Source organism: Arachis hypogaea, chromosome 16 (genome assembly GCF_003086295.3).
Source record: "Arachis hypogaea cultivar Tifrunner chromosome 16, arahy.Tifrunner.gnm2.J5K5, whole genome shotgun sequence".
Lineage (NCBI taxonomy): Eukaryota > Viridiplantae > Streptophyta > Magnoliopsida > Fabales > Fabaceae > Arachis > Arachis hypogaea.
In genome coordinates, this window is record NC_092051.1 from 16,741,508 (window position 1) to 16,800,454 (window position 58,947).

Consider the following 58,947-nt stretch of genomic DNA (forward strand, 5'->3'; position numbering starts at 1 on the left):
AAAAAGTCATCACAATCTATCAGCAAAAGCATTCCAAAATCAAGTACGCCAAGAAGAAACCATCAAAGGTGCAAAATTTTTCAGAATCAGGCAAAGCAACCGTCAAATAAAGCAAGAAACAGATACGGGTTTTTTCTGGATAAACAGCATCAGAACGGAAACAACAAAGAACATGCAAAACCCTAAAAGCATTAAGCAAAGGCAAAAAAGGACCATGCAGAAAATAAAGAAACTCCCAGAACGCACAACAATAGGGCATAACAAAACAAAAGATCCAAACTTTCTCTAAAGAAATGGTCAAAATCAAAGCAAAACAAGGAGAATATATGAAACGGGACTAACCTGGAGACGATGAGAAACTTCGAGGAGAAAGACGGAAGCACATAAATAAAAGCTGCCCAAGAAAATCACCAAGCAACGCCGCAACGCAAGGAAGCAGAAGAATAAAATGAAAAATAGATAGCGAAGAGAGCAGAGAAAGAAGTTACGAAAAGGGTGAAGGAGAGAAACCGTTTTTGAGGTTTTCAAAATCAAAATGAAAGAGCCAAAGGGAAACGGGGAAATTAATGACAAAATTAATGAAAGCATTAAACCCTTGCACGTTCCCAAAGCGCCGATATAAAAGCGCGCGCTTTTAGAGGAAACGTTCTACATTCAAAAAGCTGTTTCAAAGGAATCGACAAAATGATTGAGTTCGGCCTCACTAGACCGAAGTCAAAGAACTCAACAGAAGACCGAGCTCAAGCAGGGGCACTGTTCATACCCTGGGTTGAGCTATCCGACCCGGGATGATCGGCGACACAGCGACCGACCTCTTCAGGTCAGACTACCCGACCTCTTCTAAAAGAGCTCGGCCAAATCGACAGGAAAGCCCAATAAAGGGCCCAAATAAAGGAACACGACCCAAATCCAAAGGCAATCCCAGCCTATAGAGATAAAGGCGGTTCCCTTGAAGATAAGCTGACTTCATCCAAAACAGGATAAGATAAGATAAGATAACTAACTTATCTTATCAGAAAGGTCAGCCCACACTACTATAAATACACTGGAGCACCCAGGTATAACTCATACTCTGATTCTATAATAAACCTGTTTAATACCCATGCTAACTTAAGCATCGGAGTCTCTTGCAGGTACTCCCCACCCTCCGGTGGCCAAGGATCAGCAGTGCAACAAGTCCAACAAGTCGGACACAACAGCTCCGGCCGCCACCAGCCAGCCGGACACGTCATCTCCGACCAGTACAGAAGATCTCATCCGAGATCGACCTCCAGTTTCAGGTAACCCTCAAAACAACCGCGAAGGTGCATTTTGCGGGATTTAGTCTCATCCCATGCGCCCTTATGGTGTTGAAAACTTGTGTGAGGTCCGTAAAAAGGTCGGCCTCTTCCCGGGTTTTTACCAGCATGTCGTCTATGTAGACCTCCATTAAGTTCCCGAGGTGGGAGCGAACACCTTGTTCATCAGCCTTTGGTACGTGGCCCCTGCGTTTTTTAATCCAAAAGACATGACCACGTAGCAATAATTTGCTCTAGGTGTGATGAACGATGTCTTTTCCTGGTCTGGCTTGTACATCGGGATCTGGTTGTATCTCGAGTAGGAATCCATAAACGACAAGTATTGATACCCTGAGCTGGAGTCCACTAAAGTATCAATGCTTGGGAGCGGATATGGGTCCTTGGGACATGCCTTATTCAGGTCGGTGTAGTCGATGCACATCCTCCACTTGCCGTTTTGTTTCTTGAATAGCACCACATTTGCTAGCCATGTTGGATACTTGACTTCTCTGATGAAGCCGGCCTCTAGGAGTGCTTGTACCTGCTCTTCCACCGCTTGAGCTCGTTCTGGGCCGAGCTTACGCCTTCTCTGCTGTACAGGTCGAGACCCTGGGTGTACAGAGAGCCTGTGGGACATGAGCTCGGGGTCTATCCCTGGCATGTCGGAAGCTTTCCAGGCGAAGAGGTCAGAATTTTCTTTTAGGAGCTTTGTCAACTTTTGTTTTAAGCTTTCTTCCAGGTTGGCTCTTGTTCTGTCCGAGATACCCAGGCCGACCTCCTAGCGATCCGAGCTTTTAGTAATTTCAGATTGGTAGTGCTGCTATTCGTCGGGGCGAGGTATAGGTCGGCTCTCTTTCAAAACAACGCGGGTGGAACACCTGCAAAAGAATCTCCGACGTTTAAGTCAGAAGAGGTATTCAAGTAAACCGCAAATAAAGTAAAAGAAAGAAGAAGTAGTGATATTGTGTTGTGCCTGTGTGTTCTTTACTCTGTTGCTTTGGTGTTGTTTATATAGATAGAGAGGCCGTTGTGCTCAGCATCTGATATCTTGTACTCTTCCGCAGATCTCTCCGTGGTTAGTTTTTAGAATCTTTTCTGTTATTGGATGATCTGTTTCCTGATTCCTGGCTATTGAGGTAGCCGTTGTGTTTGTTTGGGCCGAGGTTTATGGTCCACATCACAGCCCCTAAGCTTGACCTGTTAAAGAAAAAGAGGGGGAGGAAGGAAACGGGTCGAGCTTCGGAACTATCTCGGCCCTAAAACTTTGTTGGACTATATTGGGTGGTTCCTCAGCCCCCAAGCTGGGCCTGTTTCCTTTTAGTGTTTGTTTTTGTTTGATATGTTATTTTATTTATGTTTCATTTGTTTATTTATTTGTTTATTATTATTATCATGTTTCCTAGTTTTTCGCACCTGTAACACTTAATGGACATGACCGTGGCACTTTCCTCTATGTATCCCTGACCGCTTGATCTAGCTCCTTTGATTTTGAAGTTAAATGTTGAATGGTTATTATTTTTCAAGGCTATTTCTTGTCAATGAACCGTTTTTGTCATATTAAATTTTTGTGGTGGTTTAGTGGACTCCTTGCCAAAAACTGAAGTTCCTTTGTGTTAAGAAGAAAATGAGCAGAAAAGGTTAGTCTATTTGACTAATGTCTAGTTTCTTTTTGCTGTATCTATTCTTTGCATGCGTTACTATAAATGGAGAAAACTCAAGTCATTGTTAGCGAGAGCGATCCGTATAGTTGGGTGCATGAAAATGTTAGGTGTCACTCTTCTTACTTTAATGATGTGGAGTCAGTAGGGGTTCTTGGTTCTAACGTGTGGTTTAGGGAAGGGAGTGAAGTTAAAATTGAGGTGCTTCCGTGTGGGGTTGATGATCGTGTTTGTGAAAAAATTTGTGACTGGTCCTATTTCTATGTTTATGGTTGTGTTCTTACAGAGCTTGGAGTTAGGTTTCCTTTTACCGATTTTCAATGTGGTGTATTGCGTTGGTTGAACTGTGCTCCATCACAGTTACACCCTAATTCCTGGGGTTTTGTTAGAGCGTTCGAGGTGTTAATGGATTTTCTGGGGCAGGCTCCTTCTCTGAGGGTGTTTTTTTTCTCTATTTCAAGCTAAGGGTGTTCGTAGGGGTTTGTGGGTTAACCTAAGTAGCCATCCTGGTAGGTCCCTTTTCGCGTTGTACAAATCTTCTTTCAAAGATTTTAAGAAAATGTTCGTTAAGGTTAGGAGTATTCCTGAACAATTTCCCTTTTTTATTAATGAGACATTGGAGGAGAGGTTTCCTATTTCGTGGTGTTCGGAAACGGTACAGGTTTTAGATGTGGAAGATCGGTGTCCTAGTGATAATGACATTTTGGAGTTTTTAGTTAGTGAAATGGATTCTAAAGAATTGTTATCTGTTGCTGAACTTCTGAAATGGGATTCTGATGAGCAATCAGTATTGGATTACCTAGGTAAAGCTTTTTCAAAAAATGGAAAATGGCTTCTTGTTCTATTATGTTTTTAATAGCTTCTGTTTTTTTTTTTTTGTTTTGTTAGGTGAGAAGGTTCCTACTATTACTTCGGCTGGTTTGAAAACATTTTTTAATCAAAGAAAAAAGGCTGAAAAAGAAAGTTCGACTACTAATGTTGATAAAGAGGTCGGAGGTGGAGTTATTCAATCAGAACTTCAACCTAGAGTGAAAAGGAAAAGAGTAGGGCCAACCAAAGGGACTAACCTGGGTACCTTAAAGAGTGATGATAGGGTAAATTTTGAGTTGATAGAATCTTCGTATAAGTCTCAAGAAGAGCTTCATGGGTACTGTGTTGATGATCACGCCAAGTCTTTGTGGAGCAAACTGTTTCCGTTTGTCACTCTCTCTGAACAGTTTGGTCAATTTCCTGTTGATGTTGAGATGATCAACAGGATTGGTTCGGTTGGTGTTAGTCGCTTTTTACAGGTAAATTGAATTATTTTACCTTTTTGTTTATTTCTTTCTGTCATCTTGTCATATGTTTTTGTGCATGTTTCACTTGCAGGTAATCGGGGCTCGGCTTGTGTCTATTGGGCGGACACAGGAGGTTGCTTTAGAAACAGAAAAGAGGAATGTTGTCGTTGTTAATGAACTAACAAGAACTATAGAGGAAAAGGAAAAGTTGGTGGAGGAGCTTTCCTCTTCTTTGAAATTAAAAGGGTCTGAGGTTGAGAATCTTCAAAGCCGGAAAGAATCCCTTGAAGAGGAAATAAAGGATCTGAAGACTCGTAATGACCAGTTGGCTGCTCATGTGGGAGAATTGGAGACGGAGGTGTATGAGTCGTTTGCTCAAGGTTTTGAAAGATCGGTGGCCCAGGTTAAAGTATTGTTTCCTGAAGTTGATGTAGAGAAACTGGATGCTACCAAGATTGTTGTTGGTGGAAAGTTAGTTGATGATGAGACTCCAGTTGAAGAGTTAATAGAGGATTCTAGTATCGGAGAAAAAGATGATTGAATATGTTATTTTTTTGTTTTGTATTTTGTTTTTGTACTTGTGAATGTTTGATTCCGAGATTTACTATCATCGGTTATTTTGGTTTAATGACTGTGTACCGAGTAAGAAGCTCGGCTTTATTTGACTGCATATTGTAGAATGGTAGGATTTGAATTATGTTTTCCTTATGACTTTATTTCTTTATTGTAAAAGATGTACAAAGTCTGATGTTGGCGTCCGGCCTCGTTAAAACCTTCTCTTGAGCAAAAACCCAATGTGGGAAAAAAAATTCATGAGTAGGAAAAAGAGTACCATCATGCGCCTATGTGATTATGATATGTACAATTTTAAAGATGAAACGTTCCAGGTTCCAGGGATTGTGCTTCCCTTTAGTGTTTGTAGTGTATAAGCCCCCATGCCGAGTACTTTGTCGATTCGATATGGTCCGTCCCAAGTGCCGCGAGCTTCCCATGTCCTTGAGTTCGTCGTGCTTCTTCTGTTTTTCGCAAGACTAGATCTCTTGCTTGGAAAGCTCGGGGGATCACCTTTCTGTTATATTGTCTTTGAGTCAATTGTTGTAGAGCTCTTTGCTTCAGCGACGCACTGTTTCTTACTTCTTCTATTGTATCAAGTTCAGTTGCTCGAGCTTGATCGTTTGAGGTCTGTGTGTAGTGTTCGGCTCTGATTGTGGGAGTGACGATCTCTACTGGAATCATTGCTTCTGCCCCGTATACTAGTTTGAAAGGGGTTTCTCCCGTGGCCGAATGGATAGTGGTGTTGTAACTCCATAGCACCTCAGACACTAGATCTGCCCATTGGCCCTTTGCCTCTCCGAGCTTTTTCTTTAATGCCATCAAAATAATTCGGTTAGCTACTTCTGCTTGCCCGTTTGTTTGAGGGTGTTCTACGGAGCTAAAATGGTGTTTAACATGAAAATTCTGTAGAAAAGAAGCAAGTTTTGAATCAGTGAATTGCCTTCCATTGTCAGTAATGAGCTCACCTGGAATTCCATATCTACAAATGATGTTTTTCCAAAGGAAAGATTGTACCTTTTCTACAGTGATTCGTGCCAGTGGCTGTGCTTCAATCCATTTGGAAAAGTAATCTATACATACTAGGAGAAATTTTACCTGACCTGGTGCTGTTGGAAATGGTCCTAAGATGTCTATTCCCCATCTAAAAAATGGCCAACTTACCTCCGTGTTGTGCAACACCTCGGCAGGGCTGTGCATTATCGTTGCGTGTTTTACTTTGTCTATGCAATCTCTTCGTATGGTCGGCCAGTAGTAACCTGCTCTGAGTAGCTTTGCCGCTAGGATTTTCCCTCCTATGTGATTTCCGCAGACTCCTTCATGGACTTCATCCATGGCTTCTGCTGATTCCTTTTTGCTTAGGCATTTGAGGAGTGGTTGTGAAAATCCTCTCCTGTATAGCTCGGCGCCGACCAACACATAAAAGCTTGCTTGTCTTCGGAATAGTTTTGGGTTTGTCTCACTGGTAGGTATTGTTCCGTAGAGGATGTAATCTGTAATGGGTGCTCTCCAATCTGGTTCCTGTGACATGCTTAAAATATATGTTAGGTTCACGCTAGGTTTTTCTAGCTTTAATTGTGATAGTTTGGGCGAAGTGCCCGTTCTGCTTGTTGCCAACTTAGATAGTATGTCTGCTCTTTGGTTATTTCCTCTTGGGACATGAATAATTTTGAAATTATCGAAAGTCGAGATAAGATTTCTTACCATATTCCAATATCGCTCCAGTATGGGGTCTTTTACCTGGAAAGAGCCATTCACCTGTTGTACTATTAACAGCGAATCACAATGTACGACGATCCTTGGTATCTGTAGTTTGATGGCGAGGTTCAATCCGGCTAGTAGAGCTTCGTATTCCGCTTGATTGTTGCTAGCTTCAAAAGAGAATCTTACGGACTGTTCTATGATTGTGTTCTCATATTCAAGTATAATTCCTGCTCCGCTTCCGTTATTGTTTGATGCTCCGTCAACATACATCATCCCTGTGCTCGGCCTGGTGATGTTGTGTAGACAGGTGAACTCAGCAATGAAGTCGGCCAAGATTTGTGACTTCAAAGCTGGCCTGGGTTGATACTGGATATCGAATTCTGATAATTCAATAGACCACTTGATCAACCTTCCTGCTACTTCCGGTTTTGCTAATATTTGCCGAAGTGGTTGATCTGTCCGCACGATAATGGTGTGGCTTTGGAAATAATGTCTGAGCCTTCTAGCTGTGGTGATCAGTGCCAGGGCCAATTGCTCTACCATTGGGTATCTTTGCTCGGTGGGCTGCAAGACCTTGCTGACGAAATATACTGGTTTTTGTGTTTTTCCTGTTTCAAGCACAAGAGCCGAACTTATAGCGTGACTAGATACAGATAAATACAAATATAATGGTTTACCAACCTCCGGACTCTGTAGTATCTGGGGAGACGTCAGCATTGCTTTTAGCTACTTGAAAGATTCTTCACAAGCATTTGTCCAAGTGAACTGTTTATGCTTCGATATTGCTTGGAAAAAATGATAAGATCTGTCTGATATTGCTGGCAGGAACCGCGACAAGGCCGCTATTCTTCCCGTGAGCTTCTGTACCTCCTTCACAGTCTTCGGCGAGGTCATGTTAAGGATTGCGGCACATTTCTCAGGATTTGCTTCGATTCCCCTGGATGTCAACATGAATCCCAGAAATTTTCCACCTTGTATACCGAAAGTACATTTTTCCGGGTTTAACCTCATGTTATATGCTCGGATCTGACCAAAGACCTCGGTTAAGTCATCGCAATGTGAGTTCCCTTGTGACGTCTTGGCCACCATGTCGTCGACATAGACCTCCATGTTTCTCCCAATTTGTTTTCTAAACATTTTATCCATCAGTCGTTGGTATGTTGCGCCTGCATTCTTAAGGCCAAAAGGCATTACTGTGTAACAATAATTTCCAAATTCTGTTATAAATGCAGTCTTATGTTGGTCTTCAGGATGCATTAGAATCTGGTTGTATCCAGAATAGGCATCCATGAAGCTTAGACAATTAAAACCGGATGCGCTGTCTACCAGCTTGTCAATACAAGGTAGTGGATATGCATCTTTGGGGCATGCCTTGTTAAGGTTTGTGAAGTCGACGCACATGCGCCATTTAACTGTGTTCTTTCTTACCATTACGACGTTAGATAGCCATGTTGTGAACCTTACTTCTTTGATAAATCCTGCTGACAACAGTTTTTTGGTTTCCTCTAAAGATGCTTGTCGTCTTTCCTCTCCCAAGTTGCGCTTCTTTTGAGCCATGGGCTTGACTGTTGGGTCCACAGCTAGCTTATGGCATATAATGCTGGGGTTGATGCCTGGCATATCCGTTGGTGTCCACGCAAAGAGGTCAGCGTTGTCTCTGAGGAGATTTATTAGCCGAGTTTTTTCCTTACCTGAAAGTGCATTACCTATGTATGTAAACTTGTTAGCGTTTCCATAAAATGTTACCTTCTCAAGCTCGTCCAGTGCTTGGGGTCTTTCTCGGAATTCCTCCCTTGGGTCGAGCTCATTAAGGAGAGGGGGGTTGTCCGAGCTGTACACGACTTGTACCCGTGCTGGAATTGCTTTGTTCAACTCTTGTTGTTTTAAGCTAGTATGGTAGCATTGCCGTGCTTCTTTGTGGTCGGCGTGTACTGTAGCGATGAGCTCGTCCTGTACTGGAAACTTAACGCACAGATGTAAAGTAGATACAATTGCACCAAAAGTATTTAAAGCTGGTCTGCCTAAGATGATGTTGTATGGGCTTATGCAATCTACTATGATGTATCTAATATCAACCGTTTTTGTGAGGGGGGTTTCTCCCAAAACAGTTCTTAACCAAATAGTTCCCATTGCCTGTACCCTTTCTCCTGAGAATCCAACCAGATCTCCAGAGTAAGGTTGAATGGCCTTGTCGGATAAGTTCATTTTTTGAAAAGTGGAGTAAAAGAGAACATCGGCACTACTACCTGGGTCTAGTAAGACCTTTCTTACCAATAGGTCTCCCACTTGCACTGAGATGACAACAGGGTCGTCGAGGTTTGGGCTTGCTGATTTGCAATCCGAGGCTGTGAAAGTGATTTCTCCAGTGGGTGCATCCTTGGGTATAAAGGTCGTCCCCTCAACTGCCAACATTGCTCTGTAGCTTCGCTTTCGGGCCGAGCTTGTTGTACCTCCACTGGCGAAGCCACCTGAGATGCAATTTATGACTCCTCGTGTCTGGCTTTGGTTTGTCCACTGTTTTTTGTCATTCTCCTCCTTCCCTTGGTTAATCGTTTCTGGTGTCTTGATTCCTCCTCTATTCTTCCTCCCATCAACATATTTGTCTAAGAGTCCTTGCCTTGCCAACCGTTCCAGTAGGTCCTTTGCTGCTACACAGTCATCTGTTGTGTGGCCGAATTTTTTATGGAAGGCGCAATGCTTTATTCTGTCCACGAACCTCTGATCTTGATAATTACCTGCCCTGTTTGGAGGTTTGATCATCTTGGCGTGTAGAATTTCTTTTATAATGTCTTCCCTCTTTGTGTTGAACCGGGTATAGTTGTCAAACTTCGGGTTAAGTTTGAAAGGCTTCTTCAGCTCTTTGCTGCTTTGTGATCTAAAGGTCTTTTCTTCTTCCCTTCTAGGTTGTTGTTTGTCTGTCTTCCTAGCTTCCCGAAGCTCTTCAATCTCCATTTGGCCAGCGGCTTTTTCTCGGAATTCATCTAATGTTTTCGGCTTTGATACTGCGATCGTCTCTTGGAACTTGCCAGGTCTGAGGCCGCTTTTGAGGGCGTGTAGGTGGACCTCTGGGCTCAAATCCAAAATCTCCATGGTTGCCTCAGCAAATCGTATCATGTAATCTTTTAGGCTCTCGTGCTGCCCTTGCTTGATGGTGCTCAGATAGTCTGTCCCATGCACATATATTCTTGACGCAGCGAAATAATCGATGAAGGATCTCGCCAGTTCTTCAAAAGAAGAGATTGAACCTGTAGACAACTTAGAGAACCAGAGTAATGCAGAACCATCTAAATAGGTAGGAAAAGCTCGACAAAGTATGGGCTCAGAGGCACCATTAAAAAATATCATAGATTGAAATTTTCTGATATGAACGCGAGGATCACCGAACCCCTTGTATGGTTCAAGGGCAGTAGGCAGCACAAAATTTTTTGGCATTTGAAATTTCATGATGTCTTCTGAGAAGGAGTTGTCTATGGTCAGCTTCTCTTTTGGTGGGGTGAGCTTTTGAGATTCCGTGTCATTCTGGTTTGAGCTCTTGGGGTCTCCCTCACCATGTTTTACTGTCCGGTTGTTGGACGACAACTCGGCTATCCTTCAGACTTCCGCTTGGAGCTCAGAAATCTGGGCTAAGAGCTCAGCTTGCGTGGGTTGCTGCATTCCATTGTCAGCCATTCTCTGAGATTCGAGGAATCCTGAAAAAAGAGAAAAGAGAGAGAGGGGGAGAGAGAGAGAGCACAAAGCTAAAAAAAAAGAAACTTAGGTTTAGTGGGGTTGTTATTTCCTCGGCCCCACGGTGGGCGCCAAATGTTCCGTCCGAGATACCCAGGCCGACCTCCTAGCGATCCGAGCTTTTAGTAATTTCAGATTGGTAGTGCTGCTATTCGTCGGGGCGAGGTATAGGTCGGCTCTCTTTCAAAACAACGCGGGTGGAACACCTGCAAAAGAATCTCCGACGTTCAAGTCAGAAGAGGTATTCAAGTAAACCGCAAATAAAGTAAGAGAAAGAAGAAGTAGTGATATTGTGTTGTGCTTGTGTGTTCTTTACTCTGTTGCTTTGGTGTTGTTTATATAGATAGAGAGGCCGTTGTGCTCAGCATCTGATATCTTGTACTCTTCCGCAAATCTCTCCGTGGTTAGTTTTTAGAATCTTTTCTGTTATTGGATGATCTGTTTCCTGATTCCTGGCTATTGTGGTAGCCGTTGTGTTTGTTTGGGCCGAGGTTTATGGTCCACATCAGCTCCTATGTTGGTATTTTTTCCTTCATCTTCACCGACCTGTATTTCTTCAGTTTTTCTCCTGGTTGGGGGCGCAGCTCTTCTTTGATTCTTGTGCCACCGAGCTCTATGGTGTGGACTTCTTTGCCTTTCCCTCTCAGGTTCAGGCTTTCATTGTAGCATTTTCTTGCCAGCTTCTGATCTCCTCGCACCGTTGCTATCCCCGCAAATGTCGGAAATTTCATGCAAAGGTGAGGGGTAGACACCACCGCTTCGAGTCGATTTAGGGTAGCTCTGCCAATCAAGGCATTATATGCTGACCCCACGTCGAGGACTATGAAATCTATGCTCAAAGTTTTGGACTTTTCCCCCTTTCCAAAGGTCGTGTGAAGGGGTAAAAATCCCAGTGGTTTTATCGGCGTGTCGCCTAATCCACATAAGGTGTCGGGGTAGGCTCTTAACTCCTTTTCATCCAGCCCTAGCTTGTCGAACGCGGGCTTGAAAAGGATATCTGCCGAACTCCCTTGGTCTACTAGAGTTCTGTGGAGGTGGGCGTTGGCTAGGATCAGGGTTATCACCACTGGATCATCATGTCCAGGGATTATTCCTTGCCCATCCTCCTTTGTGAACGAGATTGTGGGGAGGTCGGGTGATTCACTCCCGACCTGGTAAACCCGCTTGAGGTGTCTCTTGCGATAATACTTGGTGAGTTCTCCACCCGCGAATCCTCCCGAGATCATATGTATATGTCTCTCGGGAGTTTGTGGTGGTGGGTCTCTCCTGTCCCCGTCCTCTCGCTTTCTCTTCCCGTGATTGTCCGACCTTTCCATGAGATATCTATCAAGCCGACCTTCTCTGGCCAGCTTTTCTATCACATTTTTAAGGTCGTAGCAATCATTTGTTGAATGACCATAGATCTTATGGTACTCACAGTAATCGCCGCAACTTCCTCCCTTTTTATTTTTAATGGGCCTGGGAGGTGGCAGCCTTTCAGTGTTGCAGATCTCTCTGTATACATCCACCATGGAAACCTTTAGAGGAGTATAAGAGTGATATTTCCTTGGCCTGTCGAGACCGAGTTCTTCATTCTTCTTGGGCTCTTGACGAATGGATTTTTGATGGTATAGAATTTCACAAATGAATTCTCGTTGCAAGTATAGTTCCTAAACCAAACAATAATCCTTTCATACAAAAGATTGTTTGTCACAAGTAACAAACCCCTAAAATTAATAACCGAAGTATTCAAACCTCGGGTCGTTCTCCCTAGGAATTGTAATGAAGTGTCTTGTTATTGATTGTGAATTATATTTGGGGTTTTTAAGCTTTTGGACAAGAAATATAAATGGCAAAGAAAATAAACTAACAACTAACAAAGCTCTTGGCAAGATATGAGAACTAGAAGTCCTATCCTAGTTATCCTTCTCAATTGTGATGAGAATTGTTCATTGCTACCACTTAGTTAACCCTTACTAAAGAAAGGAAAGTCAAGTGGATGAATTGACTTGAGCCACAAGTCCTAGCCAACTCCCAAGGAAAGACTAGCTTTAGTGCACTCCAAACCAATTAGCAATCTCTCCAATTATCAATCAACAAAGGAATTAGATAACTCAAGTGTCACTAATTACTCTACCTAGGCCAAGAGGAACAAAATCTAACTAATAGCTATAAGAGACATTTCATCAAAAACATAGAGTGCAATACAAGTAAACACATAAATTTGCAAGAATTAAAGAGAGATCTAACTACAAAGGCAAGAGGTCCACATTAGAAAACTAAATCACAAATGAAACAACAAAGAACTTACCAATTGCATTGAAGGAGAAATGTAGATCTACAAAAGAGAATTCACAAACTACAAACAAAGGAATTACATTAGAAGAAGAATCCTACAAGTGCAATAGAGGAGAGGAACGAAAATTAGAAGAGAGAATAAGAAGAAATAGATCTAGATCTAAGAACTAATCTAATCCTAATCCTAGAGAGAAGAGAGAGCTTCTCTCTCTAGAAACTAACTACAAAGCTAAACTAAAACTAATTGGTAACTAACACTAAAGTATGAAAAGTCTCCTGATTCCCCTTCAATCCTTGGCTTAAATAGTATCAGAAATGAGTTGGATTGGGCCCACAAGGCTTCTAAAATCGCTGGCCACGTTTGCATTAAGTGGGTCATGTGCCACCATCGGCGCGTCCGCGTACCGTGCGCGTGCGCGCCCCTATGCGCGATGCAACTATGGAAAATCTTATATCGTTTCGAAGCCCCGGATGTTAGCTTTCCAACGCAACTGGAACCGCATCATTTGGACCTCTGTAGCTCAAGTTATGGTCGTTTAAGTGCGAAGAGGTCGGCTTGACAGCTTTCCGGTTCTTCCATTTCTTCATGAGTTCTCCAACTTTTCATGCTTTCTTTCTTCATTCCCTTGATCCAATCTTTGTCTCCTAAACCTTAAATCACTTAACAAACATATCAAGGCATCTAATAGAATCAAGGTGAATTAAATTTAGCTATTTTGAGTCCTAAAAAGCATGTTTTCACATTCAAGCACGATTAAGGGAGAAGTTATAAAACCATGCTATTTCATTGAATAAATGTGGGTAAAAGGTGATAAAATCCCCAAAAATCAATACAAGATAAACCCTACAAATGGGGTTTGTCAACCTCCCCACACTTAAACCAAGCATGTCCTCATGCTTAAGCCAAGAATGAAGTAAGGGTATGGCATTTATTCAATGGAAACTAACTAAATGCAATCTACCTATATGCAACTATCTAAATGAATGCAAGTGCTTGGTCAAAATAAATCAATTCCCAAGAAACATATATGCACAAGGGCTAAGGACTAGCAAGTCTAATTCACAATTGAATTGAGTTATTAAATATTTTTACAAACTTGCATGAAAATTATGATCATAGGTGAAAACATGTAATTGAGCATCAAACCCTCACCGGTAGTGTTTGCACTCTATTCACTCAAGTGTTTAGGGTTGATTCACTCAATTCTCCTCTACTTCATGCTTTCCAAGATTTGTTTTTCTTCTAACAATCAACATTTATTTCATGCATGCATACAAGTATCATGAGGTCTTTTCATTGGTTGTAATGGGGCTAGGGTCAAGGTAGGATGCATATTTGGTCAAGTGAGCTTGAAATTTGAATCTTTGATAAGCTTAAACTTCCCACCTAACCTATGACATCCTATACAATTAAGTTCTAATCTAGCTACCCATTCTTCACTTTTTCACATACTCGTGCATTTTCTTTTTCATTTCACAACACTTATGCATTGATTTTATTGGACCTTGCCTTGAGGCATTTTGTCCCCTTTTTATTTCTTTCTTTTTCGTTTTCTTTCTTTTTCCATTTTTTTTTTCTATACTTTTCATTTTTTTTTTCTCATTTTTTTTTTCTTTCAAACTATATACAAGAGTACCAATGCATAAGGTCTATACATTTAATCAATACATGAGCATGTACCCAATTCCCAATATTTACAATAATAATACAAAATACCCTTTTATTCACCCAATGTCCCAAGGTTCCCACACTTGAATGATACTCACACACACTAGCCTAAGCTAATCAAAGATCCAAATAAGGACTTTTATTGTTTTCCGCTTTAAGGCTTGTAATGTGCTAAATTAAGAACAAAGTGGGTTAAGCGTAGGCTCAAATTTGGCTAACAAAGGAAGATAAAAGGTAGGCTATTTGGGTAAGTGAGCTAATGAAATGATGGCCTCAATCATATAAATGCATGAATATACAAAATAATGGACATAAAGAATCAAACAAATCAAAGATTACAATCATAGAAGGAGAATAATGCACACAAGAAGAAAAATAAGTGGTTATAAGATGTAACCACGCCATTAGGCTCAAATCTCACAAACTTGTGTTCTTAGCTCAAAACATGTTCCACAATATATATAATTCAAGCAAGTTCTATGAAAAGTTTTCACTCAAATCAATTGACATGCCCTATAGATAAAAATCTTGAAAAATTCTCATTATTTTGACTAAGCTTGTTGTGTATACATATGCAAAAATAAGAAAATGCAAGTAAAAATCCTAAAATCCTAAAATGAAATGCAAAAGTGTTGGGATTAGAAATTTGTCACCCAAAATCGCCGACCGGTCGGACGACCTCCCCACACTTAAAAGTTTGCACCGTCCTCGGTGCACTTCAAAGATGAGCAAGGGGGTACGGCGACTCTCCGGATTGCTATGTGTTATTTCTTCCGCTTCCATGGTTGCTTGTGGTGCATTTATCATGAAAAACAAAAATATAACACCATAAGATGAGAAGATATAAAAGCAAGGAAGCATACATTGTTGGAATGAGGTAAATCACTAGAATGAGATGAGTGAATTAGTGTGACATTAAGAAATATTAGGTGTGTGAATTCTAAATTGCACGGTTTAGAATACACATTAGCATAAAAGCTATGTCACAAAAGAAGCATGCACTTCACTTATCCTAGTGTGCTTGAGATGCTTTAAGTAAGCTTGTAAGGTAAGACAAGCATTAGAGAAGCATGAAAGCATTCAAGTCAAACATATGGATGGATATAATCATGAAATACAATGCATTAAGGTAAATGCTCAACATTATCCATCAAGAGGTTGCCGAATCGAGGGAAAAGGATCCAAATCACATGGTGGCTAGCTACAACATGCAATTCAAAAGAGTTATAAGCTCGAAGACAATTCTCATCACTTGGTATTTTTCAAAAGGTAAGCATGAAGAACTCAAAACCAAGTAACAAAATATAACCTCAATCATAGAATCCAACAAAGATTATCTAAAAACATTCATGCTAAAATAGCATTTAGGCAATAAGGGATATAGCAATGTATAGTAAACAAAGTCAATACTCCAACACTTATGATGAAAAGAGAGAAAATAAAATGAAAACTAAACTAAAACTAACGAATTAACTAACCGACTAACTAATTAACTAACTAAAATAAATGGTTATCCATGGTGTTTGGAGGTGTCGGATGAGGGGTAGGAGAAAGGAGAAGGAAAGAAATAGAAAGAGGAGAAGAAAAGAAATGTGGTGAAGGAAGGAAATCCGCGCGTACGCGCGCATGCCGCGCGCGCACGGATGGCTTATTTCGAGAGTGACGCGTACGCGTCATGTGCGCACGCGCGCAAATAGGTTTGTGCCAAAGGCACAATGTTGGCGCGGCGCAAGCACAACTCTCTGGAAAATGTATGGAGGTTGGAACTACTCAATCCACGCGTACGCACGCATGGCGCGCGCGCGTGGATGGTCGAAAATGCTGGAAGTGCGCGTATGCGCCATGTACGCGTACGCGTGGATGGTGCTCTGTTTTTCAAAAATTTTTTTCTATGTTTTTGCACCAATCCAAGCATTCCAAACCTACAAACAGCTACCAAAACACCACAAAACCTTATTTAACATACTTAAACTACCAAACATACTCAACTAACTAAACAAAACATGAAATTAAGCTAATTCTACCAATATATACAAAAGAGAAAATGAAAGGATTTTACCATGGTGGGTTGTCTCCCACCTAGCACTTTTGTTTATTGTCCTTAAGTTGGACTTATGGGGAGCTCCTCATCAAGGTGGCTTGTGCTTGTATTCATCTTGGAACTCCCACCAATGCTTGGTTCTCCATTGTGCCCCAAGATTCCTCATGGATTGAGCCAAGTCTTGATGAAGTTCTTCACAAGCTTGGGGCTCCCAAAGTTGATCCTCTTCTTGTAATCCGGGATCCCACACTTTGTTTTCACACCCGTCTTGAGGTTGATCATCATTATTAGTCCAACCGGGTGGTGAGTAAGGTGAATTCTCTATGAAGTGGCCAACAATCCTCCTAGACCCATCTATTTGAGCACTACTCCAACCTTTATATCTCATGTTTGATGCATCAACCATAATGAGCCTTGATTTGCAACGCCAACCACAAAACCTTTTTCGTTTACGCTTCATCCCACAAAGCTCCCTAAGTTGGCCATCCGTTTCAAGCAAACCATATTCAAGTGGGATAATAAAGCTAATAGAAATAAATTTCACCCACTCAAATGAAGGAGTAGATGACAACCTAGGCAAAGACAACTCCAAGAGTTTTGATAAAGCGTATTCAATTCCCATCCTCCTTTTTCTAAGGATTTCCACCTCTTCACAAGACTTCTCAATTATAATCCTTTGTTCAACAATTTTATATAAACATTTTCTCCTACTCAAGTCATAAATGGGAGGGTAAGAAAAATTTACCTCCACATTGCTTTCCATCTTGTTGGGAGAAGGTTCTTCATGCTCAAAGGATTCTTCACCACTAAGGTTTGATGCTTGATCTTCATCACCAAGGGAACTCACTTCTTGCTCTATCCCATCCAAATCTTCATATGGAATATGTCTTGGAAGGTGTGCACTTTCCTTCCTAGCATCAATTTCAATCATCTTGGAGGGGTTTTCTTCAATTCTAGATTCCCATGGAGGCTCCGCATCTCCTAAGTCTTCAACCAATTCTTCCCTTTCTTCAATAATCATAGCTTCCTCCAATTGTTCCAATACAAAGCAACTTCCCTCATTCTCCACCAATCTCTCTTTTATGTTATGCTCTTCATTTGATTCCTCACATGTAGCCATGGGAGTTCCTTGAGAGTTCAAGCATTGGGATGCTAACCGGTTTACCACCTCATCCAAGGCGGCCGTGAATTGTTGCACATCCCTTTTCATTTTCTCTTGTCCTTGAACAAGAACATCAAGGATGTCATCCATTGGAGGTTGGGGTGGATGGAAGGGTTCATCAATTTGGGGGAAGGGTTCATAGTAGGAAGGTGGTTCTTCATGGTAGAGTTGTGGTGGTTCAATAATTTCCACTCTTTCCACTTGTTGCACAACACGCTCCATGGTTGCTTGAAGTTGATCCAATGTTTCCTTGAGATGATCCCTTGACTCTTGTTCCTCTTGGATAATATGATTAGGATCATATGGCTCTTGGATTGATGGACATGAATATTCTTCCATGGGAGGTTGTGGTGGAAAGTAGTATTCATCTTGTGGTTGAAAATTTTCATATATTGGAGGTGGTTCATCTTGGTAATAATGTGGAGGAGGTGGCTCTTGAAAATATTGATGTTGGAATGGTGGTGGTTCCATGTATGGTTCATATGGCTCATAAGGTGGTTGGTATGGTGGATAAGAATTAGGGTCATATGGAGGTATTTGGTGAAAATAGGCTTGTGAGTGTGGTTGAGGTTCATGTTGAGGATATGACTCATAGGCATATGGTGGTGGTTCTTGAAAGTCACAAGGAGATTCACCATAGCCATTGGGTTGGTATGCATTATAGAATGGCTCTTCTTCATAGTACATTGGTGGAGGTTGTTGCCATGAAGATTGATCATATGTATATGGCTCCACCCACCTTTGGTCATCCCATCCTTGATGCACATCTTCATTGAAGTTCCCATTTCCTACAACATAGTTGTAATCACACTCATAGCCAAAGTGAGAATTCATAGTAAAAGTAAAAATAAGAAACAAAAGCTAAAAAGAAATAATGAAACAAAGTCCTAGAACAAGCAAAACTAACAAGCAATCCAAAAATCAAGCTATTCACAATATTCACATATATACAATAACCAATAACATAACACCATTGCAACTCCCCGGCAACGGCGCCATTTTGACGAATGGATTTTTGATGGTATAGAATTTCACAAATGAATTCTCGTTGCAAGTATAGTTCCTAAACCAAACAATAATCCTTTCATACAAAAGATTGTTTGTCACAAGTAACAAACCCCTAAAATTAATAACCGAAGTATTCAAACCTCGGGTCGTTCTCCCTAGGAATTGTAATGAAGTGTCTTGTTATTGGTTGTGAATTATATTTGGGGTTTTTAAGCTTTTGGACAAGAAATATAAATGGCAAAGAAAATAAACTAACAACTAACAAAGCTCTTGGCAAGATATGAGAACTAGAAGTCCTATCCTAGTTATCCTTCTCAATTGTGATGAGAATTGTTCATTGCTACCACTTAGTTAACCCTTACTAAAGAAAGGAAAGTCAAGTGGATGAATTGACTTGAGCCACAAGTCCTAGCCAACTCCCAAGGAAAGACTAGCTTTAGTGCACTCCAAACCAATTAGCAATCTCTCCAATTATCAATCAACAAAGGAATTAGATAACTCAAGTGTCACTAATTACTCTACCTAGGCCAAGAGGAACAAAATCTAACTAATAGCTATAAGAGACATTTCATCAAAAACATAGAGTGCAATACAAGTAAACACATAAATTTGCAAGAATTAAAGAGAGATCTAACTACAAAGGCAAGAGGTCCACATTAGAAAACTAAATCACAAATGAAACAACAAAGAACTTACCAATTGCATTGAAGGAGAAATGTAGATCTACAAAAGAGAATTCGCAAACTACAAACAAAGGAATTACATTAGAAGAAGAATCCTACAAGTGCAATAGAGGAGAGGAACGAAAATTAGAAGAGAGAATAAGAAGAAATAGATCTAGATCTAAGAACTAATCTAATCCTAATCCTAGAGAGAAGAGAGAGCTTCTCTCTCTAGAAACTAACTACAAAGCTAAACTAAAACTAATTGGTAACTAACACTAAAGTATGAAAAGTATGAAAAGTCTCCTGATTCCCCTTCAATCCTTGGCTTAAATAGTATCAGAAATGAGTTGGATTGGGCCCACAAGGCTTCTAAAATCGCTGGCCACGTTTGCATTAAGTGGGTCATGTGCCACCATCGGCGCGTCCGCGTACCGTGCGCGTGCGCGCCCCTATGCGCGATGCAACTATGGAAAATCTTATATCGTTTCGAAGCCCCGGATGTTAGCTTTCCAACGCAACTGGAACCGCATCATTTGGACCTCTGTAGCTCAAGTTATGGTCATTTAAGTGCGAAGAGGTCGGCTTGACAGCTTTCCGGTTCTTCCATTTCTTCATGAGTTCTCCAACTTTTCATGCTTTCTTTCTTCATTCCCTTGATCCAATCTTTGTCTCCTAAACCTTAAATCACTTAACAAACATATCAAGGCATCTAATAGAATCAAGGTGAATTAAATTTAGCTATTTTGAGTCCTAAAAAGCATGTTTTCACATTCAAGCACGATTAAGGGAGAAGTTATAAAACCATGCTATTTCATTGAATAAATGTGGGTAAAAGGTGATAAAATCCCCAAAAATCAATACAAGATAAACCCTACAAATGGGGTTTGTCAGCTCTCTTTCCTTCTCTTTTGCAGAGTGGGAATGCCCAGGTCGCCAACTCGGCTCTCGTAGTCTGGCATTTTCCTCCATGTTGATGTACTTTTCTGCTCTTTCCTGTACATCGCTCAGGGAGGTGGGGTGCCTTTTTGATATGGACTGTGAGAAGGGACCTTCTCTAAGTCCATTCACTAACCCATGATGACAGCTTCGGTGGGCAAGTCTTGAATCTCTAAACATGCTTTATTGAACCTTTCCATATAGTCCCGCAAAGGTTCTCCGACCTCCTGCTTTATTCCCAGGAGACTCGGCACATGTTTTACTTTATCCTTTTGGATGGAGAACCTCATCAAGAATTTTCTCGAGAGGTCTTCAAAGCTGGTGACTGACCTCGGTGGGAGGCTGTCGAACTACTTCATCGCCGCTTTTGACAAGGTAGTCGGAAAGGCTTTGCAGCGAGTTGAATCAGAAGCATCAGCCAGATACATCCGACTTTTGAAATTGCTTAAGTGATGCTTCGGATCTGTGGTTCTGTCATAGAGGTTCATATCAGGGCTTTTGAAGTTTCTTGGAACTTTTGCCCTCATGATTTCCTCACTAAACGGATCTTCTCCTCCCAGGGGCGACTCTTCTCGATCGCCATGGGAGTTCCGACTTCTCAGAGAAGATTCTAGTCTTAAGAGTTTTTCCTCTAACTCTTTTCGTCGCTCTATCTCTTCCCTGAGATTTCGCTCCGCCTCTCGTTGTCGTTCTAACTCCTGTTCCAACTGTTCCAAACGACCTTGGTGGCCATGGACCAACCCTATTAGCTCGGTTGCGTGGGGTGGCCCTTCCTTTCCTGACTCTCGTCCATCCGAAGAGTTTACCTTTGGATTTTTAAACCCAGAGGTGCCTTCTCGATGTTGATCGCTGGCCTCCGGGTGAGGAGTTGGGTTCGCGTCGTTGTTTCTGGTGTCCAGGTTTTCCTGCTCGGAATCAGACGCCGTATGACCATCTTCCGGTGATTTGTCCGCCATAACTGGTTGATCTCTCGGGTCCGCGGCAACGGCGCCAATGTTACGATGGGTAACCGGAGATTATTGGGCTGGACTCGTTAGGTTGGCCCAATCGTCTATGGAGGGAAGCCTTCGGGCGGATTCGCGTCTTCAAGGCCTCCGTCCGACTTGTGAACACGAGTGAGTGGGGGTGGTACCTGCAAAGACACTCCGATGCCTAAGTCAGCAAGGGCATAAGCAGGTCTAGAGAGTATTGGGACTTAAAGATACTTGAGGGGTGTCAGTGTATTTATAGTGGTAAGCCAATAACCACCGCTGCAGTAATTCCACCTTTTAAGGTGGATAACCGTCCCTTTATCTTAAGGAAGTTGGGATATGGCGCTTGGAAGTAGGTTGAGAGATCTTAAGGGCAGTTACTTATTTGAGTGAGTGTTTATCTGTTAGCTAATCTTCGTCCCCGACTTCTTTAGAGCAAGTCGTGGTGAGAACCGACTTCTTTAGGAGAAGGTCGGTGTGGGGTGAGACACAATCCTTTGGACTGGGTCTTTTCGTTTGGACCTGGGACTTAGTGTTGGGCCAGGGTATGAACAAATATTAACTAAAATTTTAACCACATTAATTTGTGCAAATCAACCTTGAAAGTGTCGACTAGTTTTCAAGCGAGATCTATACCATGCGTCTGATATTAACAGATTACAATCACATTTGACAATACATAGTATTTTCATGAGCCAATCAAACACAAACATTGTTTACCAGCTAAAGGTCCAACCACAAGTCCACAACTGCTCTCAATTCTCATGCACTTAATCTTAAGACGTGACAATCCCCAACATTCCTTTCAAAAACCTGATCTCTCCAACTAGTAGATAACATCTTATTTGATGCCCACCAAAACAAAGAAACTAGAAGCAATGTCCATCACACTGCCTCGTGGCTGCCAGAAAGATCAATTCCAGGGCCAGCCAGAGTATATAAGTCTAACATAACATGCCAGCCAGGCCAAAGCATTAAATAACATTTCTCAAAGCAAACATAAAATAGGATTTTCCATGAACAGCCTATTGCTTCAGAGTTCAGAGGGAACAGGACATAAAAACAAGTGTATCATCGATTTTGTGAAGGCATTCTTTCTGATCCGTGCCTCAACTGAAAGCTGCTGGACCTGAAACTTGGCTCTGATCCACTGGCAGCCTGGTGGTATGCTCTCCAACTTGATTCTCTATCCACATGATTGAATGATAATGAAGGCAAGTGATCTCTTTCCCAAGCTTGGAAGCGACTTGGCAGATGGGCTTCTTCCGGAAAATTGCGTCCCGATGAACCTGATGGAATCAATAAGAAGCCACCGCTTTGGTCTGGTGATGAGGCCACTTGTGCTAATTGAGCTGACCCATTATGGCTGCTGGACCTTCTAGTGTCAGAGGCATTAGGAGTCCGCATTGAGGTAGAATTAGGAGGTTGTGGAGGTTGATAGTATGCCTGAAGAGCCTGGACTCTGTCTCGGGCCCGGGCATTGCTACCTGGATATGGAGGTATCATTGAAGATGCAACTGATGCCCCAGCTCTAGCACCAGAACTGCAGAAAGACATGCAGCAACGGTCAACCAGTAATGGACAAGATACCTAGCTCAATTGTGTTATTTGTTGCGATTAACAAAAATTTAATATGGATTTGACACCCACTAAATATGAGCATATGATATGATTTAGCTCACATAAAATCACATAGCAATACATAATTGTAAAATGGTACCTGTGACCAACAATGAAGGGATGCATAAAAGATCCCGATCTTGGGATCTCCAAACTACCCCTGCCTGGCCTTTGACTACCAGGCGATACTGAGGGCTGATCTGCAGTGCCTAGACGGCTGTTCGCAGAAGAAAAATGAGATGAATGGTGTTCCCAACTGGGATAATGGAGATCCAAGGCTGGAAACGCATAGGAGGTTGGCAAGTCGCTAGGTATAGGAGGGCCACTCCAGTGGTTGAAGTTAGATGCTTCCGAGCCATTTCCGCCAGAGTTGGAGGTGGAGGGATGTATAGGTCCAAAATAAGCTATATACGGACAAGGATGACTACCAGATGACACTGCTGTATGTTCCGCAAATATAGCATGGTGTCCGAGTATATCAGGATCTGCACCACAACATTCAAGTCAAGATAAACATCTATAGTTGAACACAAGTTCATAAAAGGAAGCTGATATTCAGGAAGAAGGGTCTTACATGCAGTTGATGAAAATTCCCCTTCTCTGGAGAGAGAAAAAGAAAATAAAAAGAAAGAAAAGAGACAATGAGTTACGTTTTCCTCAGGTCAATTGTAAATAAATGAATACATTGAAACAGACTTTATTTAGCACAAAAGAAACGGACTTGTATCATTTTAACCAGAGAGGAAATTATAATGATTTTTACATTCTCTAGATCTTCATGATTTTCTCAAGATATTCATTAATTTTTTAGATTTTCTCTTCTAAAAAAATTTATTCTGAAATACCACAAAGACTCAGCACTTGAGACTATAAATACCATCATTAACTGAAGTGTGATTAAAGTCCTAAACAGTGTTAATAACATGCTACTTTAAATTAATATGTATGTTCACTCAGCCCAGACACTTTAAACAACAGATTATCCCAAATCACAGATCTAGTGTTACAGAATTTGAAAAAGTATTTAGTTTGCATGCATATTCTGGTATGTTAATTAGGCTTACTCGAAGGCAGAAGGAAGTCGGGTCAAGTTACCAAAAGGGCACCAGTGAACTCCAAAGGACTGCAGAAAGAATTAGCAAACTATTATCTATCCAGGTACAAATAAACATATTGGTTGTTTTGTTTTTTGGGGGGGTCCAACTAGACCAGGCAGTGCCAAACTTGAAATTCAAACTACTAGTAGGCTAAGAAAAAATGGATTTTGTCTAGACTTGGAACCTCAAATGAATTTTAAAAAGGACTTTGTCTAAATTTACATACTAAAATTAAATTGGTAACGGAGATAAGAAATGCAAAGACAGAGAGTAGTGGTACACCGTACACTTGGAAGACTTCAAGATAGAGTTAAACTTCAGTTGGTAGCAAGTCAAATATTATGTTATATTATTTTGCATAGCTAAATGAACTCAACAACCATTTCTTTGTTCAATCCAGAAAGAGATTATTCCTTTTCAACGCACATATACTTTTCTGAAATAATAACAGTACATAAAAAAGCTACATACTCTAAAACAACAAAAAACAACCGAACATTCAGTGTTCACGAAAGGCAGCTGCTTGAGAATGAAAATGCAGGAATACGCTTATGGCATAATAATAAATAGAATGTCAGAAATTATAAAGATGCATGTGGTTTCTATTACCATTTCAGAGTAGCTAAGATCGTATAGATCCTCATCATGTGTCCAATCGTCTGAGCTGAACTCCGGATATGACCGGGAACCATAAAGCCACTGGCCTTTCTCAATCTTCCGGCAATTAGGGCATTGCATTGCCCCTTTTATATTGAAGGCTGAGCCAATGCAATCTAAATGACATAAAAAAGTTAATAAACAAAACAATATTAGGTAATACCCTGAAGATGCTATTATCATCTTGCTAAAAAGTCATAGTTTGATACTAGTAAAATGTGAAACCAACCAATATTTCCTTAAAACAGGGAGGTGTCTGTGCACATATTATTGAGGGCATTATAATCATTAATCAATGAATAACAAGTACTAGTTTAAGCCTGTCGTTTTCTGTTTCACCGTTTTCCACGGGTCAGTATGTCATCACTGTGTCGTAGGTTTTCCGTGCATGTTGTAGGTTCAAGTTATAGCAAAAATACAAAATGTTTCCCAGCTCATCAACACCAGTTCGTCACTTTAATTTTATGTTAGGATCAGAACTAGAAACTTGTAACTTATATATAGCCGGCCTTTACGGTCCTAACTCCGAAAAAAGTATAAAGGTAGATTATTGCCTACATTTAATTTAATTTAGCTCATTTGAGAGCCATTAAATATATCTCAAAAAGACTCAGTTTCTGCTAGTTTTAAACAAGACGGACTATTAACCATAGTACATAACACATACTGCGTGCAGAAATTCAGAGAATCACACTATAATCTCCTATACCCTAACTAGCAGGAGCACAATACAAAGTAACCTTCGAAGTGAGAACAATAAGACGAGAGATCTACCTTAGAGCTCTCTTATAAAATCATATAAGGGGGAAAAAATATCAAATTGAAATGCACACTCTATACAACGCTCCACCCCTCCTCCGACAGAGCTTCCTGCATCAACGAAGAAACCCGTGTCCATATTGAATTCACCGCAGCTAACTCAATTAGCACCACCAACTTCTACAAACAAGCTCATCGAATGAAAATACCACTCCAGCAAATAGCATCACAACATTTCCAAAACTCAAGTAAAATAAATGAAACGTCCCTCGATCCTCTCATGCGGTACTAGTTTTAGTTCAACAAGAAAAAGATATGCGTAATGAAAATTCAGATCTCAAATGCAGGTTCAAGTCAAGTAGGGTGGAAAATTGGTGGCAGAATTCTAAAGGCAGATAGCAAGTTGTACGGGACCAAATTAGATGCATCGGTAAACGGAGGCGAAAGGTAGCATTCACTTACCGAGGTGAAATTGATGGCCGCATTGAAGGTTGGCCCAGGATCTATCGCCGCTGCGGGCAACGGGCTCGAGACAAATAGAGCAAGAGACGGAGGGAGAAGGGTTGGTGACTCCGTCGTCATTGTTGTCGTTGTCGGTGCCGAGACCCATTGAATCATTCAAAACCCTAAAATGGCATCGTAAATTTTTAATTGGTTTAAAAATTGCGCCGTAGATGTATGTGTTTTGTGTGCGAGTTCGGATTGAAATTAAGACAGGGAAGAGAAAGCTACGGTGCAGGTGAGATAAGATGAGATCTAATTTCTCAACTGTTTCTCTTTCGTGTTATTATTCTTCCTTTCTTCAGTGAAGAGATTAGATTAGAGATAGAGAGAGAAAGAATAGGAGAGGACCAAGATGGTTTCAGTTTAGCAGATTGGGATTCAGAGATTGGCCTTGCCATCACACCAAAATCTGCTAGCTTATTATTTTTATTTTATTTAGATGTTTTTATAAAAAATAAATGATAAATCAAATGTAAATAAATAGATAGATGGCCAACCAACTATAATTTAAATGGCATATTTTTTATTTTCACCTAAAAAAATATGTGTGGTTAATTAATATTAATTTGTTTATCAAAAATATTATTTATATATTAAAATCAGTCGTTAAAATCAGCCATTAATGTATTTATATATAAATATGTGTAGTTTAATTTATTTTTAATGTGTATTTATATTTTAACATGTATTTTATACCAATAATTAATATTGGTGATTAATTTTGGTATACATGTAACATATTTATTTATTTATAAAATTAATTTTTTAACATTTATTTTATTTTAAAAATTTAGAATTTAATGTTAAAATTTAAAATAAAAATATTACTTTAAAAAATTGATTAATACTGTTTTTTTTTTTTTTACCAAAGATAGGAGACTCGAACCCACAACCTCGAGTATGGAGAGACTATGCCATTTGAGCTATTACTTATTGGTGATTAATACTGTTGAAACATAGGTGATTTCTTAACTAAATTCGTTTTTTATATTAAACTATTATTATTATTGTAGTGGGACTTCTTTCCAACCAAATTAGTTTGAAAGTCCTTCCTTTTCTACATGATCATTCACACTTTTGATACTGGTCATTTTGACGAAAAAATATTAACCCCTAAATTATGTATCGTTCAATTGTCTAACACTCTAACTATTTCTAATAAAAATTTTCATTATTAACGAAACCTCCAAAAAAACCTAATAATATAATAATAAAACTTTTAATTTTTTTTTTATATATTCAATACATTAAAAATGTAAACAATTATCTTTTTAAAAAACTTTTATTAAAATACTTTTTATGATCTTTTAAAACGTGCTCTAAAAGGATATGGTCAATATTAATTAACATATGTTCCTTTAATAAGAAAAACAAATCTATAATGTATAAAATAAGTGTAATGTGTCGAAAGAATAATTAATATTTTCAAACCCCAAAACACATTCTATAAAACGAAAGAGGAGAAATCTCACATTGTAGCTTTTGATACAGTAAGAGCTACATTACGTAGGTAGTTTGTAAAAGGAAGAGAGATAGGATCATGAAATATTACAAGTAATTGCGAGTGAAAATTTTGTGTGAACAATTGTTATGACCCTTTACAAGTCCTATGCAATGATTTCATGCTGGCTTTGCGTCTGTAGATTATAGACTACTTAGAGTGCTCCTAGTCTTGACCTAACCAAAACTAACTAAATTAATTGTACAAGTAAACAAAGGTTAGGTTATTATGTTCAGATTTTGTTCTCAGCCTCGTCAATCGTCATAGATCAACCCACATAAACCAGTCTCACGACAATAATTAATGATCGTACAGAACCTGGCAGCCTTGTAACGTGAATAATTTACCAAATAGAAAGCAGATGAAATGTTTATCTTTACATGCAGGAATCTGAGCAAGCTATATGTTACATAACATGATCCGAGGAAAAAACAGACAATAGCAAAAGTATTGACTTTCCATTGCCTTGAGTACCTCTCAGATTTCTGCACTTGACACCTCAATCCAGCTTAAGCATAATAATTTAAGCTGGCTTTCTTCTTTGCTTGAACCTGAATGATACCTTCGTTAAAGTCCTCATGGTTCACCTGCAGTTGTACAAAATGCAGATTTATATTTATATTTCAAATTATAACTTGGGCTTTTGCATTGAATTAAACCAAAAAATTACAAACATCATTGCTAAAACAACAATCTAGGGCTAGCTAAAAACTGTTGCATAAGTTGTCAAAGAAAGCGTAGTCATGATGTGATTTTTCAAGTTATGCATACCTCAGTTGCATCCCGTCGTAGGGCCAACATGCCAGCCTCAACACAGACAGCTTTAAGTTGTGCTCCATTGAAATCATCTGTAGACCTAGCTAATTCTTCAAAGTTGACATCTGGGTGAACATTCATCTTCCGAGAATGGATCTATCATGTTAAGTGTGTTAGAAGTAAAGAGAGTATTTTATAATATCTCTATCATATCTTAATATATCAATGTCTCATATGATTAGTTTTGGCATTAGTGATTGTACATGATTCTTTTCTTATCTACCCTAGGGTTTCACTAATATTATTATAAATAGAGGCTATTTGTCCTCTCTTGTGTGACACCATAACATAATCATCAGTGTTTTCATATTATTCACTGTATTTCTATTTTCTCTTCTTCCTTACCTACCTAAAACCCACAAGCTCAGCATCAGCAGTAAGTCAGGGTAAAAGAAAACAAGATAAAGACAGCATGTAGCTTAAAGATACCTAACCTGCAGAATTCGGGCTCTTGCTTCTTCAGTTGGGTGTGGGAACTCAATTTTTCGGTCCAATCTACCAGAACGCATAAGAGCAGGATCAAGAATATCTGCACGGTTTGTTGCGGCAATGACCTGCATTGACGAGAATAAATGAATATGTCATTTCAAATGCCTAAGTCCTAACTCCTAACTGAACAAAAAATGAAATATATTTGAAATGTTACCCTTCAAAGAGTATTGTGCCAACTTCTAAGTAACCGCTAATTGAGTTTGTTAAGTATCTAAGGAAAGTGGGAAACCACACCTTAAAAGCTAGCTGATAAGAGGGAAGAACCACTCTCCTTATATACAACATCAAGCATCCCATACTACTTGATGTGGGACTTTGAGCACCCCATAATACCCAAGTTCCTAACAATACACAGCCCCTGGAGAGCCGACGTCCACAGCGGCTTCCCTCTATCAACACTGACCCAACGGTAACCACTTTACCTTAATCTAGCTTATAGGTAGCCCTTTCCATGGCGCTAATAACCACGCTCTGATACCATTGTTAAGTATCTAAAGAAAGTGGGAAACCATACCTTAAAAGCTAGCTAATAAGGGGGAAGAACCACTCTCCTTATATACAACAACATCAAGCATCCCATACTACTCGATGTGGGACTTTGAGCACTCCATAATACCCAAGTCCCTAACAGAGTTGTTAGTTGTTAGTTGTTACACTTACAAAATTATAAATAAGTAATGTGACTAACAGCCCCAGAAGGGTTTTAAGGAGATATATTAGAATAAGGGATTGAGAAAGCTTTTATGGAAAATAAAATATACAACATTTAAGTTTCCAATGCATTTGTTATGCATTCATTCGAACAAAAAAAATTTAAAAACTTCTACTATCGGTAACCTTAACCTTTTGGGTACATATTAGCTAAACCCTTAAAGTATTCTTACCCAAAGACAGCAAACATCTTTCGATATTTCTGCTTATCACATCAATAAAAAAAAAAAAAACCCATAGACAACAATAATAGAAGAGATACCTTAATCCGGTCATCACTACTAAAACCATCCAGCTGATTCAGCAACTCTAACATTGTTCGTTGTACCTCCCTGTCTCCACTTACTTCACTGCATTTGGCCACCCAGTACACCATAAGCTCATAACATTCCTGAACCATTATAATTGAAACAGGAACTACATACACTGAATTAAATCCCTGCCTACTCATACCTATCAAAACGCTTGGTTCCAATTGCATCAATTTCATCTATGAATATAATGCATGGAGACTTCTCTTTTGCAAGCTGAAAGGCATCACGGACAAGTTTTGCTCCATCTCCTATGAACATCTATAAAATTCTAGCTAAAATCATTTTTCCAATCCACCCAAGAAGATGAAAATAGAAACAGAAGGAAGTAATGCAGTTGTACAGGAAGTATAAGAATAACTAATATCATCTAATAACAAACAATCAATACAAAATTATACTATTCATTTATAAAAAGAAGGGAAAAAAAGGTAATAAACAGCCAAATTATCAAGCATAGTAAAAGGAAGAATCATACTTGCACAAGTTGTGGACCTGCCAACTTCAGGAAAGTGGCATTTGTTTGTGCTGCACAAGCACGGGCCATTAAAGTTTTCCCAGTTCCTGGAGGTCCATATAAGAGAACTCCCTTTGGTGGACGAACTCCCAATTTCTGGAACCGCTCCTTGTGGGTCATTGGCAAAACAATGGCTTCAACTAGTTCTTGGATCTGTAGCCAAAGACCAAGTTATTTAACAGAGGGATCCTTTGAAGGCTCCGATAAATTGTTAGTAACTAAAGCTTACCTGCTTCTCCAATCCACCAATGTCATTGTAGTCCTCTGTTGGCTTTTCATCAACTTCCATAGCCTTAACTCGAGAATCATACTCAGAAGGCAGGGTATCCAAAATTAAGTAACTATCTTTGTTAACACCAACCAGATCACCAGGTTTTAGCTTTTCAGGGTCAACAAGACCAACAACAGGTAGAAAGATAGTCTGTAGTGAAAAGAAAACATAACTGAACAAGGGTTACACCAAAGGCTTTCCATATAAATAAAAATCAGTCTCATCGATATTTGAACACCAGAAGCAGATGGAAATCTTTATATAGAAACATATCTTGCTCTCTAAGAGAAGTGAAATTATAAGGTTTTTAACCTGTCGAGTAGACGTCTTTAGCACAACACATTTTCCTTTCCTTTGGGAGTCAAGATCAATATTGGCACCATCTTCTTCTGCCTCATCTTCTGGGTTCATTTCAAGTATCTGGAAATTAAAAAAAAAAAAATCAAGTCAGAGAAGTGTAGAGTGTGGAACATTATAGATACAAATGTTTGCAATGAAATTGAAGGTGAGAATAGTTGAGAAACCTCGACAATGTTGCCAACGAGGTAGGGCAACTGTTTATTGAGCTTAATCTTCTCCTGGTTTTCTTTGATCTTCTCCTTGTAAGATTCCAATTCGAGATTCGTCCTCTGCAGCTCTTCCTGCAGGATTGATTTGAATTGAATGAAACCCTAGGGTGCGTAGCGCTAAGATGAATGAATGATTGAAGGGGAAAAAAAACCTTGAGAATGCGAATTTCATTGTCGAGAAGACGAGAAGCTCTGACGATGTCATCGGTGGTCATGTTGGCCAGCTGATCATCTTCCAAGTTGGTATCCTCTACCATGGCGCTCGCCATCCCTATCAACGAAGAATGCTACTATGCTCTCACAATTCAGGATTCCTTGTTCAAGAGGCAAGCTCAAATTTCAGTTTTTCACTTTCCTTTTTATTTGGCCGTACAACACACTCACACACACACTAACACATGCCTCAGCCACAGGTTTTCACTTTCCTCCTCCACTCTCTTGCTCTCTCCATTTTTTATGGGTCAACTCTCTCGGTACTTAAGACGATCACTGGGCCGAATCTTAATCTTTTCAAAATAAAAAATCAGCCCAGGTCCAAAAAAAGAAAACCCTAAAATTAGCCCTTTGAGGTTGGCTCAAATAGAGAAGGTATAGGATGTGGATTTGGACTTACCAAAAAAAAAAAAAAATAGTATGTGGATTTGGATCCTTGAAACTTTAAATTTTATTTTAGCGGGTAAAGTATAATTTTCACTATTTATTTGATAGGTGAGACAAAAATATATGAGAGAAGAATCATTCAAGAGTAGGAGATCACATTTTACTTTCTAAACTCTCTAAAGTGAAAATTCAAAATTTAGAGGATCCAAATTCATAGGATATTACTGTCCAAAAACAAAAAGGTATAGGATGTTAATTTTCATAGGATCTACTTAGCATACGTTCTAGTCAATTTGGATTCGTCTAATGGTAATTTATTAGTTCGCTTAATCAAGTATTGAGAGTTCGAATTTCGTCTTGTGTATACCGATTAGCCAATGACAAACCCTTAAATAGAATTCGAATGCATAGTAAATTAGTATTTGGATTGCCAAACTAAGAAGTGCCGTAAAAAATAAAAAAGTTAATATTCTAAGGGCACAAATTAAAGTTACTAATTAAAAAGGTTTTTATAAAAAAAATAAAATAAAATTTAGAGTTACTAACATGTGCCCTAATTTTAATTAATTTTGCTCCTTTTTTTTTTGGTGACTGTTCCTTTTTCTTTTAAAATGAATGTTTTCTCCTCACATTTATTAAAATTTGACTTCAATTTTCAAACACCTCACTCATCTCTCTGATGGCTTCCAATAAAATCGTCATCTGCTTTGAATATTTTATTTTACTTTCAAATGTATTTTCTTATTGAGATTTTGGTTTTTTTTTTTTTTTAAATATGCTTTTGGATGTTCTAATAATATAAGTCAAAAAATGAATGCGAAAAAGTCAGTTGATATTAGTTATAAAATAGTTGGTTCCTTTTTCTAGGAATACCATTGATTTTTTTTTTTTTTACTAAAGGATTCCAACATTGAACTTAGTAACAAACAAGATGATATATAAAGTCACAAGAGATGGTTATTACTCTAATTACAATTCAAATTAATTAAAGCTTCCAATATATGCCGAATAGGTGCAAGATGCCTGCGACAACGGCCCAGAATAGGATCTCAGCAAATATTACATAAAGCAGAATCCCAACTTTGGTTGAATGCCACACCTTGATGAACACATGCTTTTGGATCCAATATACCTGTCTCCACAAAAACCAAATCAAACACAGGGACATGGTGCCACATAATATAATATCTATTCATAATTGAATTCAAACAAGAAAGAACAATACCAGTGTATTATGAGGGTGATCATAATACCATCCATTGATGAATCCTGCAAAGATGCCCTCAGCTGCCATAACGTACACAAACATGGCATTCATGCCAATCCATTTCAAAGGCATGAACCATAGTTTCAAGCCCCAAATATCAACCTGCAATGCAATAATCCAATGTACAAGATAATATCTATCACTATCATGATACAATGGCAACTAGAACTTTCATAGTATATAATAATACCATTGTATAGAAGGCTGAAAATATTAATGCTGCTGCTCCAGATGTTACACAAACATAGCTTAGTGTATACAATTGCTTATTCAGAGGAATGGCTGCAGCGCACCAAGAAGTAACATCTGAGTGGTTACAATACATAGTAAAGATATTCCAGCTGAACACTTGGTTAATTAGAGTTCACCATGAGTGAAGTGAAGAATAAGTCCTGAAGCAAGAAGAGATAAACCCAAGAGAATCCAGTGCTTCAGTCTTGAAAGATGATCCTATGGTAAAAATTACATAACTGAAAGAGTAAGCACAAGTTGAAGAGATGTGAAAAATCAAAGATTATTAGATAATTGCTTTGATTCAAAGGCTTCATCACCTGCATGTGTATGAGTACATGTCCAAAATGCAATCCAATGATTGTGGACAGAATAGCTGATATTGAGCTGCAATTGCGTATCATAATTATATTACATGTCATCAAAACTCAAATTATGTAAAGACATTTTTAATTACAGACCTTAGAATTCCTTCTGGCTCAAAAGGAGCATAACACCATGAGGGAGCGTTTTTCCTAAATGGCCCTTCGAAAGGTGATTTCTCGGTGCAAGCCTGAGGAAAAGGCAGTAAGTCATTGGAAGTTTGAAACTCTCATTTGCAAAGTTTGTTTTTCAAATTTGTAGTAGAAACAAGAAGTGTCTGGTTTAAAAATTAGAGTTGCAACACACTTGTGATCTCTTCCAAGCTGGATGCTTATACATGTGGTTGATTCCAAGCACCTCTCTGTCTATGTATCCCACAGCATTACAAGGGGGATCTAATTTCCCTCTGACTCCACATTTCACCTAAATTTGAAATAGGAAGTGAGCAAAAAAATTTTATTAAAGATTGGAGTATCATAGAATCAGAGGCATGCAATTGGAAGCTTACAGTAAAAGTTGTTCCATTATATATGCTATCTGGATTATGGACAGTGAAACTCCAATCTGGAACATAAATTCCATAAAGTAAAGCCAAATAAATGGTAAGTATACATGCAGCCACCACCCTGAAATTTTAATAAATAAAATGTTCAAAAGCATTTCATATTGGTAATCAACCATAACAAATAATGTCAAAGACTAACCAATGCCAATAGTATGATTTGAATATTGAAAGGTGGGAGGGTGCCAGTTCTGGATCTCTAGCTTGTGCACTTCTTGAAAATATCTCCACCATTGCTACAACCAAATATGCTAGCGCAATTCTCTAACAGAAGTATTAATTATACTCAATTGTATTATCTATATTATATATTATGCTCTATGAAAAGCAGAAAAATTATTACACTCACCTGAAGAATGCCACACCACCTTATTCGTTTCATGTCAACTCCATATGTTAGTTCGTCGGGAGCATGTGAGAAACCACCTTCATCATAGAGGTCCATCATCAAAATAAACCATTAAGATGTGTCTTATCAAGAGAGGAATTGCTCATATGAAAAATAACTTTCACATTGTCAATATTGATGAGTGAAGCTTATGAAATTGTTCAATCATGTTTTTATCAGACATAGACAAAAAGAGTATTGCAAATTCATTGTGTCAAGAGAAAATCTAACCTTGTAAGAGGAGACCCCAGAATATGAGTTTGATTGTTCTAACTATGACCTTTTTCACAGCTACAAGTTTATTTGGTATTCTCTGAACATAAAAAAAATGAAGCATTGACAATTAAAGAAGGCATAGATGTAAAGTACACGAGTACTTGTTAGCCATCAGATTTGTCTAACCTTGAGAGCAATTGGAATGGCCATGCCAACAATGAACAAAAAGAAAGGCATGACAAAATCGGCAAGATTGCAACCATTCCATGGCGCGTGACCAATCATCGGCCATTGTCCTCCAGCATCATCAACTAACACCATTAACTGCATCACTTATTAATTACTGTAACATTAATGAGCTAATCAAATCGTACTTCTCTATTGTGAACTTAGCTAATTAACGGAGAGAGAGAAGAAACAAGTTAGTTACCGCAACAGTGAGACCTCGGAAGATGTCTAGCGACGCAACGCGCTTTGTCTTTGGCGGTTTCTTGTCGGAATCATCAGACGGTACTGCTTCCGAAACATTGAGTCTATGGTCGCCTTTGATTTCCGCCATTATAGAATAGCTGAGATTCTTGTATAACTCCAACTACTTTACGTGCTCTCGCTGCACTGAAATAATTGAACTCCCAGGTAATAGAGTAAAGCCTGAATGAATGATTGGTTTTATTATTTGATTATAATAAGATTATTGTGAGTTGCTTATTCGCTTGGAATATCTATCCTGATCTTTGTGAATAGAGAAAAGTCCATGTCAGTCCAAGCCACTTTGTACTTATGTTTGTTCTTGTCCTTTCTAAATAATAGATAATTCAGCAAATGGTAGTAAAATACAAATGTCAGAATTTATTCGCATTCCTTGGATCGTTTTCGTTATATAAGTAACAGAGAGCACTGCAGGAAAAAAATTGTGTATTCAAACTGCATAAGAATGATATAATATATAAAATTATTTATAAGTATTAAAAAAATTTAAATAATAAAAATAAAATATTTTATAATAAATATTTAAATATCTATTATATATTTTTAATTTTATAATCAAAATGTGTTACATGTTATTTTTTTATTATTATTAGTTTTTTTTTTTTTTGGATCTTTGACTCCCTCTTTTTCACCAAAAAAAATTAGAATTAAATTTTTTTCTCTAAAATTAAAGAATTTTCTTCTCCTCCTTATTTACAACTAAAATGTGTCACATGTCATTCCTTCATTATAATTGAAATGAAATCTTTTTTTTTTAAAATTAAAGAATTCTTCCCTCATCCCTACTAATTTTATAACCAAAATGTGACACGTGTCACTCTCTCATTACAATTGAAATCAAATCTTTTCCTTCAAAATTAAAGAGTTCTCCCCTCATACATCTTTCTTTCTCTATTTTTCTCATTCCTTCAACCACTCTATCTATTTTGTTTTAAGTAAAAAAAGCTCAACACAAGGTGGGGTAAAAGAAAAGAAACAAAAACTCATAACGCTAAAAATAACAACCCTAGACATCTCCGGTATTGCCATCAACAACCACAAGGTTCACCACCAATCCACTCATCATAACCTGTAAAGGATCTGTTAATAATATCCACCACACTTGAACCTTGATTTTTGAAGATTCTATTGTTCCTTTCTCAAGGTTCTGAGAACCGGACCGGTCATTAAACCGCTCTAGTCACTGGTTCACTGGTCCAACCGATCCAACCGTAATTCAACCGAAAAAATCGTTTTAGAATAAAATAATAAATAAATTATAAATAAACATCCTAAAATATAACTCAACCTATGTTTTGTCTCATAACAACTATGTCATTCAGCCAACAATATCTCTTTCATCTCTTTCCTAATGTAAAGAATTAAAAAAGATCAAACAAATTGAACAAACCTTGTAATACTAATGGTGAATCCATCTCCTTAATATTACAAATAATAGGAATTAATCACATAAATACATTAATATTACAAAATATACTAATATACTTGACAAATAGGTAAGACATGATACAATAATGCCTTTTGATCGATTTTAGTATACGTCAAGCAACATGTAGAGATGAATTAATAGCATAAAAATAGATAAGAAGACAACATTGAAGGTTCAAATAATCATTGAATACAATGTAAAGCTACTTATTCATTGAGATCTCACATTATACAAACAACTTTCATGACTTAAGTTTGCACATTTTCAATAAACAATTGTAACCAATGTTATTTTTTATTTTACTATGATATGTACAAATCACTTATAGTACAAAACTACAAATTAACTGGAAATAGATATGAGCTTGGATGCATGATTATATAGTGTAGTGAGGTGAATTTTTGTCTCTGTTGTTAACATGAGATTATACAATGCTCCTCCCGTGGATTTGTCTCCAAGAAACATTATGATATTCATGAATTCGCAAAATCTTTACTCTAGGAACCAGAGAGCATACATACTGGACTAAGCAAGTAATGCTTAACTAGTTTGAATAAATTTGCATTGCCTTGACCATCACCATGAGAAAATCTAGTCGTAAATTTGTCTCTGTCCCGAAATGAGTGGCATAAGATGCTAAGAGGCTGCAAGCACAGAGGAATCGTGAATGACCCTTTGAAACTTTAACAATTTCCATTATAACAATAATCTTAGCAAATTCCCTGACACATAAAACCCTTGAAACAAAGGTAATTTTGTCAGCCCAAAACTTTGTACCGACATTATTAATTGTATTCTAATTCCCCCCTTAATAATTTGTAAAGAATTAAAAAATAAATAAATTCACTATTTATATTGAATTAGCTAGAGGCAGATGCATCGTGCATGTTTACCAAGTGATGCAGGATTGTTTATCATTCCACTGGTAATTGAATATGTGCCTCCAAAGGAGAACTTTAATTCATGGAACTTTGATGAGTTCAAATCTAGCAGCATATAATACAATCCATGGTTGAAGAGTTTAGCAATGAAAATGTACAAATATGCATTGAAAATGTACAAAATTTCAATAAACATTACTAAACAGAGGCAAGAAAGAACAACCATCATTCAGCAACAAACACTACAAAACAGCAACAAGTAATCACACTATTACCAAATTCAAAAAGAATGAAAACCAGATAAACCCAATCATAAACACTATTACCAAATTAAATAAAAAATCAACCGAAAATCACTTTGCAAATCCAATTAAAAACAGCTTTTCACTTTATACCCTAAACACCAATTAAATCACATGAACCAAAATTAATTTGAGGGAAAACAGCACAGTTCAATGCTTATGAGTTTACTGAGAAAAAAAAATGGCAACAGCAGCAGAACAAATCAGTTATCATTTATCACAAATTTCAGATTCAAAACACCAATCATTAAACAAGTAATCAGAGAGATTCAAAATCACAAATCACTACTTCAAAGACATTCAAATTCAATAATCCAAGTACTCAACAGAAATCACAGTGCCACTAACCTTCCACCACAGCAGGACATCAACGGCGAGACGACGGCGCAGCAGCTGGAAGCCTCGAACAGCGACTTCACCGGCGGAATGGATGACGTGCCGAGCTAGAAGAGAAGCTCTGGCCGTATGCCTTTGGGACAGGGGAAGGAGGAGGCCGCGAAGACGCAGACAACCAGGGACGGCGGCGGCGGTTCTGGCGACGAAGTTGGGTTTTCGGTCCGGGGAACCTTAGGGCTAGCTGCTTCGATGTTCGAAGGAAGGGGGTGTTTGGTGTGTGTTGCAGAGAAGGGGGGAGAGGGGGGGGGGGGGGGGGTTAACCGGGTGGGGTTTTTTTCACTTTTTCACTTTTTTTAACCGGTTTCTGATTCAGTCCAACTGACCGATAACCGGCCGGTTCAACGATTTCTGAATGGTTTGTGTATCAGCGGTTTTAGAGGATGGATCGGACCATTTAATATGCCGGTTCTTGGTTGAATCGGTTTAATCGGCCAGTTCGGTTCAGTTTTTAGAACATTGTTCTTTCTAGCCAAATTGTCCAGATAACTGCAAAAAAACCAACTAACCACTGCTTCCGTTTCATCTTTCTCGCTGATATGTCCATCCAACTTTCATAGTGTTGCTTGAGCTCACAACCAATGAACAAGTGAAAAGCAGTTTCAATAGATTTATGACATAAAACACACATGTTATCATTCTGGCCAATAACACCTAATCTACACAGTCTTTTCTTTGTATTCATCCTACCAACCAGTGCAAACCAAGTAAACAACTCAACCCTTGGTGGGACGAATCCTCTCCAAATAGTACTAGTGAAGCTATAGCTTGTGATATCCGCCGGAAGTACCTCTGCCTGCAATACCTGCACAAAGGAGTTAGCAGAATAAACACATTTTTTTAATCAAATTTCCAGATCACTTTGTCCTCTCTCTCAGTTGTCAGTTTCATTGATTGCAGAACCGCATGAAGCTGGTTTACTAGTTCCAGTTCCCATTGAAATAACTCTCGTCGCCACTGGAAATTCCAAATCCACTCTAACACGTCCCAAAACCCACAATCCCCTATGACAGATCCTTGAAGATTTGAGACTGAGAAAAGTCTTGGAAAAATAACTTTTAGAACACCACAAGGTAACCAGCTATCCTCCCAGAAGCAAATTATCTTGCCATCCCCTAGTTCCATAGCCAAACCTCTTATCATCTTTTCTCTCACTTGTGGCTCCCTGATTTGTAATTGACAAATATCCTTCCAAGGACCCCCTCTTGTAGGTACAAGCTGATCACAAATCATCTCAGAATGATTCATGTTATTACAGGAACATACAATTTTCTTCCAAAGTGGACAATCCTCTTTCGAAAATCTTCACCACCACTTAAACAGGAGCGCTGTATTCCAAATTACCGCGTCACCAACTCCCAAAACTCCTGCCTTTTGGGAGGCCTGTACGACTTTCCATTTCACTAGAGGCATCCCGTCCCTCTCGTCCTCCTTACTTCACAAAAAGCGTCTCTGTACGGATGTTATTTTTTCTGCTACTGCCTTCGGCATTTTGTACAGGCTGAGATAGTAAATAGGCAGGCTATTAAGAACAGGTTTGATGAGAACCAGTTTACCTGCTTTATTCAGAGACTTTGCTTTCCATAGACTTAGCTTTTCCTCTACCATATCAATCACTGGTTTCCATGTCTTGACCAGCTTTGGATTCGCCCCCAGAGAAATGCCAAGATATCTATCAGGTAAATACGCATCTTTACACCCCAATAGTCGACACATCTGTCGTGCTCAACTCTGCTCACAATTAACCGGGATCAAGCTGGACTTGTCAAAATTGATACTCAACCCTGACATCATCTCAAAGCAGTGCAGCAACTGCTTATAGTTTCTGATCATCTCTTCTTCAGAAGGGCAAAAAAAGTATAGTATCATCCGCAAACTGCAAATGTGACAACTCAATGTTATCCCTTCCAACCAACAATGGAGTAATGCGTCCATTCCGCACCGCGTATCTAATCATCCTATGTAGAACATCCACAACAAGCAGAAATAAAAAGGGAGAAAGAGGATCCCCTTGTCGTAGACCCCTTTCCATTTTGAAGGGCTTAGAGGGAGAGCCATTTATTAGGACCGACATAGACGCAAAACACATACACTCCTTTATCCACTCCCTCCATCTACAGCCAAACCCCATGTTCTGCAAAACAATGTCCACAAAACTCCACTTGACTCAATCATAAGCCTTTTGGAAATCTAGTTTAATAATTGCCGAGCTCTTTTTCCTCACCTTCAGCCACTGTACAGTTTCACATGCAATCAAAGCCCCATCATGTATCTTCCTACCATGTACAAACGCACTTTGTGTTTCTCCTACCAACCCTGGAATTATCTTCCGCATCCTCTGAACCAGGATCTTTGATATAACCTTATAAACACAACCCACCATACTAATTGGCCTAAGGTCCTTGATTGTTTTAGCTCCGACAAACTTTGGCGCCAAAGCCACCCAAGTAACATTCGCATCCCTAGGTAAAACAATTGACTGAAAGAATCCCATCACGGCTGTAGTGAACTCCCCACCAACATCCTCCCAACACTTCTTAATGAAATTCATATTATACCCATCACTGCCTGGTGCCTTAGTTGACTCAGAATCCCAAACTGCATCCTTAATTTTCTCATTAGACTGCATCCATTCCAACTCTACTGCCTCCTCCTCAGTTATCTGATTAACCAAACCATCACGGAACCCTATCACCGGCGAGGTCTCCTAATGATATAAATTCTTATAAAAGTCTTTGATAGCAACCTTAATCCTTGCTTGATTTCCCACTATCCTCCCATGAATCAGTAAAGACTCAATCTGATTGTTTCTCCTTCGAGCTGAGATTAGATTGTGAAAATAGCGGGTGTTTTTATCCATCTCCTTGGCATGCCTGGATCGTGACATCTGCTTCCAATGTACCTCTTTTCTGATATATCATTTTTTACAAGAGCTCACCAGCGCCCTCCTTCTTGCTTCCACAGTTCCATCAACAATCCCATTGCTAACCATATCATCTACTTTCTTTATCTCTTCTTCAAACTTCATAATTTTTATATCCATATCTCTAAAATTCTCCTTATACCATTTACCCAGCGGGACCATCAAAGCCTTCAGCTTGTCAATGAATTGTACGTTGCCCAAATTCCTCCACTCCTCCTTTACCATCCGCAAGAAACCCTCATGAGTAAACCAAGCATCCAGACTCCGAAAAGGTCTCGGCCCCCCTCCTAATCTTGTGATATCCACAATCAATGGACAGTGGTCTGATAAACCTCTCGGACCTCCTCTAAGCCTTATTTTAGGAAACTCTTCCAACCATTCCAAACTAACCAGAACTTGATCAATGCGGCTACACGACTGACCCCTAAACCATGTGAACATACATCAGCAAGTGCAAGGTCTAAAAGCTCCATATATTGAATCCAAAATTGAAACTCAGCTGTAGTCACTGTCAAAGTGGTAGCTCTTTTCCTCTCTTCCACTTGAACAACCTCGTTAAAGTCCCCCAAATAACAAAAAGGCACTTGACAAAGCCCAGATAAAAAGCTCAACTCTTCCCATACTACAAGCTTCTCTTCCCTTTGGTGCGCACCATACACTAAACAGAAAGCACACTTAAAATTATTTTTTAACACAACGCCATCCACACACAACCATCTCTCCCCTTTATAACAGTTGTTCCTCTGAAAAATCGTTTCTTCCCACATCAACAACAGCCCACCGGAAGAACCTTCTGACCTTACATACTCCCATCATACCACATTATTTCCCCACAGTTGCATTACATCATATTTGGTTACTACCTCTTTCTTTGTTTCTATTAAACCTAACATATTCAACTAAAATTTTCTCCTAAAACTCTTTACCATACTCAATTTTCCAACTTCCCCCAAACCCCTAACATTCCAAGAACTAAAAATTATTTTAAACCAATTGTACACACCTTTTTGCAATTTTTTGGCCAACTTCTTCTTGCCTTTTCCTTCTGTTTAGCTTGCTTTTTCTTCTGTGTAATTGCCTCATTCTGTCCTTGGAGTATAACGATAATATCATCTTCCTCATTATACTGAACTGCTCCAGATTCCACTGCCAACTCCCATGCCTTCCTGTTTTCCTGCATTTCATCATCCCATTTGGTTTCAGAGGATTCAGTCTCAGCTTTGCTGCCTTCAGATATTCTTACATCTTCCAAGTCCTCTACAACTCTCTTAGTCTCACCAGTCCCTCCTTCCTCCCTATCAAGCCATCCTTGTGTCGCATCTACCTCTTGGCTATTATCTTTTATCTCATTAGCCAATTCAACGTTTTCTGAACAACAACCTGGACAACTTTCCTTCAAATGTTCATCCCCATTATTCCTTGCCTGAACTCCTGCACGACACCCTTCTCCCATATGCCTTCCTTCAATAGCATTATAAGCATCGTACTCAGCTGCAAAATCCACTCCCAATCTGTCTTCCACCAAAACTCCGATTGCCCGCAGAGAATTAGCGTCAACAGCCCCGCGTCCGTCCCTCCTACGATTGCTATTAATTTCCACCTCAGCCACCATCCCGGTCCTACCATAATCCCAGGATTCAGTTTTATCCAAATTAGCATCCTCATTACTTGCTGCAAAACCCAATTGATCAGCCCTCAGCACACCATAATTGATTGAACTAACTGTTGTTCTTACTGTTTTCAAATTTAAAAAATCGTTTCTCCACTCATTCAAATCCTCATGTTGAATTACAACTTTTTCCTGTCGTTGATCCTCCTCCCTAACCGTCGTCACCATCAAATCTGCTCCTGCATCCCATTCTAACAGCCGCGTATTACTGTTATTACCACCCTGGTGATTTCCAGGATCTTCCATAACACATTTTTCTCCCATAGAGAACCCATCAGTGCCTCCCAACACATCCTTCATCACACAAGGCAGTAAGTCATCGACTTCAGTTTCCGCTTCTTTTATAAACACATCGAATCCAACCGTCCCTACAGTAATGTGTACCCATTCATGAATGACCTCGAACATGCATGTGTCAATCTGCACTCGTCCAACACTAAAAGACTGACATGATTTTGTTGCATCATCACAATTCACCGCCTCACCCTACTATTCACCGATTTTATGGAACGTAGCTTCTGACCAAGCATGTAACGGTACTTCGAAGCACTCAAGCCACACCCTCCTAGTTTTGTTCATTCTCCTCCCACCTCTACACCCTATGAAAAAACTTCAACAGGCCGTTCCGGGAGGGCCGCTTCCATACTGCGAATGCTATCAAAGGTCATTAAGACTTTGTATGCCCTCATCTCACAAACCTTGACCATGTGAGGCCACTCCTTACGAGCTGTCGTGTTCAACAAACCAAAGTCTATAGCTGTCGTTATGGTACCGATAACACTCTTCTGTAACCAGCTCAAATTAGGTTGTGCGACTGAGACGTCTATCTTTTTCGTCCCACACTTTCCATGCATATCCTTACCAGTGTCCATGTTTTCCGTTCTTCCGATTGTTCCCCTCCCAGAGCACTAGTTTTCCGACGTTCCACAACCCCATCATCAGTCCGCCTAATCGTAGTGTCCACAACCACTGCCTTTTTTTTCCTGGTTAGTATCCCGTATATACCTCGCCTCTCCACAAAAATTCCCTGACCTCCAATCGCATTCGATTCATTTCTGAAATTGCTTTCAAAGCTCCTCCCTTTGTGGTGTATCGTACGAACGTAAAAAGGTATACCACACCATTTCTCGTCTTCCTTGATAGATATATGTCAATGATCTGTCCTGTCCACGAAAACAAGCCAAACAATTTACGTTTCGATATATCTTCTAGTAACCCATCCACAAAAATACTAAAGGATTCCTTCTCCAAACAGACGTACTCTTCTCGGTTCTAAATTCTTGGATCCTTGACTTTGGATTGTGACTGCCTAGACCTACCCCAACCTGTGTTTCTCCAACCCACTCTATCTCACTCTCTTTCTCGCTCTCTCATGATCAGAGTACCTAGATCTATCTATTTTATATATCATTATCAATATCAATGACTAATTACTAATTTGACAATCAAAATGCATAACATGACATTCTTTAATTGCATTAAAATTGAAATTGAAATATAATATATTATGTATCATATATTATTATCTAATTTAATAATCAAATGTGTCACATGACACTCTCTTATTAAAATTGAGAAAAAATATTTTTTTCCAAAATTAATAAACTCTCTTCCTAAATTCTCTCATCTATCTCTCTCTATTTTTCTATTTCTCTCTACCATCTTCACTCTATATATAATTTATATTTTATATTAGTAATTTGATAAATCAAAATATGTCATCCGATATTTTTTATTACAATTAAAATAAAATTTTTTCTTCCAAAATTAACAAACTCTCACTCTCACTCTCACTCTCATTCTTCATCTTTATCTTTTTCTCTCTTTTCTCTTATTCTCTGTTTTTTCGACCTTTCTGTTCTATAGAAAATAAAATTAACAAAATAATATAACTTAAATAAAAAAATATTATTATTATTATATACATATTTTTTTAGTTTTTTTATTTAGTTTTAAATTTTTACCACTTATCTTTTTAATCTATATTTTCATTTTTTTTCTTTCAAATATTTATTACATATAATTTGGAGAGAATACTAGTGTTATAATTAGAGTTAGAATCAAGATTCAATTATTTTAAAAAAATTATTTTGATTTAATTTTATAACCATCAATATAATTTTTTTTATACTAATATCTAATTATATTTTTATATATATAGAGAAAAAAATATTATTTTTAAATAGTAAATATAAAAATTATTTATTTTTATTTGTGCAACAGACTTAACACCTAATTAAATGTAAAAGTATAACGTTAAAATATTTCAAATTTTAGATAACAAATGTTACATCCTGTGTCATAGATGGTTGAATATAATATATGAATTCATATGTGTAAGAATTATGAGTTTTATACACAATGATTAATTCCACTGTTAAAGTCTATTGTTATCTTGAAATGACGTTACAGTGGTGCAATATATAAAGAGATAACTAAAAGAAAGGCGTCTAAAGTGGATACAAACGCAACAACCAAAGAGAAAACCCAAAATATAACCAACCACCAAAGCTAAATACAAAAGAGCATGCTAATAAAAGGTACAATTTCTGGCACTACCTTATTTGAATTGAGGTGAAACATTCTTAATTATTAATAAAAAATTAGATTTTTTCATATAAAAATAATAACTAAAAATTTTATTATTTGATTTTTTATCTACATAGACTTTGGTCTTCTTAGTCAGAAGCTTTTGTCAATCTACAACTTGTTTTTTATAAAAATAGTTTGATTTTATAAATTTGTTGTGCCATGCATTATCTATACCGTCAGAACAAAGTGGACCACAATTTTAAAAAATTTATATTCCCGTAATATTATTACGGATAAAAATATTAGTATAAAATAATTTTAATAAATATAATTAATTTTAATTTACTTTAATATATTTTCTCAAACTCAATTAACAATAGATGCTTCAAATTTATTTAAAATAATAAAATAAAAAAATTGATGGAACGGTCACAGACAAAAATTGTCAGAACAAAATGTAGATGAAATTGTTAAAAGAAAATCTAGATAAATTTATCAAAAAGAAAGTGTAGACAAAATTATCAGAAGAAAGTGTTGGGAATAAGGAGTATGACCACAATCCAATCAATCATGTATAAAATAATTTGTTATTGTTATTATATTAAAATGTTAATATAATAAGGTCCTTGATTAAATTTAGAGATTTATCATTGTGATAGTGATCATAATATTGAGAGATAAATCTTTTATAATTTAATCTAAATTGTTCTTGGTCATAGGATTATTAAAAAGGACATTAATAATCCGGAAAGATCAATATATATATATATATATATAATGGTCTTCATTGGATGAAGATTAATAGATCTCATTTATTAAATTATATATATATAGTGCATATAAAGATATGACCATTGAACCGACTCACTCTGAGAATTTCTAATGGTTATAATTACCACATATTTGTCAAAAGGATATTCTCAAGATGAATATAGTAATAGAGTTTTCTTTGACCTGCGGCTGTCATAGTAATTAACAATGTATTTATTATACTTTGATTCCGGACACCTAATACCTAGGGGTATAAAATATAATTCAATTAAATAATTGTCTGATAACTAGATAATTATTTGGGATTATAATTATATGATACAATTTAATCATATTTATTTGAAAGAGGTATGAGTAACAACTTGACAAACAAGGTACTTATTCACGATTCTAAATAATTTTAACAGAAATATAGATTTTTTAATTTACTTTCATATTTTAATTTTTTAAATATGCTCATTTTTGTGTGGCATACTTGAAAGTAATGTATTGGCTACAATTTAGAATTATTTTTCCAAAATGTTATCATTAAGATGACAATCCTATTGAAATAATATTCTCTAATAAATTTGGTTATAGAATGGTTAGAAGTTGTGAAGAATTTGGAATATTACTTTACTGCAACATGGGTTGTTTTGACAACCATGAATTCTAATTTCAAAGACAACTTACTATTTATTATTAAATATCTTGAGAAGATGTATGGTGTCCAAAGCAAGATAGCATGCCTATCAAAGATTTTATTTAAACTCGGAGTATTGGGCAATATATTTTGAAATAAACAATTTTAGAAGTTGGAATGCCATTAGGCAAATGGTTTTTGCGAGAATTGTTTTTGCAAGCATTTTTGGAGATTTATTTGTTACAAACGATTTATAATTAGCCTTAATATGATTAAGGTTTGTGATCTTTTTGGAAAAACTCAATATGAGTATTGAGGATGAGAATCAAAATTGCTCTTAAGGGTTGATTTGACCAATAATAAAGATATTAAATATTTTTATTATAAGAGTTTAAAGTAAAATCTCTAATATCTAATTGATATTCTATTGACTAGAGAATGAGATTCTCTCAATGCACAAATACTAGCTATATGTACTCCATCATGTTTAAAGAAACATAGAATTTGATTTAGCTAAGGATCACTGTTTGTTAAATATTTGGACTATGTTTTAGAAATATTGCTAAATTAACAATTTTTTACTAAATCATTTTTTTACCTATATGAGATATAGAAAGGGCATAAATCGAAACTCAATAACATTAGAGTTTGAAAATATTTTATATGTGTTAAGAGATTGTACAATAATAGAATTGATATTAGGTCTGATAAATGAGATTTATTGGTTATCCTGAAGAAATAATGAGTATTATTTCTATCACCCTTTTTAAGATAAAATGTATGTGATAAGAGATTGAACTCTTTTTTTTTTTAAGAAAAAGGAATTCCCTCCCAAAGGAAGATAAGGTGAACAAATAGAGGATATACTTTCTCCTAAAAGTATAAAAGGTTTGATCGTCAAACTAATTTTTTGAAAAGTAGCCTATTTGTATAATGATACAATTTTATAAAGATAGATCTAATGGCTACTTAGATTTTTCATAATCATGTTCAATAAGGATTGTCCTTAAAATAAAATTATGCACTATTGTAGTGGGAGATTTCATGTTTTGAGAAAACGAGATATTTATTATGCACTAGGGGTATTTTGCAAAAGGGTCAAGTACATATGCTCAAGAGCTAAGGTGTTTAAAGTCAAAAAAATTTTGATAAACACAAATGTGCATTGAAAAATTATACACATGATTCATTGACTCTAGTGCAAGTGGGAGATTATTGAGATAATAGTATGCCCAATACTCAATCTATTATGATTGGCTCTCGTGCAAGTGGGAGATTGTTGGGAATAAGGAGTATGACCACAATCCAATCAATCATGTGTCAAATAATTTGTTATTGTTATTATATTAAAATGTTAATATAATAAGGTCCTTGATTAAATTTAGAGATTTATCATTGTGATAGTGATCATAATATTGAGAGATAAATCTTTTATAATTTAATCTAAATTGTTCTTAGTCATAGGATTATTAAAAAGGACATTAATAATCCGGAAAGATCAATATATATATATATATATATATATATATATATATATATATATATATATATATATATATATAATGGTCTTCATTGGATGAAGATTAATAGATCCCATTTATTAAATTATATATATATAGTGCATATAGAGATACGACCATTGAACCGACTCACTCTGAGAATTTCTAATGGTTATAATTACCACATATTTGTCAAAAGGATATTCTCAAGATGAATATAGTAATAGAGTTTTCTTTGACCTGCGACTGTCATAGTAATTAACAATGTATTTATTATACTTTGATTCCGGACACCGAATACCCTAGGGTGCTAGTTGAATGGATATTGGGTATCATTTAAATACTTGTAGAATTAATGATTAGTCAATAAGGAATCCGTCAACTCTTGGTAAAGAGTTTGAGCTCTATGATTATAATGACTGAGATGAAAAAAATCTTGGCCAAGTGAATTGAATGAATGAAGAAATGAGATTCTTAAGTCGTTCACAGTTCATTATAATAATGGTAACAAGTTAGAGTTTGACAATTAAACCATACTCTAAGGGTTAACCAAGAGCCGGAAAGATGGAAGGAATTATACTTTGTTCTTCTAAGGTTCTTAGTAAAAATATATTACTTCATACTATCGGGTTGTTGAGGAGTGTTGCTAGACGCCAACCTTGATTAGTAAATTTAGTATGACTAATTTACTACCCGCTTAGTATTGGACCTATGGGGTCACACACTAACGATTGTTCTAATCTTTGCTATATAATTATTTAATTATTATTTTGATTTGACCAAATAAATAATTATATTAATTCAAAATAGAATATTATTATATTCTTTGCTAGCACCAAGAATATAATAATAGTATGATAATTGAGAATATTAAATGAGATTTGAGAATAATTAGTTATTCTATTTCTAAATTTGGATGAGATCCTAACTAATTCTATTTCAAATTGAGTTATGATATGATTCATAAATTTGAAGAATTCATATTTAGAATTTCAAGATATGAGATTCAAATTTAAAATCAATAACAAATCTCATACTATATATATGTATGCTAAAAGTACAGGAAATAAAAGAGAATAAAAACACGAGTTTTATTCATTTACCTCTACACACATAAACGTATGTGAGCCTAATTATTGGAGAAGAATTTTATGGCTTGCAAAGAATTGCAAGAGGTTTCTCAATTTAGATCAGATATCCATTGGTCAAAGAGTTTACAGCAAAGGTTGGTCTCGGTGTGAATACGCATAGCGCCTTCGTACCATCGAAGGAGAAAAAGATTTTTACTAGCGTACTCAGGTATTTAGATCTGATCTATAAATTAAATTATTGGAATAAAATTTAAGCACAAAATAGATCGTTAAGATTACTTTCTTTTCTTCCGCTGCGAGTTATGAACACATGGTAATCCTTCAAAAAGATCATGTAAAATTATCGAAAGAAAGCTTAGATGGAACTGTCGGAAGCGAGCACAGACGGAATTGACAGAAGAGTGGCGAACTGTCAAAAAGATGGTGAACTTTCATAAATATGGCAAACTGCAGAAAAACTGGCGAAAAAGTGACAAATTATTGAAAACATGATAAACTACCAAAAAACTACCGAATAGGTGGCGAGTTTGAGAGATGGCAAATTGCTAAAGGATGGCAAACTGTCGAAAGGTGACGAAAAACATATGATTTTTTCATGAAAATAGTAAATATCCTACAAAGATGAAAAAAACAACAAGATCAAATAAAAAATAGTAAAAACAAAGGGCAAAATAAAAAAGAGAACACTAAAAAATCTTAGCTGGGGTCCACACAGAGGTACCAAGTCAGTAGTATGCTGACATGTGGCATTATTGAATTGGAAGAGAATATCACATCAGCGTACTGCCTCAGCCTTAGGTGACATCAACAGACGCGGTGTTGGGAATAAATAGTATGACCACATTCTAATGAATCATGTGTCAAATAATTTATTATTGTTGTTATATTAAAATGTTAATATAATAAGGTTCTTGATTAAATTTAGAGATTTATCATTGTAATAGTGATCATAATATTGAGAGATAAACCTTTTATAATTTAATCTAAATTATTTTTGGTCATAGGATTATTAAAAAGAACATTATAATCCGAAAATATCAATATATGTATAATGGTCTTCATTGGATGAAGTTAATAGATCTCATTTATTAAATTATATATATACATGGTACATATAGAGATATGACCATTGAACTAACTCACTTTGATAATTCCTAATGGTTATAAACTTATAATTACCGCATATTTGTCAATAGGATATTTTTAAAATGAACATAGTAATAGAGTTCATTTGATTTGCGACTATCATAGTAATAATTGAAAATGTATTTATTATACTTTGATTCCGGACATCTAATACCCTAGGGTGCTAGTTGAATGGACATTGGATATAATTTAAATACTTGTAGAATTAATGATTAGTCAATAAAGAATCCATCAACTCTCGATAAAGAATTTGAGCTCTATGATTATAATGACTGAGATGAATAAAACCTTGGTCAAGAAGATTGAATGAATGAAGAAATGAGTTTCTTAAGTCATTCACAGTTCATTATAATAATGGTAACAAGTTAGAGTTTGACAATTAAACCATACTCTAAGGGTTAACCAATAGCTAGAAAGATGGAAGGAATTATACTTTATTCTTCTCAGATTCTTAGTAAAAATATATTACTTCATGCTATCGGGTCGTTAAGGAGTATTGCTAGACGTCAACCTTGATTAATAAATTTAGTATGACTAATTTACTACCTGCTTAATATTAAACCTATGGAGTCACACACTAACGAGTGTTCTAATCCTTGCTGTAGAATTATTTAATTATTATTTTGATTTAATCAAATAAATAATTATATTAATTCAAATGAAATATTATTATATTCTTTGCTAGCACTAAGAATATAATAATAGTATGATAATTGAGAATATTAAATGAGATTTGAGAATAATTAGTTATTCTATTTCTAAATTTGAATTATAAATTTGGATGAAATCCTAACTGATTCTGTTTCAAATTGAATTATGATATGATTCATAAATTTGAAAGATTCAAGTTAAAATAATAAGATATGATTCAAATTTGAGTTGAGATTCAAATTTAAAATCAGTAACAAATCTCATACTATATATATGTATGACAAGAGTAGAGGAAAGAGATGAGAATAAAACACAAAAAATTTATTCCTTTACCTCTACACACATAAACGTATGTGAGCCTAATTTCTGGAGAAGAATTTTATGGCGTGCAAAGAGTTGCAAGAGGTTTCTCAATTTAGATCAAATATCCATTGGTCAAAGATTTGACGGCAAAGGTTGGTCTCAGAGTGGATACGCATAGCGCTTTCGTACCATCGTAGGAGAAAGTGATTTTTACTAGTGTACACAAATATTTAGATTTGATCTATATATTGTTTATTTGAATAAAATTTAAGCACAAAATAGATCTTTAGGATTATTTTCTTTTCTTCTGTGCATATTATGAACACATAGTATTCTTTCACATGGATCCGGAAGTGGGTCGGATCCGATGACGCAAATTAGGAGAGGAGGCCTTAATCTGGACTATCGATCTAGCATACAAAATGGGCAGTCCAGATTGCATCTAAAAAATGATGAAGAGGGAGATGGAGGCAACAGACATGCAGAGGCGCGTGAGGGCTCTGATGGTAATGGGGTTTGGTTTGTTGAACTTAAAACAAAGAGATGAACACAATGGTGTGATCAGTGGTGAAAGAAGACTCCAAAATGATAGGCAACAAGGGTGAAAATGTTGCAGGTGGAGATGAAAGTGGTGGTGGATGCAGCAGAACCTTCAGTGGTGCGTGCCGACGCGTCCAGTAGCGGCAGAGGGTGGAGTTTTCCTCGTTCCGCTCTAAACAACATGGCCAAGAGGATGGTATGATCTATGATGGATGAAAACATCATAAACGGGTTCAAAATGCGACTGGAAGAAGTACGACTATTAGAGGTGGACATGGAGCTTCTAGTGGTGCGTGGAGGCGTGTGCGACAACAATATAATATATAAGTAATAGATAATTCAGCACATGGTAGTAAAATACAAATGTCAATGAATTTATTCGTATTCCTTGGATCGTTTGTGTTATATAAGTAAGAGAAAGCACTATAAAAAAATTGTGTGTATTCAAATTGTATAAGAATGATATAATATATAAAAGTATTTATAAGTATTAAGAGAATTTAAATAATAAAAATAAAATATTTTATAATAAATATTTAGATATGTTAAATAATTTTAATAAATATAATTAATTTTAATATATTTTTTTTAAACTCAATTAACAATATAAGCTTCAAATTTATTTAAACTAACAAAATAAAAAATTATAAAAATTGATGAAATGGGCACAGATAAAAAATTGTCAGAATGGAATATAGATGAAACTACCAAAAAAAAAAAAGTGCAGATGAAATTATTAAAAAGAAGTGTAGATAGAACTCTCAGAAGAAAGCCCAGGTGAAACAATCTAAAAAAAGTTCAGATGGAACTGTCGGAAGGAAGTACAGACAGAATAATAGACGAACACAATCGGAAGAAAGTTCAGATGGAACTGTCGGAAGCAATGGGGTTGGATTTGTTGAACTTAAAATGGAGGGACGAACACAATGGTCTGGTCAGTGGTGAAAGAAGACTCCGAAAGGATAGCCAACAAGGGTGAAAATATTGCAGGTGAAGATGAAAGTGGTGGTGGACGCGGCAGAACCTTCAGTGGTGCGTGCTGATGCATCTAGTAACGGCGGAGGGTGGAATTTTGCTCGTCCCACTCTAAACAACATGGCCAAGAGGATGGTATGATCTATGATGGATGAAAACATCAGAAACGGGTTCAAAATGCGACTAAAAGAAGTACGACTATTAGAGGTGGACATGGAGCTTGTAGTGCTGCGTGGAGGCGTGTGCGACAGCGAATGACAGTGGTATTTGGCTCATTAGACTTATAAAGACAAGACAGGGAGGATGGATTAATCGATGAGGTGAGAAAGCATCAAAGTAGTGACAAAATAAAATGACAGAGAAAAATTGTGAAAAATACGGTGATTTCACTAGAAGGAAAATAACTTATCCTTTTGAAGGAAGATACCATGACTCTGATACCATATTAGAAAAGTAAGAGAGAGTTGTAGAAAATTTTTTTTTGTGTAATCAAGTTGTGTAAGAATGATACAATATACAAGAATATTTATAAGTGTTAAGAGAATCAAAATAATAAAAACGTAATATCCTACAATAAATATTCAAATATACTAAATAATTCTAATGATGAATGCTATTGATCCTAAAATTTTTCATGCACAAAAATCTTGTCAGGATGCTCAAAAAATATATAATAACTATTCAATCATTAAAATGATGAGTTTGTAAATTATAACGACCCAACTTCTAGCATGTCATAATCACACTAAAAGCTAAGCGTTACCAACTTGTTTTTCTTAACTTTAGCTAGTATTTATTATATGAGCCTGATTCGTTGTAAAAATGTAGTTATGTTGCGAGGTTATTTTTTGAAAATGTCTAGTTTGATACACAAAAATATTTAAAGATAAAATCACAGGTAATAATAAATGAAATAGTTATAAACAACTAGACGTACATACATCTCAAAGCAATTAACGACACTCAATTATCCAACTCTTCGTTATGACACTCCTAGAAGTAGCTAGATAATAACTATATACATATTGTTCATACTCTGGGTCTTTAAAACTATATACATACAACATCACGGACCCTGACCTGTCCAAGAAGTCCTTAAGTTGGCACCCAAGCTAGCCAAAACTTTATACTCACCTAATCTCTCTAGACTACAAAAGCGATGAAAAGACATTCTAGGTCTTTAAAACTTGGGACAAGCTGAATGTCATCAAAAGCAAAATATTACCCACTACTCCTCTGCACGAGCATACATCATCTCTGGATCGTCGGTGCTCCATATGAAGGGGAGAAAAGGGTAACTCGACATTATCTGAGAACGAGTCCCAGATATGGCTTTTTCGTTGCACCAGTTGCATATAAGTCGTATGGCTGAAGCCACATCAATTGACTTTAAGTTGTTTGACGTAAGCCACATCAATTGACTTTAATATAAACATGCATACCCCTGAAAAGCAGTTCTTAGTTGTAGGCGTCCCTACTATACGTTTGGCTTCAAAGCCTAAAATCGACATTAACCTTTCCTTTGTCCTTTTTTGTAACCTTTTTTCTATTTCTTTTCTGTTTTCCTTTCTTAGTCTTTCCTTTCAGTTATCAGTTCTCAATCTCTTTCTGTTTATCCATGGCTTTGCCCTTTTTTCTTTTGCTCTCTTTTAATGTCTTAACTAATATTTATCTTTTCCTCTTGTCTCACTTTAGGTCTTTTATGAAGAGAACCTCTAGGTTCTAGACTTTGAAGGATCTTTCTACGTTTTTTACTTTAATTGCTTTTATGTCTTCATTTTTTATTTTAATTCATTTTATATTCTTTAACTTTTAACTATTAATCTTTAACCTCAAGAATTTAATTATTTGTATTCTAATCCCTAAACTTTAATTAATTATATTTTAACCCTTTAACTCATTACCTTTTTATCTTTGAATTTTTCACCAAATTATATTTTTCTTTAGTTATTTATGAAATTTCATTAATTTGTGCTCGGGTGACTAGCAACAATGATGGGCACTCAGCGCTTCAAGTCACAATGCTTGGTGCTTAGCGTCCAAATTGACACTCAGCGCCTTAGAAGCGTGAAATTTTTGTCACAAGACGCAGACGCCTAGCGCTCAACACTGGGCACCCAGGACTACATATTGTGGGGCACCCAGCACCCATGGTATTTTAAGGAGTGGGCGCCCAGCGTCCATGTGTTTGTCAAGGGAGGGCGCTCGGCGCCCTGCTGTGTAAATGGATTGGGTGCCCAGCGCCCATAAGTTTCGATATACGAGCGCCCGACGTCCATGAGATTTTAAGGGAGGGTACCCAGCATTCAACATTCCAGCCACGAAATATACGCTAAAACATTATGTAAATACTTAGTTTCAAGCATCTAACAATCAACTATCATTCAGGCATCAAGAACACATTCAAATCATTATTAATTTACCAAACCTTACTTCTTCGTTTTAACTTACAAGAACTGATTTTCTCTAGGAAATTTTTAGCTCGCTTCCTTCCTAATGTTAAATCAAAACAACTTTTAAACATATAACTCATGATGACCAAGCCTTCATCATAGATTCAGGAAGAGATTCCTCACCTTTCTCAAGCTGGGATTAAGAGATTCTTGCTCCTAGAAATGTCTAAGCAAGAGTTCTTAAGTAAGAACGTCAACAATGTTAAGTTCTTCCATGATTTAGCCGTGGTCGAACCTTCAATGAAAACGTACAATACGATACTTTAACTCACCTTAAAAAATTGGATACGGTTGTGAAAAGGAAAAAGAGTCGAATATTTTAATCAGTTTAAAATTTTTGTTGGAATTTTAGAATCAAATTATCAAATATGGAAGCTTAAGGAGACTACGGGAGTTTGCTTGAACTTTGCTCTCTTTTTCTTTCCTTGGAAGCTCGTGGAAACTAGAAGAGATTGGAAGAAGGAAGTGGTTTCTCAAGGTATCGTACCAAGAAGTTAAAAGAAGCAAGAGGTGGCTGAAGCATAGGGGCCATGGGTTTTGAGAAGTGATTCATCAAAATTTTAATAATAAAATATTATTAAAGAGTTAATTACTAAAGTTAGATATAGCATATCACTAGTAATTATATTCCTAAAGTAAATAGATAAGCTATTAGTATAAATGATACTAGTAATAAGAGTGTCGATATTAATCTGTGTCGGTAAATTTTTAGACCTAATTATTATATTATTATCATAAAATATTACTATAATAAAATATTAATATGCTAAAATATTTTTATCTTAAAATATTATTATAATAAAATATTATTATTTATTTTTCTGCTTATTCGAAATCAGTTCATCAAATAGAGTTTAACTGTATCACTTGGATTTTGCGAATTCTTAAAATATGAAGTTCGAGAAGTCCTACTAAAAATATAGGTCGTTACATAAATAGTTTAGGAAACTTTTCCAATGATCCAGTCCACTTTTTTGGATCTTTGGTGATCCATGTACGGTAAGGTAATCGGTTAAATATTTGTCTTGTAGCATGTTGTGTAATATCTTTAATGTCCCTGCAATAAAATGAAAACTGACTACAAGGGCAGTGATAGCTGTTAAGCTTGAGAGGAAAAGTTAAGCCAAAGTTCAGGTGAGCCAGCCGGTGTAATATGTGTAGCCATTGGGCTTTATTTTATTATTTTTGGTCAGGAGGCATTGGGCCTAACAAGAGGAAAATTCAAGGAATGTGTGGAGGTTTGAAATTTTAGTTGGGTTTGGTATTTGCAGGCCTTTGTATCGTTGGTGCCATTGTTGAAAAAATGCTAGTTTTGGTGATCCAGTTAGGGGACAACAATGAAGGCTGTTCTAGAAGTGATGCAGGGACATGACCAAAAAAACCAAAAAACAAAAGAAATGATGCAGGATGGTGGGGAAACGGCAAAAAAATTTTGCTGGTTAATGGAAAACGTTGTCGTTTTCAAATCTCAACCAGTGCCCTAATCTGTTGGTGAGAACCCAACCGTGGTGTTTTGGAGGCTGGCCTTACCCCTCTTCTGTTCTCTTCGCTTTTTGCTTTTGCTTACACTGTCAACGTGAGGCTGCGTAACCTCAATCACCGTGGCTTCCGGTTTCGCACGCAACTCGTGTCGGCGTCTACGGATTGGTTAGGTCTTACCTAGGGACAAACTTATTTGGAGTGAAGGTCGTCGGTCACCGGTGGTCGGAGAAGCTCGTCGCGGGAGGGCGTGACGCTCTGAAGGTTAGTCACTGCCTTCCTGCTATTGCTTTCCCGGAAGCTCTAGCAGACAAGACCAGCAACTGGTCCGTGGGGTGGTGGTCGTTGTTGTCATTTTGCTTATCCAATCAGTTTAGTTTCTCATCTACTATCGCCGTCAGTAGCCATCCGGGCAAGTAAGCGTCCCTTGGCCATGTTAATTTATTTTAAATTATTTTTCGATTTCATTTACCTATATTGAATATGTTGGTGAATGTTTTTGTTGTTGTTGAAGTAATGTTATGTGTTAGTTGAAATGGATGATGTTTTTGCGGTTGAAAGTTATTATAATTAAATATGTTGGTCAAAATGATAGTGGCCTTAATTTGTTGGTTTGAGTTGAAGTTCTAGGTAAGCATATGAGCAGACGTGGTGTTCCCATCGCCCTGTGTAAGTCCGTCGACGTTTGAGACTCATTCCATTTTGTTTTCAATTTAATTTCTCCATCGTGACTTTGTTGTTGAAAGTTTAACCTGTCATTGAAATAATGGATTTTTTACTACTCAAATTTGATGTTGTTGTTGTTCTTGAAAATTCTGATAAATATTTTATGATCTTGTTGAAAATTTGTGTGATGTGTTAATGTTGGTTTAACCGCATTGTCGACCTAATGAGATGATTGAGCATAAATTGTGTTCTGAAAAAAGCTGAGGTAATTGAATTTGTTGCTTAATCCCATGACAAACCCTTGAATTTGCTGCTGCAAAGAATGCATTATACAATTCGTTTTTTTCTGTAAAATCCTTCGGTATTTATTTTGTTACAATTTGGTTTGTAGCTGTATCGGTAGCAATGTTAGGGGGTAATGGTGAATGTATTTGCTTCTTTGTGTCATAGTTGTAATGCATATGGTGTTTCTGGAAGTTTGTGTATGTAGTTGGCAAGTGGAGGTTGTCAGGATGTTGGAAGCATGTTGGATAGTAGATGAGGTGGTAAAGTAAGGGTTTTTGATCTACGTAAGTGGCATATTTTTTCATTGATCAGGTGAGACAGTTTTGAGGCGGGCAAGTTGAGTGTAGTAACTGTGGCAAAGAAGTTTGTGCAATCCCTAGTTTACTATTTGTTATAGTTTGACATGTTTGTCTTTCAGGTAATAATGGCATCAAGTAGCAAGTTTTGCAAGGATGCGTGTATGTGGAATGAGCCTCTTGCGGATTACTGGATGGAGGGCAATGCTGGTGTGTCGAATCCACAGGTACGATGGGTATACGTGCCATTCTGTTTTTATAGTTTGTGAGTGGGATCGAATTGGATGGGAATGGTCTGTTACACCATTTCGGTGGTATTGTTCATGCAGTTGGTTGTACTCTTAGCAGGTGTGAGGGTTATGTTTTGAGAACTAATATTCTATGTGGTGACTATGATGTGACGAGTCTGATGCGTAGAAGAAATGCTAGGTTGGTGTTTTTTGTTAAGTTAGCTGTGGCTGTAGTATTTGTTAAGTTTGCAGTTTTGAACTTTCACATTTTAAAGAAATATGCACTACTTGCATCTGTGATAATGAGCCTCGACAAGCAAATCCTTTATTAAATAGATTGGCATGAACATGTTGTAGTGGCCAACCATTATGATGATTGGGTAAACTGTATGTTAAATTATAACATGATAATGTTTATTAAATTAAATTAATAATCCTGAAAGGAGTTTTTCAGGTCAAGTTTTCAGAGTTGAATTAATAACCATATTAGTACCTATGAACATTGCATTTGCAAAATATACTTTGAGACTAATTTAAAATGAAAGGCTTTGATGTTATTTAGTGTTAATATGCATGGATATGCAATATTTAAACAGAATGCATTCCACATAATGCCAGCTGGTAGCGAAATGTTTGTCTTATTCTTTCAGGACACAATATTTGATACGAGAGTGGAGGAAGATGCTGAGTTATCCGATTGGGAAGGAAGGGGGGCTTCAATGTTGCCCGGTTTTTTGGGCTTGGATGGGTTGCGAGCAGAAGATGTTCTTGAAATGAAGTTTTCTTCACCTCAGGAGGCAGGCGGCTTCTATAACAATTACAGCCGACTAAAGGGCTTTGCATCAAGGCGAGGCAAGACGGTTAGAAACACTGCCGGAGAGATAGTGCGGTACACGTTTGTTTGTAATAGGCAAGGATTTCGAGAGAAGAAATGGTTGGAAAAGGTT

At 37.2% G+C, this 58,947-nt stretch overlaps 5 protein-coding genes and 1 long non-coding RNA gene across 10 annotated transcripts; all 6 read right to left on the reverse strand.

Annotated features, from left to right (window-relative positions):
• Positions 1-5,121: 5,121 nt before the first annotated feature.
• LOC140180016 (uncharacterized) lies at positions 5,122-7,185 on the reverse strand. Its single transcript, XM_072220399.1, has one exon. The coding sequence runs from the start codon at positions 7,183-7,185 to the stop codon at positions 5,122-5,124; it is 2,064 nt and encodes a 687-aa protein (XP_072076500.1).
• A 14,406-nt stretch (positions 7,186-21,591) lies between these two features.
• LOC112758093 (E3 ubiquitin-protein ligase RFI2) lies at positions 21,592-26,448 on the reverse strand. 3 transcript variants are annotated; one of them, XM_072219277.1, is made up of 7 exons: positions 25,519-25,979; positions 25,072-25,236; positions 24,250-24,413; positions 23,608-23,666; positions 23,118-23,143; positions 22,644-23,028; positions 21,592-22,466 (listed from the first exon to the last, which is right to left on the reverse strand). In XM_072219277.1, the coding sequence occupies exons 3-7, from the start codon at positions 24,376-24,378 to the stop codon at positions 21,995-21,997; spliced, it is 1,071 nt and encodes a 356-aa protein (XP_072075378.1). In that variant the 5' UTR covers positions 24,379-24,413; positions 25,072-25,236; positions 25,519-25,979; the 3' UTR covers positions 21,592-21,994. The 3 variants fall into 3 exon arrangements, with proteins under 3 accessions (XP_072075378.1, XP_072075379.1, XP_025662457.1); XM_072219278.1 differs by having other exon boundaries at positions 25,072-25,167; positions 25,519-25,953; XM_025806672.3 differs by lacking the exon at positions 25,072-25,236 and having other exon boundaries at positions 25,519-26,448.
• Positions 26,449-27,298: 850 nt separating this feature from the next.
• LOC112758095 (26S proteasome regulatory subunit 6A homolog) lies at positions 27,299-31,198 on the reverse strand. Its single transcript, XM_025806673.3, has 10 exons — positions 30,901-31,198; positions 30,704-30,820; positions 30,492-30,599; positions 30,138-30,329; positions 29,870-30,061; positions 29,534-29,652; positions 29,343-29,430; positions 28,312-28,431; positions 27,833-27,973; positions 27,299-27,648 (listed from the first exon to the last, which is right to left on the reverse strand). The coding sequence occupies exons 1-10, from the start codon at positions 31,015-31,017 to the stop codon at positions 27,571-27,573; spliced, it is 1,272 nt and encodes a 423-aa protein (XP_025662458.1). The 5' UTR covers positions 31,018-31,198; the 3' UTR covers positions 27,299-27,570.
• Positions 31,199-32,159: 961 nt separating this feature from the next.
• LOC112758609 (uncharacterized) lies at positions 32,160-35,129 on the reverse strand. Of its 3 annotated transcripts, none has more exons than XM_025807315.3 (13): positions 34,806-35,129; positions 34,562-34,699; positions 34,391-34,472; positions 34,121-34,197; positions 33,914-34,035; positions 33,718-33,835; positions 33,516-33,632; positions 33,308-33,399; positions 33,167-33,233; positions 32,984-33,065; positions 32,806-32,897; positions 32,574-32,717; positions 32,160-32,480 (listed from the first exon to the last, which is right to left on the reverse strand). In XM_025807315.3, the coding sequence occupies exons 1-13, from the start codon at positions 34,932-34,934 to the stop codon at positions 32,334-32,336; spliced, it is 1,407 nt and encodes a 468-aa protein (XP_025663100.1). In that variant the 5' UTR covers positions 34,935-35,129; the 3' UTR covers positions 32,160-32,333. The 3 variants fall into 3 exon arrangements, with proteins under 3 accessions (XP_025663100.1, XP_025663103.1, XP_025663101.1); XM_025807318.3 differs by having other exon boundaries at positions 34,562-34,718; positions 34,806-35,090; XM_025807316.3 differs by having other exon boundaries at positions 34,562-34,707; positions 34,806-35,032.
• Positions 35,130-36,459: 1,330 nt separating this feature from the next.
• Positions 36,460-38,238, reverse strand: LOC140179685 (uncharacterized). The gene is made up of 2 exons (XR_011873472.1): positions 37,825-38,238; positions 36,460-36,937 (listed from the first exon to the last, which is right to left on the reverse strand). It is a non-coding gene; the product is annotated as an uncharacterized lncRNA (long non-coding RNA).
• Positions 38,239-38,320: 82 nt separating this feature from the next.
• Positions 38,321-39,585, reverse strand: LOC140180017 (uncharacterized). Its single transcript, XM_072220400.1, has 3 exons — positions 39,328-39,585; positions 38,791-39,087; positions 38,321-38,674 (listed from the first exon to the last, which is right to left on the reverse strand). The coding sequence occupies exons 1-3, from the start codon at positions 39,583-39,585 to the stop codon at positions 38,321-38,323; spliced, it is 909 nt and encodes a 302-aa protein (XP_072076501.1).
• Between the last annotated feature and the right edge of the window lie 19,362 nt (positions 39,586-58,947).

Bases quoted from the DNA above. Each gene is read 5' to 3' on its own strand.
- LOC140180016 (XM_072220399.1), bottom strand. From the start codon at position 7,185: ATGCTGACGTCTCCCCAGATACTACAGAGTCCGGAGGTTGGTAAACCA.
- LOC140180017 (XM_072220400.1), bottom strand. From the start codon at position 39,585: ATGTGTCGACTATTGGGGTGTAAAGATGCGTATTTACCTGATAGATAT. The intron at 39,088-39,327 runs GTACAGAGACGC...ATTTGTGATCAG, and splicing joins TAGCAGAAAAAATAACATCC to CTTGTACCTACAAGAGGGGG. The intron at 38,675-38,790 runs GTAAACCAGCTT...TCCTTTGTGCAG, and splicing joins TTCAATGGGAACTGGAACTA to GTATTGCAGGCAGAGGTACT.
- LOC112758093 (XM_025806672.3), bottom strand. From the start codon at position 25,666: ATGGGTCTCGGCACCGACAACGACAACAATGACGACGGAGTCACCAAC. The intron at 24,414-25,518 runs GTAAGTGAATGC...TATGTCATTTAG, and splicing joins CGGCCATCAATTTCACCTCG to ATTGCATTGGCTCAGCCTTC. The intron at 23,144-23,607 runs GTAAGCCTAATT...TTCTCTCTCCAG, and splicing joins CGACTTCCTTCTGCCTTCGA to AGAAGGGGAATTTTCATCAA.
- LOC112758095 (XM_025806673.3), bottom strand. From the start codon at position 31,017: ATGGCGAGCGCCATGGTAGAGGATACCAACTTGGAAGATGATCAGCTG. The intron at 30,330-30,491 runs GTTAAAAACCTT...TTTTCACTACAG, and splicing joins TAAAGACGTCTACTCGACAG to ACTATCTTTCTACCTGTTGT. The intron at 27,649-27,832 runs GTATGCATAACT...GTACAACTGCAG, and splicing joins TACGACGGGATGCAACTGAG to GTGAACCATGAGGACTTTAA.
- LOC112758609 (XM_025807315.3), bottom strand. From the start codon at position 34,934: ATGGCGGAAATCAAAGGCGACCATAGACTCAATGTTTCGGAAGCAGTA. The intron at 34,198-34,390 runs GTTAGATTTTCT...TCTATGATGAAG, and splicing joins CTGGGGTCTCCTCTTACAAG to GTGGTTTCTCACATGCTCCC. The intron at 33,400-33,515 runs GTGTGTTGCAAC...CCTTTTCCTCAG, and splicing joins CAGCTTGGAAGAGATCACAA to GCTTGCACCGAGAAATCACC.